Source organism: Trachinotus anak, unplaced genomic scaffold, assembly GCF_046630095.1.
Source record: "Trachinotus anak isolate AG129_WGS33_773 ecotype Australia unplaced genomic scaffold, CSIRO_AGI_Tana_v1 ptg000028l, whole genome shotgun sequence".
In the NCBI taxonomy this organism is placed as follows: domain Eukaryota; kingdom Metazoa; phylum Chordata; class Actinopteri; order Carangiformes; family Carangidae; genus Trachinotus; species Trachinotus anak.
In genome coordinates this window covers 23,353,351-23,423,645 of record NW_027273879.1, presented here as the reverse complement: position 1 = coordinate 23,423,645, position 70,295 = coordinate 23,353,351, and the positions used below count along the sequence as shown (strand labels likewise).

The following is a 70,295-nucleotide window of genomic DNA, read 5'->3' as shown; positions in this document are numbered from 1 at the left end:
TTTCAACGCACCGGGGATACAAAAATCCAAGGTGTGGACCGTTTTTGGGTTTTATAAGAAGGAAGGGAAGCTTGAACAAAGTTTGTTGTTACTATTCTGTGCTACTTTTACCTCTGGAGTTCCCATCCAATGATTCAGCCAGACTTTTTTTTTGTGAGTATGTGTGTGTGTGTGTGTGTATATATATATGTATGTCATATATGGAAATTCAATATAAGTACATACTGTATGTATATTAGATTTGTGTATGTCACGTAAATCCTATTTCTAGCCATTCATCATGATTCATGACAGATGAAGTCCAGCCATAGGTTGGATTAAGAATGCTTATAGACTAATTCTTCACCACCTACAGAGATGATATATAAGGCCACGTGGGTCAGTGCAGCGCAGTATGACTGTGCAGAATAAACCGTCTTTACCTGATGTGTACTTCTGAGGCTGATGATACAGGGTGACATCACCAAAACTGTCCAATTATTGTCCCCTGTCAGTCCATACGACTTTAGGTTTATACCTCTTGGTTCATTTGTGAACCCTAAACACACAGAACCAGGAGAATTGTGCTAAACTACAGGTAAATGTGACTCACTGAACATTCTAGAGAGAGCTGTTTGCAGGTCAGTTTTCTGTGAGGTCATGCAGCAGCAGGAGACCCCTTCACCTGTAACAGGATCCTCAGATCACCCTGCTGCTGATCACAGAACACTGCAGCAGGTCCACTCAAGCTGCAGACCAGGCAGGTCTCAACCAGGTTTCACCACTATTTTTACACCAAGCACTTTGAGTCAGACTGTAGCTGTTAGCCTTATCACATTGAGAAACCTTCAGCTTTTGTTCTAGCACCATCATCAGGTCAAATTCTAATTTTAAAGATTGTTGTCTTTGCTAACTGACCTTGTTGGGTCAGTAACACTTGTAATTTGTTAGTAGTAGAGACTGATAAGACTGAATCAGGGAGCGAGCAGGTGTGGCTATGTCATAATTTCCAAAGGTCTATGTTTTTGCCTGTCTAGACTACAGTACAAACCCAGAGTTTTCAGACCAAAATGGGGCCAGCCGCATTTCCAAATCTCTCTGTTTTCAGGGCTCGAAAACTCTGGAGCAGTGTGGATGGGAGGCGAACACTTAGCAAAAGAGATTTAAGTGTTTTGTAGTCATAGTAGTGTGGATGTAGAGTGTTCAGCCAAAAAATGTAACTAAATAACCAAAAAAAAGGATTTTTTTGCCAACCAGTTTCAACCACAATAGGGTTTTCCTCAGAACGTGGTTGAAAAGGTAAGTAACCAGAGTGGAGTGTCGTTATTCCTTATACAGACTGATCTCACCAGCCTTCCATACAATATGTAAGGTTTGTTTCATTTTTTAGCCTGTTATGTCCTAACACAATAAAAGCATTTTAATTACATCCTTGGCTCTGTGAGAGTGTGCCTGTGAAGCCATACAGCTTCCATTTGTTCCTCAATTTACCTTTGACCTCTCTCTGATAGACTTTTGCCTCATTACTGTCTTCTTCACTTGCACTTTTGCTCCTCATGTTGACAGACAACTCCACCTCTACCTCAACTCGTGCAAGCTTTTTTGTGCATGAACTAATGATGAAATGACACACCATTGCCTTGAATGTGCTGACGCATACAAAATGTAGAACTGTGCTCAAACTGCTCTAGTCAAAGAGGTTAAGTCGGGAGTTTTCCAATTCCCTTCAAGGGTCAGTTTTCCTGGATCAGCATTAGAGAAATTACAGCTCAACACATTTCACTTCTGACTTCAGCTACCAACTGGAGGATCCTGACTCATTTAAACCTGGCCAGTAGCGAGGAAGAGATGTATTGTTGTATGATCCTGCATTGGCATTAATTTCTCAATTCCTCCCATCATATTTATTCCTTCATAATTCATTGTATTAGTATTTATAACAACTCTCTCTCTCCTTCTCTGTTTACATCTTCTTTTTGTTCTGTCTTCCTCCTTCTGTCCTCCTCCCCTGTACCCTCCTTATGTCCTTGTATGCGTCCACAGTCACATGCAGGTTTCCACCTTTCAATTCAACTCTAAAGATGTCATGATTCCTGTAATACTCCTTTTTCCCACTAGATGTCCTCAGACCTTGCTATTAATTGCTATACTATTTATACCAGTCCTGTTTCCCCAGTGCCTGCGAAGCCATCATTTACTCTGTTAAAGTGACCTCACTGCACCAGCCTGCACTTGGGTCATATCTGCCTTTGCTGCTACCACCAACCATGACAGAAGAACCATAAACAGAGCACAGGGATTCATGAATAAAACTTGCTGCAGCCTGTATATCTGTCAGCACTGACCAACTGGGTTAATATGCAGAAACCAGACTTAGTCTTCTTTTATTTTGAGGCTTTTATAAATGCTGTTTGAGATTTACATCTGAATACCACACCTTTTTTTAATTGAACGTAGCTAAAAGTTGTAATTCTGTTTATAAATGATTGGAAAAAGCTGATGAATCTGTCTATCAATCAATTCAGCCATTACCATGGAGACAACATGGTGGCTGATAGATTTCAGTTGTAGAGGTCATAAAAGTGTAACAGTGCGGATGGAGGCACAGGCTCTCAGTGAGGTGCTGGTCTGTGTTTCCTGGTCCTGTGTTTGTCATCATCATGACAACACTAAATCAGTGTTGCCATACTTCGTTCTCCTCACCAAGGGCGCTATATTCAAGTTTAGGACAGCAGCTCCTCAGCTCAGCTTGCTACCATGCTCTCTAACTCTTCACCTTTCCTGGTTTGGAGTCCTCACATAACATATAAACAATACAAAGCAACAAATCACACATAAATTTGTTTCTCACAAGATGCGTCCATATGAACCAAGTAAACAATCAATTCGGTTTCACACCTGTAGCCATTTCACATGATGCATAGCTTTGCGCTGGAATCTCCCAAAACGCAACAGGATGACAAACATGGAAGTCTCTTAAATAATTACAGAACAGGCCAGCAGACGGCAGCGCAGTGCTGCATCATGTTTCCCTCCAACCTCCTGTAAACAGTCAGTGCACAAAGAATAGTCAAACAACTCAGCGGTCATTTACATGTTGGCACATGATTTCTGCAAAAATCAGGATGTTGGTTCTTCTCACACGGTGTGCTGCTATTCAATTGGTGTAATTATGTAATTATGTAATTATGTTTTGTGAAACTGTATTAAAAATTCTTTCAGTTCCTCTCTGTTCTCACACTGCTACACTGTATTGGCACTTACATACACATATACCAGAAATTAATGCACTATGCTGTACAAACAGGAAATTATTCCAGAGGTACAGAGGCTGACTCAGCGCTGCTCTTCCTCCTCAGCCTCACTCATTGTCATCAACCAAACAGGTATGAACACTTCACTAACACAAAAGAGCTTAGAAAGCCATACTAAAGCTAAATGCAACAGGAAATATTTCTCTTCATTAGATGTTAACAGAACTGACAAAAACTGAAATTAAAATATGAATAATGTAATAAACAAACAACGATATAATAATAATTAATTAAATGCTGATAAAGGCATCTAAGGCACCATATGTACAGCACAGAAAACGAGTCCTTCACTTAAAAGAAAGTGAAACGTTACCCTAGGGTGACTGTTGGAGGATTACTGCAGAGATTTACATACAAACAATTACTGCAAACAATCTCAGTCTTAAAGCTATGTTCATCAACATTTTCATATGAACAATGGGTTAAATAACTGAATGTGTAAATGACAGAGACATGGGGACACAGATGCATGGGGACTGCTTATCTGCTTATGCATTATTGCTTCAATTTGAACAGTTTTAATCAGCTAGAGACACACGCTAAATATTAACTAACTCAAATTCAAAGTACAGAGCTGCTAGTTCCCATAATTTAAACCACATCCTGTGGCTCTCTGATTGACCCACCTTTCATCACTATGTGCTAATGCTGAATGAAATGCACCCTTTGCGGTGGTTCACACTAACACTCTCTAATACAACAAATCTGCAACAAAATCTTCTTTCATGAATGTTGTAATGTTCAGGATTTTTTTTTAAAAAGCTGTTCAAAGAATTCATGATTCAGCTTTGTGGTTTCTTTTATAGTTGATCTTTTTTCTTTTTCACTTGCTTTCATCAGGAGACCAAATACATGTGTTCAGTCCTAACTGTGTGAAGCTCTCCCAGCCAGACATCGCCACGGCAATGTGAGTAACATTAGCAGTATCAACGATTGAATTATAGGCTGTTAATTTATCATTTTAATGTTAACAACTGTAAATGAATCTTGAAAACCACCATACAAATGACAACAACACCTCACACACACAAAATCCCCTTGGCACAGGTTTTGGTGATGACTATTAACAAATTGACAAAAAAATAAATAAAATTGTTAAATTAACTTTTTTTTTTACACTAGCACAGTATACTCATACTTTGACGAGAAACAAAAGTTATTATATTTTGATGTTAATGTCAAAATATGACAAGATTCTCTGGGTGAGCAGCTGAGAGCAGCAGCAGCAGCTCAGCATAACCTGAATGTATAACTTTCACTAACAAGTGCCTCATGAAAGGAGATTTCAAAACACTGAAATAAATGAAACCAATAACATGATTCATGAGTCTGCAGCTCATCATGTTTAAAAGCAAAGAGTTGGTTTCCCACAGACAGCTCGGTGTGAAACTGAACATGTAGACTCTCAAAATAATCTCAAATGCAGCCAGAATCAACTGTCATTAAAGCTGCAGTGCTGTTGAAGTTGGGCTCCATTGATTAAATTATTTTGTCTCCCCTCTGCCTCACTGTCCACTGTTATATATTGCGACTCGGACACCATTGTAGACTTAACAACCATGTTTTTTATTTACCGCCTTCCGTGAACCATACTTACATCCTGACGTCATTTGCGCAGGCGCTACACAGAATATATTACATCCCCCTTCTTAAGTTTTTTTTTTCTTCTTACTCCAAAACATAGTAAATGACCAAAACTTTGTTCAATTCAACTTTGTCATTCAAACAGCTTAATTACTTCAAATAAATTAAAAAAACTAAACTTCTTGTATTATATTCTACCATGTACCTCATAATACAAACAGCAGTATTTTATTCCCGTAAACACAACTTATATAAAAAAAAAACATTTTCTCAATTTTCTTTTTCCTTAGCAACAGAACATATGCATGTTTCACTCAAACTGTAATACAGTCTATGTTTAGTCTCTGTATCTAGCTGGAAGCTTGACTTGTCTCCCAGACCTTGTGTGATACAACTGTGACTGCACCGGTCCAGCATCAGTAGCAGTCTCTGGTGTGACCTCTGTATTTTTGCAGTCTGCATCGCTCCTAGTGTTGTTTGTGTAAGTGGAAATGTCCTGTGCAACTGTAGGCGGAAACTCTCTCTCTCCCGTCTTCAGTAGATGTTTCCTGTTCCTCCTGTAGACTCTTCCTTCTGGCGTGCGAACGACGAAGGATCTTGGCTGCTGATGCTTGCGTACAACCACAGCTGGTTGCCACGTGTCTCCTCTCTGTATCCTGATGTTTTCACCTGTTTGCAGCTCTGGCAACTGTCTTGCATGTCTGTCATAGTAGCTTTTTTGCTTTAGCTGCTTGTACTTTTGCTTCTCAAGCACTTCAATTTTGCCTTCAGGAGTCAGTAGAGTGGTGGATGCAGGTAGTTTGGACTTGAGCTGACGTCCCATTAACAGTTGCGCAGGAGAGAAACCCACACCCTCGATTGGTGTGTTACGGTATTCCAGCAGCGTAATATAAGGATCATTAATGCTGCTTTCTGCCTTCTTTAGCAAGTTTTTAACAGTTTGTACAGTTCTCTCTGCTTGTCCATTTGACTGAGCATGTCCTGGACTGGAAGTGACATGTTGAAATTCCCAGGCATATTGTGGTCCATTATCACTAAAAACAATATCAGGAATACCATGTCTGGCAAATGTCGATTTCAGTGCAGTGATGACACCTCGACTGGTTGTTTCATTTAACTTGGAGATTTCGGGATATATTTTGAATAATAGTCCACACAGAGCAGATACTCTGCAGCATTGTAGTGAAACAGATCTGTCCCGATCTTCTCCCATGGTCTTCTGGGTAGTGTGTGAGGAAGCAGAGGTTCTTTTGGATTGCTGTTTTTGTTCTCATTACAGACAGCACATTGAGACACCATGCCCTCTATCTGAGTTGACATGCCTGGCCAGTAGAGAATGTCTCTTGCTCTTTCTTTACATTTTACTATGCCCAGGTGTGACTCATGAATCTTGTCCAGCAAGATTCAAGTTTTGCATTTTTGAACATCAGTCCTGATGCATGGCTGATTTCCTCTTTAAAGGTCCAGTATTCTGTCGGCCATCCATTTATTGTTATGTCTCTGAGCATCTGCATTTCCGGATCATCTGCTGTCGCTTTCCTGAACAACTTCAACTTGTCCTCCGAGATAGATAGTTGAGGTGTGATCCAGTTGACCTCCAACTCTTCCCCTAATAAGTCCTCTTCTTGCTCTTGGAGGTAAGCACGGCTCAAAGTGTCAGCAATTTGAAGCTCTTTTCCTGGCTTATACGTCACCTTGAGTGTGTATCTCTGTAGCCTTAGAAGCATCCTTTGCAGCAGCATAGGAGCCTGGTGGAGTGGCTTCTTGAATATACTCTCGAGTGGTTTATGATCACTTTCAACTTGGATTTCTCTGCCATATACATATTGGTGGAACTTCTCACACCCATAAACTATGGCGAGTAGTTCTTTCTCAATTTGAGCATATCGCCGCTGACAGTCTGTAAGTGCTCGTGATCCATAGGCCACAGGCCTCCCATCCTGCAGTATGACAGCTCCCATTCCCCCCGAGCTGGCATCTACTGATAATGTCACTGGCTTTTTAACATCAAAGAACTTGAGCATGGGTGCATTTGTTACCAGCTGCTTTAATGTGTTATAACTGTTCTTTTGTTCCTCTTCCCAGTGCCATTCAGTGTTGCTCTCAAACAGCTTTCGGAGTGGAGCGCTGACCTCTGATAAGTTGGGAATGAATTTGGCAAGATATAGTATCATGCCCATGAACCTTAATAGTTCCTGTTTGTCTTGTGGTGGTGGCAGCTGCACTACAGCCCTGACCTTTTCCTCATCTGGTTTTAGCCCAGCAGCGCTGAGTACATGACCTATGTACTTAATCTCTGTGGTTCTGATCTTGCATTTATTTTTGTTGAGTTTCAGGTTGTACTCATGTGCTCGCTCCAGGAGCTTCCTCAGTCTTTGGTCATGTTCCTCGATAGTGTCACCCCACACCAGCAGATCATCAATGATGTCGTCTACCCCTTCCAGTCCTTCAATCATTTGCGCCACCGATCTTTGGAATACCTCAGACGCAGAGGAAATCCCAAAAGGTAAACGCAGGAAGCGATATCTCCCTATGGGCGTGTTGAAAGTACATAATTTTGAACTTTCCTCATCTAGTCTGATCTGCCAGAAACCTTAATTGGCATCAAGTACTGAAAAGTACTTAGTGTTGGGCATGCGAGACACCACCTCTTCAACTGTGATCAGCGGATAGTGCTCTCTTTTGATGGCTTGGTTTAGATCTTGTGGATCCATGCATATCCTTGTCTCTTTCTCTGATACTACTGTTACCATACTGTTCACCCAGTCGGTCGGTTCAGTTTGCCTTGTTATGACTCCCATCTGCTCCATTTTGTGTAGCTCAGCCACTACTTTGTCCCTGAGAGCCACTGGAATCTTTCTGGGGGCTTGCACGACTGATGTGACAGCTGGATCAATCTGGATGTGATGTTTTCCTGCAAACATCATAATCCAGAAAACAAGTCATCAAAGTCTTTCAAAATGTCATTTTCTTTATCAATACCATATGTTCGCTTCACCAGGCCTAGCTTAATACAACATGCTTTGCCTAGTATGGCTGGAACCTGCTGCTGCACTATTTCAGATCCTGTGTCCAGTCATCTTCATCTGCCATCTCTATGTTTTTAATGCACTTCTCATGCTACACTGTAACTGTTCCAATGAACATGTCACTACTGCCTTCACCTTGTTCCACAGCATGCATCTTCCTTGTTTGACCTTGTGATCTGAACATTTTTGCAAAATTATTTCTTTTGTGGCATAACTTACAGGTCTGACCTGCAGCTGGACATTTTCTGCCTGCATGCTTATAACCACATCTGTTGTATCATCTCTTTTTGATCATCCTGTGAAGCTGGCTTTATCTTGCTCCTTTCGCCTCTATCTCTTTTGGCTGTTTTCACTGTCTTTATTTTGTGCACTTCAATTTCTTCATTTAGCACTTTAACCTGACTTGACGTGATTTCACTGGCACGGCACACATCAATTGTTTTTTGCAAAGTGAGGTCCGCCTCTCTTAATAGACTTCCTCTCACCTGATCATCTCTGATGCCACATACAATCCCGTCACAGATCAACGAGTCATGCAGTTGTCCGAACTCAGAGTCGCATGCCTTGTTCTTCAAATCCGTCACATAGGCATTTATGGTCTCTGTCGGTCCTTGAGCCCTCGTGAAAAACATATGTCAGATGTATGGCAGGTTTTTTCTCGGTTCGCAGTAGTCTTGAAACTTTTTCTTTAACACTTAAATTTTATCCTTCTCATCATCTAGAAAGACAAACGTGTTGCGATTGTAGCAGAATAAAGATTTGTTGTAGTGGCTTTTGGCTTAAGAGGATCTTTCTGTTAGATCACTCGGTAATTATTGGCCAATCACCATAAGGGGACGCACTATAAAAGCAGGTGACTCTCGGGTGCTCTTTCGTTTCTGCTGAGAGCGCGCGCCTCGTTTCCGGTGCCCCTTGCTTCCGCTTTGCCGCAGGTAGGAGAGAGTCGCCGTTGTCTGCAATTTGGCATGTCCTTGTTGCGAGGCTGCTTATATTGGTTGCTTATGACTTTATAGATCTCCTGGCTGTTGCTTCCCGTGTTCTGAGCAGTGAACTTCCTGCTGATCGCCGCTGGTAGGTTCCTCCCCGGTTTCACTGTGCCGCAAACTTTCTGCCGATGGTATTTTACCAACAGTTGTGCTTTAGGCAATGACTGCTGTATCAGACTAGCGCCTGCAGAGTCCCCTGTCTTCCTGCGGGAGAGAGCTCACGCGGCCCGATTGGTATGTAGCCTACTCTAACATTCGCTTTCTATTTTATTTTATTATTGTGGTCTAATTTGATCTGCATGCATTGTAGGAACTGGCTGCTGTTGGCGTGCGCAGCCTTGTTGGAGCGACGGCTGCTGCCGTGGCGCACACAGCAGGGACGCTGCTGCTTTGCCTCTGGCTGTTGTTCGGCCTGTAATCGTTTAATGTGTCTGTGTTTATTTTAACTTGGGCCCGTTTTTAAGTGTGAATGGGAAGAAATGTGATCGTGCAGGATTCTATTTTGCGATGTTCTGATTTATTTGTAATTTTGTATCTACTTTTCTGTATGGTTGGTTATTTTTCTTATTGTTTGTATTATTTGTGATTTATTACTCGTTTCAGTAATACAGCTGCCATCTAAGCAGCCTTGATCAGGTATGGTTTACGTTGTGTGAGTGCAGTCACACAGCTGTTCATCCACAAATAGTCTTGTAGTTTATTTTGTTATACATAGGATTTGTAAGATATTACTCTTCATTTTCATGTTAATTTATGTATCGTTATATATGTGCTGATTTAGTAATTGAATTGATCATTTAGCACTAATTAGTTTCTTTTCTTTAGTCTATTTTCTATTAGTTTACTTTCCTTTTTTTCTTTGGTTACACCACTGGCAGGAGGCCATTTTGAGAGCTGCTGATAACCAGTGTCAGGGTTTCAGCATTTGGCCACTGAATGGTTTATATCTTATGTTGGAAGTTGTAATGTCCTAATTGTGTTTTGTTTGTTTTAGGAGCTGGGTACCTGCGGTGGTGGTGGGGCTGGTGTCCTTCTTTGGTGGTGGAGCCCTCTTTTTGTGTGCAGTGTCTTGAGTCTCCCAGTGTTGACTCCACTTGTGTGGGTGTGTATGTACGTGTGCTTCTCCTGGGATCCCCCTTTTATGGGCCTACCCTACCACTAGTAAGCCCCCTAAGCTCCAGTTACTTTCAGTTACCCTGCTACTGAGTGAATTGTATTTTTAATGATCATCCTTATGTTACTAAATTGTTAATAAATATTATTGATGGATGGAACCATGTCTCCGGCCTCCTGAGTAAAACGAACCTGTATGCCTTTCTAAAATATCTGGTATCAATTGAGGGTTCACAATTCCTTGGGTGAAATTCCCAGGGTGGCGTTGTCGGATTACCATATTTGTAATGTATAAAACCTAGGGGTGTGTGTTTGTGTGTATTCTCCCCCTCGTGCTCGCGCCGCCACACAAACTTTAATTGCTTCTTCACCTGCAACGTGCAGAAATGTGGTGCATTGCACCTTCTCCGCTCTCTCAGCAACTCCGCTGGCGGTGCAAAACAGCTCAAACTTCTGGATCCATTTCTTCCAGTTCTCCGCAAGATTACCTTGTAGGCACAAACTTGACGGTGGCTGTAACTGTGACATCTCCGACGTATCTTTTCACTCTTTTCTTCTTTTACAGCTTTATTCTGACACCATGTTATATATTGCGACTCGGACACTGTTGTAGACTTAACAACCACGTTTTTTATTTACCGCCTTCCGTGAACCACACTTACGTCCTGACATCATTTGTGCAGGCGCTACACAGAATATATTACATCCACCACCTTCTTCCTCACACTCACATCAGCCTGGTAGGAATGTTTGCGCTACTTTGCTAATGGTCATGTAAAACTTCAGATATGTCAAATGTTCTGCCATTCAGCAGAATAACAAACATTTTCATTTGTAACCAGGCTGCATCTTGTTCGCTCTGTTACTGCATGGTTTACACACTGACAGAAAAACATTTGAGGATCTGCTTCTTTAGTTAAACTGAATCTAATTTAACTTCAGTTTTAGTAGCTTCGGAACAGTTAATGGGTGTTGCTTCCCTCCTTCTACGAAATAGTAGAAATAGGGTAACATTTTTTGAGCTTCTGTTTATCAGTGTGTTTGTGTAACAAGGGTTTCCTCTATATACATTTTATACAAGTACACAGGGATCCAGATGATGATGATCCACGATGATCCAGAATGGCACCTTTAATTAATAAGTAAATAAATCTGAGTGTGTAAACAGAGAGCGAGACAGACAAGCAGACACACACACACACACACACACACACACACACACAAGCCCCTCCTAAATACTACAAGTGTTCTGGGAGTGAGGAGTTAGGAAGAATTGAGTTTACCAGAACTGCGCGGCCCACTCGTCATCTCTCCGAAATGCTCCATGCTTCATTAGCCACTGACCATCTTGTCATAGGCCACCTAACTAAGCCTAACTGGCAAGCCTATTAGCCACCTGCTGTACCAGTACTCATAATGTAGCTGTGGTCCCGGCTGTGGGTTGAGGTAGGATGTGAGAAGCCATGTCTTACATGGATAGCCACTGTCCCTCACAAAGTGACATTCAGCTGGAATATGATGCCTTTTATGATGCCAGTCAGCTGTCTCAGGCCACTCTCCATTAAGATCCACAAACTGTGTGTATGTCCTCGCCACTTTGGAACAATGTCTAGAACTGTAGTAGCATCAAATACAACCTATGTGTTGACAGGGTGATTTTTTTCCCCCTTGTGTACAAATATTTTGTCATTTTTCGATGGTGCAATAATTTTTATGTGTTCAATCTATGGCACTGATCACATCGGGTAGAACAATTGCCATGAAGTTGGCTTTATTTCTCCGAATTTGCTAAGATCTAAGGAGAATCGTATGAATTGCCCTATGATGTGGTCTACAGAGGGCATTTATTGCGAGTTGACCGCAGCACATTTACGATTCTTTGTGATTTTGTCATAGTGAATTAGTAGTCCTCTCAAGTACTTCTAACTTCTCCCAGACTTAGGTGCTTTTTTCAGTTCTAAGTAGCTTTGTAAATTATTCTTAGTCAAAACAGTTAGGAGCTACTTTTAGCCTTAAGATGCTTTGTGAATATGGGCCCTGCTCTCTGTCTTTCTTTCCTCATTCATATGCACACATGCTCTCACACATACATGCATAAAGTGCCTAACTCTGCGAAAAGTTGAATTAAATATTAATATGTTTGCTGATGAAACTTGCCTGAAACAAGACTTCGAGGTTTTTATGACAGAGCCTTTAAATCATGTCAAATACTTCTTGTATTAGTTTTCAGCTCCTGAACCTATGGCAAGTTCTTTCACTATGACATCAGAGCTCACCTGAGAACCTGCAGCACACGTTAGTCATGTAATACAGTTTGAAGAGTTGACAGATCACAGGACACAGAGTAAAGAGTAAAGATTGAAAATGTTACCTGACAGACTGATTCAGATTTAGCCATGAATGTATGCCTTCAACCAGTTAACCAGATTAGTGCATTCAATTTGCTTTATCTAATATATGAATTCAAACTGAATTATGTGAAGAGGTTAATAAAATGTTTCTATTCAGACAGATTTCCAAACCCAGCAGGTTATCTAAGTGTTAAATACTTAATGAATAATAACTATGAATGTTTTTCCAAAAACCTTAAATTTCATTTTTGCTCATTTAGTCATGAAATCAAATTTATAGGGAAATATTTCTTATTTAAATCACTGTTTTCTAGATAGATAGATAGATAGATAGTGTGTCATTTTGGTACAATTATGCTACAGTGTAAAAATAAGCACAGCAAATGCCAGTGTTTTATATCATCATTTATATCTTCAATTAAATACAATCAATGATCTTACATCCACTTTCAGCAGCAAAAGAGTGTCTTTCATGTACATTTGTCCCTCCATCATAACTATTACAAACCTTTCAACATCACAATTCATAACTCAACTTAAAGTAGCCCTCTTCAAACAATTCATCTTTAAAAGTCCTAGTTATTATCATAACAGTTGGTTTGACTCCTGCAGCAGTCAGTGTGTGTTGTGGGAGTGCCATATTGCTCCTGAGCAAGACTTTATATTTTAACTCATTATGTTTAAATGATGATTGTTTGCTGCTAAAATGAACATTAGCACTTAAGATGTTGGATAACATCAGATAATCCAAAGAATATGTTCTGCCCTGATTTGTCTGAGCTAGAGGTTGACTGGTCCACACCTTTTATATGGTCTTAGGGCTATTCATTTGCTGGTATGATGGAAGTAGAAACTTCCATGACTCAGTCCAACCTGAGAGTAACTTCATAGTTATCTGCTTTTTCAGACTACCAGGTTGAACCAAGAACCTCCAAGATTCTGCCCACCCCTCAATGAACCTGTCTTCAGTTTCATCCTCCATCTTAAGCTTCTTTATTGGAGCAGAGACTCTCTTGGGACATGGTTGGGTTTTACCCAAAAGGTGGCATCCTGCCCACTTCCTCTTTGACCATTCCTCCATTTTAATGTTAGAGTACAAATGCTGCCTTGATTTAGTTATCTTTGTTATGATCACCCTAGGGTCAACTGGCTCCTTAGACTTACTTTTGTCTCTGATCTGTACACTGGCCCCCTGCAGGAAGTGATGGGAGTTCCCCCAAAGCCTGAAGCTTGCAGGGTTGTTTCTAAAGTTGATGTTGATTTTGTTTTGTATATCATTGTCTCTTGACCACATAACTGTATAGTGGCATGGGTTAGGAGAGGACTCCAACCAGGGTTGTTCCACATGGGGCATGGGGTTGGCAAGTCTGAATGACCTTCCCCACTTCGACCCATGCTCACTCGCAGTGGCATGTTGCTGCTGAGTAGTGTTGCTTATTTTTTTCCCAGGTGTTCCTGAAAAGCCATAATGATTCAGTTGATGGTTCAGAAGTGACCCTGCTCTCCATGAGGCACCCCACTGTTTCTCAGGGTATTTTTCCCTAAACATGTGGTTGTCAAAAGACTTGCTCATTTTAGCTTTGGCTCTTTGCAAGGACATCTTCTCTTTCATGGACTGGATCTCCATTACTTCTTCCATCCAATTCTCCCTAGGCACCTGCTCAATCTGGTGCTCTGTGTGGACGATTGACCACTTCCATGCTTCCCTCCACTGGGTTAGGGAGGGTTTATCATGGTGGAATTGACTTTCTGAGACCATCCAGGCCATCTGCCAGTCAGAAACTGACCTAACATACTTCCTCTGAGTCCATGAATCATCAGAATGGTGGCAAGCTACACTTGACCACCCAGGTTCTGATTGGTGTTGGCGCCTTAAGAACCTCCATGATTCTCCCCAACTGTGCTCCACAGATGGCCCATTCTTAGAGAGTTCCACTGGTGCAAAGTTGTTCTGGTCCCTTGCCTGATCTGCTCGGACACTAGGTGTGGTGGACCAACCATGCTGCCAGAGTTCAGGTTCCTGATGCAGAGACTGACAGGTTAATTTCCATGAGTCTTTCCACTCTGAAGTAGTGGGCTTCATGTCTTCCCTGTTCTCTGATATTTTGAAAGGGGCATGCCTCATTCTTCTTCTCTCCATCCTCATTATATGTTTCAGCATCTTCCAGGAGTCACTCCACTCTGAGGAAAACAAGCTATTCTCCACCTGTTTCAAAAGAAGCATCTTAGATTGTGTGAATTCTCTCTTTGACTGATATATTACATCATGTTTTAGTTTCTCATAGTATGGATCTGCTTTCTCTGATGTTGAATAATGCCCCTTTGGATTCCCTTCCACTTTCTCAGCCTCCAAAGCAGTCTCCATCCTTGGTGGCAAGGCTTTTAGAACTTCCTCTATTTCTTCGCATGGTTTTGACATGTTTTTGGTCACTTGCCATGACTTTCCCCACTCAGAGAAATTGTCAAAGGTATCACTGGGATCTTGCTTCAGAGAGGGATCAGAATTCTGATGGTTGTTTAAGACCACCATAGCTGCTCTCCACGAATTAGCCCTCTCTGGGCTGTCAGATATTTGAACTTGAGACAACTGGGATTTGTTGCACCCATGATGGTTGACAAGCCTCCAACATTCTTCCCATCCAGAGTTCATCTCAGTATTCTTATCTTGCTTATTAGCAATAGACTCTATCATTAAACCATCATTTCTAACAGTAAAATGTTCCTTCTGATTTGCTGGCTTGGGGGATCTCCATGACTCGTTCCACTCTGATGAGTACAAGACTTTTTTGTGGTGCTGAGTCTCCAGCAACAAGGTGAAGTACCCAGTATTCTCCCCATTTACAGAAGATGCATCTTCCCTCTTGTTGTTTTCGTTAGATTTTCTCCAGGACATATGCCAGTCTTCAGTGGGAAGACCTAAGTTTAGCATTTCTGATTCCAGCACAATGTCAGGTTTCTTCCAGAGATGAAGACTGTGAGGGTCCATCATGTTGGGCCCATTTAGCCACGGCTTGCCTGCTTCAGTGTAAGGTTGCTGGGTAGCAAACATCCAGCACTGGCCCCAGTCTGATCTAGCTGTGATGCCCTCTGCTGGTGATGGCAAAGATTTGTTGTACTTCCATGACCTCCCCCACACCATAGAAGAAGGCTGAGTCTGGGTGATGAACATGAGTAACTGTAACCTGTTGAAATTCTTGTGCTGCCCCTTTTTGTCCTTGTAGTTTGAGGCTAGAGTGGAGAAGCCTTTGCTCTGGCCTCCTGGTCTGCCAAGTGGACCTGGACCTGCACCTGCACCACAAGGAAGAGTAGTAGGAACCTTGGGTTGCTTGCTCTTCCAGACACTGTCATTGTCTTTCTGAGTCTCAGCAGGTTTACTTTTCCTTTCCACCCTTTTGTAGTTTCCCAGTTTGGAATTAAAACGATTTGCCCAGTCCTGGTTAATGCTGTGGACACAAATGTATAAAAACATATATATATATATATATATATATATATATATATATATATATATATATATATATATATATAAGACAGAATATATATGATACAAGACAATATAGCCAGTCCATACAAATGCAACATGTCTAATCTTCATCTCACATAAACTTCCAGGAAATTTGTAAATCTTTCATGGTGAGGTCATTCTTACAATTGTGACAGCTTTTTTCTTTTTAAGTTATTATCATGTCATGTTAAGTGTTACATCAGTATTGCACAAGGATATATTAGGAATCTGGGTCCAAAATGATGGACTTACATCACCATCTTAAGACCATGCCACCAACAGGGAAATAGGACAGTCTCAACTTTCAGGAGATCACACCCACATACTTCGTACTGTACAGTAGAGTAATAAAGGTGGAGTTTTTAGGCTGGGTTCCAGCATGTGTGATGTATTTATATCCATATCATGTATTTATATCCACAGAGCAAGTTCAGAGGTGTAAGGGCGCCAGTATATATGATGGTATGTATCACTGTACTGTTTAAATTTTGAGTTGAGAATTTTTACAGGGTTTACACTCGTGAATCCAGGCTTTTCAGGTGCATGTGCCTAAAATCAACAGTCCCAGTCATGGAAAAACTGCCAGCACACTAACAAAAAATGAAAACACCCTCTAAAGATAAACTATTGTTTTCTGACCCCCCTTTTTATTCTCACTATAGCGCATGGAAAGGTCCTCTGGTCCCACCCAGTGAAATTCACTTGGGATGACCAATTTCTTTCCTTGTCACAGCTGTAGAAAAAGATTTATAAGGAAACAATTACATTCATACTATAAGTAAAACCTACATTATCAGTGTCTTACCTGCACATCCATTGAGGTGATTTACCTCCTCACATGCCCATGTGGGTTTCAACAAATTGGGAAAACAAAACTGCTAGAATGCAAGATATTTTAAAGAAGTTGGCCACTGTCATTCTGTGCCTTCCAACAGATTACCACAGAAAACCACATAGAGGCGGTGAAAATATTCTGCTTTCCTTGCAGGCAGTGTGACCACACCTAGGTAGCTTCGGTAGCACGCCTTTGTGGGTCTTTGCTGATATTCTGATAACCTATTCAGATCTCTAGAATTAGAGTCTGTAAGTCATGCTGACAATGATCCTTGTGTGTCTCATGGTGTTACTCTTGCATGTGAAATAAATGATGTAATTGAACAGATTGACAGGTGCATAGAACTCATTGAGGAAGTTTTGTATTTGCTGTCTCATGTACAGTTATTCCTGAGCTGCCCTCCTTTGATTTTCAGTGTCAGCTGTAAAGTATTTGTGTCACTTTGTTCAGGTATATTTGTTACTCCTCTTAAATCTGTTCAGCTGCCAAAGCTGCTCAAAAGGTCATTACATATAACCCTTTTTAGTGCATGTACCTGCTGTCTGAACTCTGGTTCCCGGGTTAACTGCCTAACCTTTCGGTGTGCTGAAAGATCCTATTTCCCTCGCATGGCGCCTGAATATTTGCCTCTTTGAGTGTTAGAATTGTTATTTGTTAGTAGAATAAAGTGATCCCAGAGATGTTTCTGTTCATACATGATGCTTAGATCTTTTTTTTTTTGACTGCTTGCTGTCAGTCCATCAGTCATAAGCCTCCCCTGTAATTAGGCTCCTGTCATTCCCTCCCTGTTCACTTCCAGTTCCCTCATCAACTCCAGTATATATAATATATTGTATATACCTGCCCTCAGCTGTAGCATTCCTGCCTTCTTCCTCTGTTATCCGTCTTGGTATTTTTATTACTTTTTGGATTTTTGCCTGCTTGCTTATGCTTTTTTGGACTTTGATGCCTGTTTTGATCACATCTCACCTTACTTTTAATCAGGAGACCTAAACTTTGCTTTTACTTTAGCTGCTCTGCCTGTGAGTTGTGCTTTTGAATTCACACCTTGCCAAATTACACTCAGTTGTCAGTTTATTAGGAACACTGAGCTAAAACTAAGGCAGTGTAATGCAAGAGTTCTGCAGTAAATCTTTCTTGATGAAGGTTTCAATGTTTAGCTTTTGTTGATGCAACACCTGTCAGTGTAATGCAGGAGAGTTCAGAAGAAACACCTCTCTAGAACAGTTTGAACAAAAACTACAAAAACCAACTATTATCACAGGTGTAAAAAAAGCTGGCAGTTGACCAGACCAGAGTTGTTACTGAAGGAGCGTGCCGGTCCAGTAAGATGTACTCAAGTCTATCAGAGAGTTAAATTATTAATATAATATCATGATCTGTATCAAGTTGAACATTAATGGGAAAATTAGGTGTATCAGAACATCTTACTGTGCTGCTGAAGATATCCAATTATTCTGCATTTAAATATATAAAATCTGATAAAAATGTTTATGTTGGGGTGTTGGGGAGACACAGACCAAATCACTGTAATCTCCCCCAAGTTTCCTGACACTTCTAAAAGCAAAATGCCAAAACAAATCAAATTTATGTGAAAATTAAGAGCTCATAACGACCATTTATTTTAATAGACTTTAAAGGACTTTTGACAATCTGAGCACAGTAAAACAAACAGTTTCCATCCTTACGAGGGCAAAGCGCTCTTCTTCACTCTGTCCTGCTCCAGCTGCATTTTCTGTTGATACCCTCTCAACCTGATCTCCCAGACATTCTTCATGATAGAGGCGTCGCAGCCAACCACCTCAGGGTTCTTCTCAGTAGACATCTTCAAATTGCTTCAAAACCACTTCACAAACAGAGAAAAAGATTTTTTTAAAACTGAATAATAATTGTATCCACAATTCGTCTAATTTTTGGATGCCAATAGTATTTGTCATGCTGCCGAGGTAGAGACAGATGTGATGTACCTGATAGATCCTCTGTGTGAAGACGCTGCAGACAGCTCTGCTCCCACATACTGCAACTCTGAGAGTCATTAACCTGCTGTCAGATGTTAGGGGGGCTGTCCTAACTAAAAATATAACATCCTCCAACACGCACATACTCAGTAAGGTCTTTTCTGTGACATTACTGTTAATGGTCTGTCATCTGTGATGCATGTTTGTTACCAATGACCTGAAAATGATCATATGTAAATATCATATAACTGTTACAGACCCTGAAAATGTATTTTAAAAACTTTCACATAAACTTCACCAGTGGCAGATCACATCAGCTCTAGAAAATCAATGTTAATTCTGTGAGTAACATGATGACAGGCCAAAGTAAAACCTGTCTGTTATCAGGTTTGTGTGCTCTCTGCAGCGGGTGTCTCACTCAGTTTGAGACCCAGATTGTTGATGATTGTTGAAGTCTGCACTGTGATTTCAGTTATATTTACTCACGATCAGAGAAAATTAGTGACACATTATTTTTCTTATTGTGTTTCTCACACAGCACATAGCTGCTTTTTAACAAACTGCTCAAACCACAAACCACTCACTAGAAAAAGAGAGGACAGCACTGGCCACTCTTCTATCAGACAAGGTTTGTGAAAAAAGTAATTTGATTTGTCACTAGGTACTCTTTGAGCAAAAGATAGATAGATAGAATACTTTATTAATCCCTTTGGGAAATTCAGATTGTCCAGCAGCTCACTAATGTTTGCAGGTAAGATTTAAGTCCCTGTTATGATCCACTGCCTTTGTATCAGCTGTTGAACAGACTGATGGGAGTGGGAGCAAAGGATTTCCTGAACCATGCTGACATTGGCTGCTGCTGTAGCTGCTTCTCTGGCCTGCAAGGATATTGTGGAGAGAATGGTTTGTGTTGTCCAAGGTGGCTGCATCTTACGACGCATGTGTCTCTCCACAACAGTCCTGAGTGAGTCCAGACTCAGAACCAGCCTTTTCTCGCTGCAGTCATCAAAGGACCTGAGCTCCCTGAGGGAAAAGAGCTGGCTCTGCCTTTTCTGGAGGTAAAACTGTTGGAGGTAAAACCTGGTGGATCTTCAGGTGGCACTAGAGGCTGTGATTCTGTGATTTATTTGTGAATATTGTGCAGAAAAACTAACTTGCTGAATGGGGATAACATGAGGTCTTTATTGTTAGAACATTCAGTTTTGTAAATGTTGTGAATAGCTTAATAAAAATAGTGAATACTAGATTCCTTGAGGACTTACAGCAGAGGAAGAGGTTGTTTTGTAATTATCACTGCAGGACAGTTTGACAGAACAGTGTAAAGAGTTTTATACATCCTCAGCTAAAACTTAGAGCTTAACAATGTGCATTTACCAACACTGAACATTATCCAAAGAGGAGCTGAACCATCAGTCTTGAGCTGGCTCTAGAGGCTGGGTTGGAACCTGCATGTTCTTCAGCAGGGTGGAAATTATAAGAGACAGCTGTGGTTGATAAATGGACATTATCAGCATCTCGTGCCACAGTTTCTGCCACAAAAGGTTTTTACAACTCAAGCAAATTGCTAATGTACAGTGTCAAATTCAGATATGGTACCTACTTAGATAGCTATCTTTAGGAAACTGCTCATAACATCATTGTTCTCGTAACATGCATTCTCAAAGGACAGAGTGAGGGAGGAGAAAGAGAAACTTAAAAAGGAGAGGAAACAGTATCCTGAGCTGTGACTGATTTACAGCACAGACATTTGTGTGATAAACTGACAGCATATGGTGATGGTGCCAGTGATAAAAATAGAGCTGTACAGTATGTTCCCTTGTCTCATCTGTGATGTGTTCACTGTACCATCATTCTACATTTCAGATGGGAGCATAGTGTATATCCAATCCTTGGTTTAGAAAAATATAAGACGTTTAGTTAACAGATTTCTGACCCTAACAGATCCAGGTGGACCAGCCATCTACCTCAACCTGTTGGGTTGAGAGAGGGAGTGGGGTAGGAGGACACAGAATATGACGAATTTAATGCCAAATTTAATACGATTATAAATGTATCTAATAAAAGTAGGACATAATAAGGGTAATAAAAGGACATAGTAAGGGTAGTAGTGGGACTAATTATAAAACTAATAGTAATAATAATTGTAGCCTAATGATAGCAGTGGGTCTTGCCTAGAGTCATGGAGACACTGGTGGCTTGCAATCATAGATCCAGACCAAACCCTAACCTGCAGAGGAGGAGAAAGGAAAGAGACGGGGAAGCACAAAAAGTAACATGCATTAATGGGATATGAGTGTGTACAGATGGAGATGGAGAGGAGGAGAGAACTGTTGGATCTGTGTAAATAATGTTATAATGAGAAGGTCTAGACCTCCTCTATTTGAAAAGTGCCTTGAGATAACTTCTGGTGTGGTGGTATTACATAAATAAAACTGACTTGACTTATTGGTGCATCATGGGAAAACTCCAAGGGATGTTTTGATAGGAAGCCTGAGCTAGCTCTAAGTATAAGTTTTATCAAAAAGGGAAAGTGTAAGGTTACTCTTAAATGATGTGAGGGTGTCTGCATCCTGGACCCAAACTGGAAGATGGTTCCAAAGGAGAGGAACATGATAGCTGAAGCTATCATGCCTCCCAATTTACTTGTGCATTGAAGCTGATATGGGAGAAATATGATATTTTTTGTTAGTCCTGTCAGTACGTCTGCTGCAGCATTTTGAATCAACTGGAGAGCATAAGGAATTGCAATAATCCAGCTTTAGCAGACTGGAGTTTCTCTGTCTTCTGGGGATAGGATGTGCCTGCTTTTTGTAATCTTATGTAGGTGAACAAAGGCAGTCCTTGAAGGTGGAAGGACATATCCTGACCAAAGATTCCTTATGGTAGTGCTGGAGACCACAGCAATGACATCTAGAGTAACTATATCATGTGTTTAAGGTGTTTTGGGCCAAGTACAGTAACTTCAGTTTTTCACTCACTTCACTGAAGGTCAAAACACAACAACATTTCAGGAAACAAAATCACATTCCAGCTTTCAACTGTTGCAAAGACACCAAGAGGTGACTTATAGCAAAACTGTACATTTACCTTTTGATGCATGAATTATCAAAACCCAGGTCAAGACTTTGTGAAGTTTTGTCATCATTGCTGTGTTAAGTGTTTTGTGAGATGTTTTGTGAGATCAGTGACCTTGACCTTTGACTGAGATGTCATGTCCAAGAGAATGGGACGGATGTACGGACAGACAGACAACCTGACAACAATATGTCTCCAGCTCTGACTTTTATGCGGGGGTATAAAAACAAAGGAAGCCGAAATATAAATTCTTTTGCAGCTAAAACATCCTTCCCTGTTTCAGTAAGCTCTGGTCTGACAGGTTCTTCAAACACTTATCATAAATATCTTTTAATGTTGATCATGTGTATTGTGTTTGGATAATTGAGCAGTTTTGGTGAATTCAGACGCTATCTCCAACACTGCATTTGGCAGTTGTGGTGGACGTTTTTCCAGCATATATTTTCAGTTTTAATTATAGCAGTGATAAAACTCACAACACTTGACTGAGAGAAAACAGGAAAGAAAAAGCAGGGCAAAAAATACGGGGAATTCACATTTAACTGCTCCTTCTTCCTGGAGAAGCTGAAACACCCTTCTCTGTTTCAGTAAGTTGTGGTCTGACAAGTTCTTCAACCACTTACTATAATTGTCAGTCAAGCATTTCAAGCATTTTTTTCATTTTTGCCTCCTGGGTTCATCTTGTATTACTGGCACATGACAATGAAGTTTGGAATTGGACTTCCAGCATTAATGGTATTTTTTTTGTTTTAACTATAGCTGTAATAAAACCCAGAACCCTTGATTAAAACTGAGAGGAAAGTAGAAAGAAACAGCAAAAATAAAAATAAAAAAAGTAAAACCAACATGAACATTTTGTTTTGTGTTTTATTCCATAACTAACATTCAATAATTGCAATACTTGAATTTGTCATTAACTGATATCAAGAATTTTCCCTGATGAGGATACTGAGGTTATTTTACCTCTTCCTCCTCCTGTCAAAACATCCCTCTTTGTTTCAGTAAGCTCTGGTCTCACAGATTCTTCAACCACTTATCATAAATATCTTTTAATGTTGATAATGTGTTTTTGCCTCCAGGTTACATCCTCTGTGGTTGACATGTTTCCAGGATATTTCCAGAATATATTTTCAATTCTAATTGTAGCTGTGATAAAACTCAGAACACTTGACTGAGAAAAAACAGGACTAAACAGAAGGATAAAACAAGCAGTTTCATCGTATTTTGGGATTTTCTTTTTTCTAAATCTTTTGTAAATAATTCACATTTAAACTTTTAATTTGAGGATTTCCTCTCAAGGCTTTCAGTTTTCCATTAGCTTTTAAATTTCACTTTAACAGCGTTTTGATTAAATGTGATTACACAAATTGTTACATTTATCTTGAACATTTACTGCTTGCATCTGCTTTAGGGAACATTACAGTAACTGTTACAGAAAGCTATTCCTGCCCAGTCCAATCAGACTCAGATATCTTTATAATCTACCTCAACACTCTCGCACTTGCACTTATGTTCACACTCTCACTCTATCTATCTATCTATCTGCTGGAATAAAAGGGGAAGATCAGTATGTTTCCACGGCATCCATACAGAGGTTACACTCTGTACCAGTGAGTCAGAAGTAATCAAGCCTTTTGGCAGATGAGATAAATTCCATCCGAAACCAGTTCTGTTGCTTTTGACTTTGCACTTTAAGGTATCATGACGTTTATAACTGAGACTCTTACTGCACACATGACAGTCAAGGCTAAAGTGGTGCTGTGTATGATTCTGTGCTGTATGTGTAGTAACTACAGTATATACAACCCTGTCTCCTGAAAATTCTGTTCATATTCTACTATACTGCAACATCAAATGCATTGAAAGAAAATATAATGCCACCCAAATAACAATATTCACCAACATAATGAGGAAATGTTTTTTAATTACTTTTAAAAACTTTTAATGTCAACATATTTCTTGGAAATTTGTCTGTAGCAACTAAAGCATAATGTAATACCAATGCATGCAGTTGATTTTGAGCTTCCACAAAATGGTTTCCCGAAACCATGTGACTAGTTCGGTCAGGATACACACAGGCTGTTGCTGAAATATGACTTCACTTCCTGTCTATCATGATCTTCGTTATATTTTTCCAGAAAATGTCTGCTGGCTATCACAGTATGTTTGATATGCAAGATGAATGTAGTTTAAAGTACATGTTTACATATAAGACATTTGGTAAAGCTCACTTTTTGTTAAATGCTATATCATTAATGTATTAGAGTGTTGTGTGTTGTAAAAATCATGTGTTTGACATGTTTATACCATGTTTTTGCCATGTTTTGGCTTCTATTGTTTTGTTGTGTTTTGTTTTTTGTTTTTTTTGCCTCTAAAGGTAACATAGGTAGAGGCCCTGAGGGCCGACACTGGGATAAAAATATTTATTCATTGATTCATATACAATAACTGCTTGTACTTTTGATTACCCTCGAGCAGCTAAAACATCCTTATATGTGTGGGTAAGCCCTGGACTGACAGGTTCTTCAAGCAATGACCGTAAATGTCTTGCACTGTCGATAATGTGTTTTTAACTCCAGGTTATGACCTGTTCTCTCATTGTTCTACTGGCTCATGATACTGAAGCTAGGAATCCCCATATCATTTACTGCATTTGTCCCTCCCTACATTACTGCAGGCAGATGCTTTTCTATTAAGGTTTTTACAGTAATTGGATTTTTTTTTTTTTTTTTTTTTTACAGAAATCTATAACTTATTACAGTTTTTCTGAATTGCTAAAACACTAAATCTCATTCTCTGAACCAAACACTCAGTGGCCTGAACCATTTTATTGAATCAATCACTCTTTTGGCAATAAACAATTTTCATCTTATTAGACACAAGTTACATCTGTCATTTTCCCTTTTCACAAAACTCTAAACACTCTCTCAGTGATGCACCCATGATGCATAATGGGAACCACAAGTTACAGAAGTTAAACACAATTACAGCACAAGTGTGCTTGCACACAACGACTCAAACTTGTTCACAGTTGTTGCTAAAGATGCGATGAACCCAATATCAGCCCGTTCAGAGTGCACAATGTAGATTGAGCAATGGGAGAGAGTAAATTATATTCTACATAAATAGAGTCTACTAGCACAATCGCTTTTGACCTTTTATATCACCGTCCTTCTGTCCATTCCATTCTCATGGACACGATATCTCAGTGACACCAGGGTGTAGCTTCTTTAAATTTGCCACAAACTATTCACTTGGGCCCAAGAATGAACTGATTATATTTTAGTGGTCAAAGGTCAAGGTCGTGGTGAGCTCACAAAACATGTTTTTGACCTTGTGAACTCGCCTTGAAGTGACTTCATCAAATTTGGCACAAATATCCACTCGGACTCAAGGACAAACTGATAAGATTTTGATGGTCAAAGGTCAAAGTTCAAGGTCACAGTGACCTCACAAAACACAGTTCTGGCCTTGCGAACACAATATCTCAGTAACGCCTTGAAGGTACTTCTTCAAATTTGGCAGAAATTAGATTTTCATGGTCAAAGGTCAAACCACTTTATATTTGCTACTGCAAGGAATTGTGGGACACACTTGCCATTTTGAAACAAGTACATCTCATCTTAAACTTTTGGCTACTATTTTTGTTGGTTTGTTTGATATATATATAGTACAATAGTTCCATCACATGTCATTCACTTTCTATTGAACAACCTTTATACTGTCATGCAAGAAGTATTTAGATCCTTTTTTAAGTGTAGGTAATGATGGTAATGACCAGAATTAAAAACGTAATTGCAGGTTAAAGGTCCTGCATTCATAATGTTATTACGGTCAAGGAAATGGTGTTTCATCAGAACAGCAAGCATTATACGGGATTGTTCTGTCACAGAGATGCTTACAAGTCAGGGTGTTTTGTCAGTGACATGACAATAATTTCTGCCATGTTTGCTCTGGGTTCCTGTGGGCAAAGTTGTCAAGGTGACAAATTCAGCTCAGATCATAATCATGAACACTGACTGCATTGTTGTGTCAACAGAGATGCAGGCAGATAGCAGTCAAGCTCTACTGAAACTTTAACCTGTAAACTGTCGCTGTGATTTAAAAAAAAAAAAAAAAACCCAACAGGAAAATCGGAAAAATGAAAAAGTGCACAGACTGAAAGAGGAAACCAAAAGACGACATTTAGTTTATAGGGAGTAAATATTTTAATTAATCAAATAAAGTGTATTGATAATGATTTAGGTTCTGCAGTTAATAACAAGTTTATACATTTAAATAATTACCCCCATAAACACAGAAAAGCTGTTGGACAATGGAGAATCTGAAAAAGTGCAAAACATCAAACCCATGACCCGCTTCTCAAATAGTTACACAAAGTGATTTATTTGGTCACTCACAGACAGTATATCCCCATTTTGTGAAATTAAATGGAAAACTAACATGAAAAAATTAGGTCGGAGGCATTTAAACTCTTAAGAGAGATGGACATTTATTTCAACATAGTTAAAGGTAGATTAGACTTATTGACCACACTCACACACCAATGTTACATTAAGTCACCAGTCCCTTTATAAAAGACTGTCTGGGGTTCAGTATCTTGCACAAGGACACTTTGACATGCAGACCTGAACCAACAACCTTCTGATTAGTGGACGACCCACTCTACCTCCTGAGCCACAGCTACAGTCAGTACTTTTGCTTTCATTCACTGTTGGAAACCAAAACTGGAAGACAGTAGGGGCCACAGCTAATGAATTGTCTTAAATGATCACAAACACAATCTCTTTATACAATTTAAATGTGTTAAAAAAATGTCTGATAGAAACTGTCTGTTTTTCAGCTACTGTGGCTGGTTGAACAAAAGCTTTAATTACCATGCATATTTGAAACAAACTGAACTGTTCTGTATCACATGAGCAGAAATTTGGAAAGGAAGTGAAGGCTGTTTCCATCAGACACCAGGTGTCAGGTTGGAGTAGGACGGGGTGATGGAGTGGTCCAGGTTGTTGGTGTTTTCCTGTGCGACAGCAGCTAACATGGCCTGAAACAGCATGACCTTCTGCAGCAGATCAGACATGAAGGAAAAGTCGTGAACCTGCTGCTCTGCTGTGTTTCCCTCCTTCCTCTGCAGCTGCAAAGTCTGCTCTGTCTCCGCATACATTTCGTCACTGAAGTGCTTCCCCCCATTCGCTGCCACCATGTCATCAATCTTCCTGATCAGCTCAGCTACTTGTTTTCTGTTCCTCCTTTTCTTGTTGTTGAAGACATGGAATCTGTTACCACACCTGTTTATCACCTCTCGAAGTTTTGGGTGGCCAGTTTGCACATATTCCTGTATGGTTCTACCCTGAAGTTCATCGCCACGTGTGAACAGGACTATCATGTACTTGGATGCCTCTGGTCCGAAGATTGCCTCCAGGGCTTGCACGCAGTTTTCCTCTTCTTTGGTGAACCTGCCAACCTGGATAACCAGCAGGAACACATGAGGGCCTGGAGAGGACATCTGTATGCATTTAGCAATCTCTTTCTTAATGCTTTCTGCACTTTTAGATGTATCCAGAATCCCTGGTGTATCAACCACATGAATCTTTCTGCGACTGTTGACCCGCTCTTTTTCACATGTCTCTGTCACAGACCCTGCACTTGCCGAAGACGTAAAAATCTTTTTACCCACAATGGTGTTGCCAACCGCACTCTTTCCAACTCCGGTTTTCCCAATCATCACAATCCTTAGTGAGGGACCTGTAAACAGAAGAACATAAACTCATTAAATTCTCAATGATAAATATTTTAAGGCGAATAAAAAGATCACATAATTATAATTGTTGACAACAGTATGATGAAAAGAGCTGATGAATGTTGAAAATGAATGAAATGTTGAAAGACTTCACCTTGAGGGATTGAGGAGTGGATACCCATCTCTCTCTCTCTGATCATTTGGGAGAATGAGCGCTTTCTTGTGTGAACATTTGTGTGAAGTTTCAGCCTCCACCCACTGGGTGGAGGCTGAAACTTCAGCCTTTATTAGTAAGATTCAAGTCTGACTTACTTCAAAGCTGATCCAGAGACTGTGATGAAATCTACCTGTTGTCTGTTTTGTACGCAGCAGCTAAAATGTATTCAAACAGACCTCCCCCACCAGGTAAGTGAAGCTTATTTCTTGTCTTTTCTTTTTACAGTTTCAAGCATTTTTAATGACAAAGTATCTGGAAAGACATGGCCCATATCTTTAATGCTCAGGCCACCAGATTAAGATGTAACAAATTCAGACTGACCTAATGTAAAACTGCAACATGAAGTTGCCTTAAGAAATATTTTTGTTGGTCATCCTGAATAACTACTGTATAATTCAAATTCACATGCACAACAATTACAATCAGTTCAACTATCTTAGTGGAGTTTGCTGCAGTAGAGGTGATTTTGAACTGGATATCACTTTAAATTTACACTAATAATCTTGTTTCTTCAAATTAATGACAGCCTTCTCTGACATTTTGTACTTTATTTTCATCCCACCAATATCTGGCAATATTGATTTGATTGATGAATATTATAACAGCTGGTTTTAAATCAGTGCACTGCAGCTTAATGCTGCTGAAATGTAATTTGTGCAGTGGTTACACAACTCTCAGCAGGGCAGGTGCATAAATCCACAATATATCAAGGAAGTTACCTGTGGAAGCTTTACGGCCTACAAAGGACATTGAAGTGAATGAACTAAACTGAAATACATACAGTACATATGTATGTACTGTGCATCACACAATGATATTTTTTTCTATTGTAATATTCTATGTTTTTATATTGTTAAATTTTATATAAACCGTATTTCCATGGGGCAGTTATGTCAGCTTCCTAGACTGAGGGTCACATTGACTAAAGGACAGGAGCCTGCTACTCAACTCATGAGCCACAGACTTTGAACAGCACACATTACCTGTTTGTAGTTTCCATCCAAATATTGTATCAAGTTCAAAGGAATTTTCAGAAGATCTTTAGAAGAAAGTGCAATCTGCATTTCAAACCAACTGTTATGTGAATATTTTCACATAATTTGGATTTTGGCACATTGAGGAAAACTTGGTGATACAAATTCTGCAGTCAGCTGCTGTTAAATCATGACAGAGGAAGAGATGACACCCTCAAACCCCAAATGGAAAAAAATATGTTTAAAACATGATTGAACCAGAACATCTGCATATGCAGATGACTGATTTGTATTAAGCAATGTTTGTTTTTGAACTAAAATGCCTCCCAGTGGTGAAACTGTCTTTATACATGGGCCAAATTTGGTTGCAGTTGAATGACGCTTTCAAGAGTTACAGCAGGTTGACCCGATTTGCCCACACCACACAAAATTTTGTTAGACAATTCTGGGAAAACTTATGTGATGTCTCAGATCAAAAATATGGGCAACATTTGTGGTTATCCTAACATGGTTTGCTTGAAAGGTCATGTTTGAAGCTTGGATAAAAGATGCAGGAGAAGGAGTCAAAAATATCTTGTGCAAAACGTGATGGAAATTTTTTTTCTAATGATGTAACTGGGGATGGATGATGTCAGTCTCCTCAGCATCATCCACTAAAACTATACACACTGTACACACATTGCTGGCAAACAAACAAACCAACACAACCACCTTGGTGGAGGTGAAATGCACCCTTACTCAGGTCAATACTCTTAGGGGTTTTTCTTCTACAGCTTTATTTTCTCCTCTATGACTAGTAGCATACGGTAGCTAATGTTAAGAAAAGTTGACTAAATATTGGGGTTTTTTTTTAACTGACATTACTAAGTAAATTCACTGACTTTATGACTCTTTTCTAGTTTTGCAAATGTCACAGTACATTTTTGCATTTTTGCTTATGCCATAATTGGAAATTGTGTCCACAGTGACAGTGAGGAAAGTGTAACTTCCTTGCCATTTCTGTACTGGATAGAAATCAGCAGCTGGGTGAACAACTACAATCACATCACACAGCTGTCTTAAATTTCACTTCCTTTAATTCCACTTTCACAGCCACACACCATCTGCAGCGCTGTGTGGTGAATCAGTGGTTTTGAACTTGGTGCACTTAGCCATCAGCTAGCTTGACACCTGTACAGGAGGAAATAAAAAGTTTGTTGAGGGAGCAGTTAGGGCAAACAGACTGCTTTATGTTCTGCTGTAACCATATGCAAACATAAACAGATTGTTTATTAAAACATATTTCTTCTCTCTACAGCGTATCCTGAAAAATTAACCATCGCTCTGTTTGGAAAGAGAGTTCAATTAAAGAACAACATCGGAAATATGATCCTCAATAGTGCAAATGCTTTTGCTACAGCATCAAACAACCTTGTTGTGGCAGAGAACAACTCATTCAAAGTCCTCATTACCCCTGATTTCTTTGATGAAGAATGTGAGCGACCAGACCAGCAGATTATTGACCTCATGGCAATGTCTCATCCTGGCCCCCATCTCTTCATACTGGCAATAGATTCAGAAAATGCCCACGTGGAAAAAGTCGTCGCTCAAATCAGTAAACTTCAGGAAACCTTTGGAGAGAGAATCACAGCACACTTGGTCATCATGTTACCAGACATCGAAAGCGTCCATTCACTTGGTCATCTGAAGGAAGCGTTCAACATCACTTTGGCAGTCGTCAATGAAAATGTGGCCATGGAATGCAAAAAGTGGTGTCCAAGCCATCAGTCATTCTTATTTGATTACAAAAACTACAGTCGAGATGTTGTGACACGAAGACAGAAAACCTTAGAGAGAAGGTAGAAGCTTCATCTACTACAGTTGTGACCAATGTGTAGACAGCAGAGGTCCCGCCCTACTACAGAGCTAGCTTGTGTTTCTCTGTTGATTTTGAGTGTTGCTTTCATCAGACTTTCTGAAAAGTTGAAACATGTTCCACTGGTTAAATATTATGCAATTTTTTTTTAATTTTTTTTTTTGGGGGGCTTTTTATGCCTTTATTATAGCTTAGTGGAGACTGACAGGAAAGGGGGTAGAGAGAGGGGAATGACATGGAGGAAAGAGTCAGACCGGTCGGGAGTCGAGCCAGCGACTGCCTGCTAAGAGCGTCTTACGTGGTACGCGCCCTAACCACTCGACTACCAGACCTGTTTCCCCCAATATTATGCAAATTTAAAGTATATTTTTTCATTTTTTTCTACATACATTAAATGGTAGAGTGGCAAATATGAGGTATTAGCTAAGAGCTGTATGAGGTTAGGTATACAGTTGCTTTGCTGACAGGTTTGATGGGTGAAACTTGTTGGGGGGGGGGGGGTTAATAATATAAGTGATCACATCCTATTTATTAAAATAGGAAAAATTAATTTAGCCTAAAATACATGCTTTGGTTTCATAAAGGCCAATTTCGGAAGCCTACTTTGAGAAACATGGATGAACACAAATTAACTCCAATGGAGGATGGGACCTCTCTGTGCAGCTATTATATTATAATATGTATACAGTAATTATGATAACTGTTTCAGATACAATCTTCTGCATCACCATGGGAGAGCAGGTATGTTTGTGGTTTCAGTTACTTTCAGTTATATTTGATGATAAAATGTTGTCATGCTGAAGGGGCTGCATATGAGACTTGAGCAGGAAAGAAGATTTACCTGAAGAAACAACTCTGTAATACTAGTTGATTAACTAGAAGAATGTCCTTCATTTGGCACAAGGCTTTCATCAGGTTGATTTACCTGCTTTACCTCCACATTTAACTACTGTAAATCACCCTGATGAAGATGTGAAGATGTTGCCAGACCTGTTTCCTGCAGCTTCCTTTTTTTAATGTAACAGAGAGCAACAGTGAGCTGTGAGAAAAATGTAAGGTGACACTGAAACATTTTAATGAATGAATATATTAATGTATCTAATTAAGTTGCAGTATGTGGATTGCCTCTTCACAGGTGCTGGCCTGACCTCACAACAAGCCTTTGCAGCAGATGCAACACTTGAACATCACACTGGTAATGTCAGAGTTAAATAAGATAGGAACTAAAAAAATGTCCATATTTGTGTCTCATTGCTAATAATACTCAACTCAAAGTGAATTCTGAGACACCATCTGAGTTTTAGCATTTCCTTTGTTAATATGCATGGTATCTTTAATTGAAATTATTCAATTTAATTATTATTATTATTAGTAGTAGTAGTATTCAGTCAAAAATACTGACAAATTTGCTGTAACTCTATCGTCAAGGTAACATATTTAACATTGTGCTACTGGGACTAACTGGGACCGGAAAGAGCGCATCTGCAAACACCATCCTGGCTGCTGGACACTCTCAGCAGGATCAAAGACAACTCTTTATATCTCAGTCGAGCTCTATGCCAGTCACTACAGAGTGTGACATCAGAATCACAAAGAAGCCATTTGGGATGGTGGTGAGAGTGGTCGATACTCCAGACTTCTTTCATGAACAACTCAAAAACCCCCAGGAACAGGTAGCGATGTGTAGGAAGTACTGTCAGCCTGGGCAATGTGTGGTGTTACTTGTGTTACAGCTGAGCCGGTTCACAGATGCTGAGAGAGGAATATTAGAAAACCTGGAGAATAAGTTAAATTTGAGGATCAGGGACAATACAATCGTGTTGCTGACCCACGGAGAGGACCTGAAAGGAAGTCTGGAGCAGTTTATTTACACACATGGTCCCCTCAGGAATATTATTGAAATGTGTGGTCATCGTTATCATGTATTCAATAACAACTCCAAGGACACTAAGCAAGTCATAGAGCTCATCAAGAAAATTCCAAATTATAAAAACATTTTCCCAAAGTTCACAAGAAAGTGCTTGGTATGTTAGACAGGCCATATGCGGTCATCAATGCACTCCAAATGTGCAAATGACAAAGTCCTTTCAAAGTGTATTCCAATGATTTAGCATTGCAGAGTTAAAAAAAAAAAAAATCAACATTCAGCAGTACCAGAGATATCATTCCGTCACAGCAGGTTTTGTGGAAGATTTGTATATGTCATATGGTTTTAGCCACTGGCCTCAAGCACAGATGAGGAGTGAGCTAGTCTCATTCAGGACTGTCTCATCCGCTGTGTGGGTGACAGTCCAGGGGTCTTTTTTATTATTATGAAAATATAGACATGACTGTTTCACTCATATTTATTGTTTACCCTTTTCCTGTTTATACCTTGCTACTTAAACTGTTCAGTATACATTTTTGATGTAGCTGTATGTCTCTAAGTTCAAAGGTCAGCATTGTCAAGACTGTTTGTGATTGGTCAATGATCCAAATTTGCGTGTCAGAGATCATCAAAGTTAACTCTTTTATGAATTCAGTGATTTTAGCGTTTTAATTGAAATACATTGATTTCATTGTCATAGGCTGGTCTGACAAGATCCTAACAGTGCAGAGAAGGAGCCCTAAATTCTGGGAGATGTTTTTTTTTTCTTAAGGAGTCATTGATTCAAGGGTCTGAACAACAATACAAATGTGTTTTCTAAATATATAGGGAAAAAATATCTACAGTATGACATAAATATGTTAGCATGACTTTTGTTTATCAGCGTTTGTGAGAATAGAGAGCCATGTCAAACCTTCAAAATATTCCATGAGTGCTTTCTGCCGGTTTTCCTGAATAATTACAACAGAGATGACAACGTAAAAATGTGACATTTTGTTAAAATGACCAATAAATGGCTCAGTTATCAAAGACATGTTTATTGCCTATTTGTTTTTTATTTTGTCTTGAATATTTGATTTCATAGAGAAATAATTGTTGAAAACAAGTTTTCAGCATCTTTAAAGGAATAGTTCAAAATTTGGGGGAATTAAGCTTATTCTTGTTCTTTCTCAAAATGAGATGATTAATGTCAATCTCATGCCTGTCTTGTAAGTATGGAGCTGGAGTCAAGATGTGGTTAGCTTAGCTTAGCATTGAAATTACGTGGTGTGACTTTTTTTTTCTTAGTAAACAACAATGTTGTCACAGTGAGATTACCAGGCAGTCAGTGGTTATGGGTTTTATGCAGAGGAGCATTTCAGATGGAAATAATGTTTTTTATTTCTTCACTACATTTATCTGGCAGGATAGAAATCTTCTGCATCTGCAAAATGTCAACTTTTGAAATATAGTTCTGTTTCAGCTCCATAATAAAATGAGATTCAGGTAAAAGTTTTAGAAAATTTACCAAAACCTGGACAAGAGCTTATTTCCATGCTAAAATGCTCATGGATGAAAATTTAATCTTCAATTCACCAGTGCTTTTAATTTGAAACTGGAGTACAATGTTTACTCGGCGGGTTTGTAATTAACCAGAGAGAACCTGGAATGTCAAAAATACTCTATACAGAAGATAACGCATTATAGGCAGCGGCCATTAATACAGCAAATTATACAAGGACAACTGGGGGGTCAACTTTTTCTCTCGGGAGGGAGGGGGGGTCAGCTTAACCATAGAGGCCCACTCACACACCTGCCTGCGTGTTTACAGCATGAGAGGAGCTGCAGCATGGAATAAATGACAATAACTGAATTGTCGATATTTCTCATTTTTGCTCTGATGGTCTGAAGAACTCACTGCTGCTCTGTATGAGAAGCTGCCTGGGCCAAAATTAAATACTTGTATAAACATATATAAAAACTGAACAGTGAGTGGAGAAACAGGATGACAGTGTCTCCATCCATAGGGCACGAGGGGTCACTGAATGGTTTGATGAATATGAAAATGATGTGAATCATATTCTATGGCATTTCCAGTCACCAGATCTCAAACAAGTTGAACCATGGAAGCGGTTTTAGCTCAACACCTTACTGATGACACTTTATCTCGGTTTTTTCCCTGGATGTGTCAACCTTCTGGTACGCTATAGTATACATGAATGAAATGTGTTACCATTCTACAATTACTAGGCTGCAACATTATTTACAAACACCCCAGTCACTCTGGTAAAGCTGAGCAACATCCCTGAGACCTGAGTATATTGTTCCAACCGGATATCGAACCGACCATATGCATGTTTTTAGAGGTATGTAAATAAATTAATAACAAATGAGGGGGGAAGAAGGAAAAGGGAGAACAGGAAAAAAAGAAAGGGATAATAGCATATGGGGACAGGGATAGAAAAAGAGGGAGAGAGATGGTTATGGTTGGTTAGATCTATGTAGGTTAAGAATGGGATCCAGGTTTCATTAAATACTGATATATTGTTCTTTTTAGAGGCTGCTGATTCCTCCACTGAGATGTATTCTGTGATTAGGTTGATCCAGTTGGTTATATGACAAGATGTTTTAGATTTCCAGCTTTTAAAGATTATTTTCTTAGCGATAGCTAAAGAGATGAGTAATGGGTTTTTGTATTTTGGTGGGAGGGAAACCTGTGTTGTATCACTGAGCAGGCAGATTGATATGGACATTTTTATAAAGATTGAATTTAAATGATAATGAATGCCACTGAACATTTAGCACACTGTATACTGAACACACACTGACAACGTGGGGAATTAGAGAGACGATGATGAGGATGTCCAGGACAGTTTTCCCCCTCAAGGACAGGAGGGAGAAGTTAAATGACATGCAATTGTCACCAGGGACTCTGTCCAATCACAAACAAGAGGTGTTCTCCTGCCCTTTCCATAATCTGAAATGTTGTTTTGTTTTGTGAAATGTTGTGTTTTGTGAAATGTAATGTTGTTTTCTGAGATGTTGTGTTTTGACCTTCAGGGCCACCGTATAAATGGCTTACAAAATAAAAAAACCCCTCAAGAAAACTATTACGGGGGTAGTTATGAAAAACTATCGTCTTATCAGTGGCTCCAGTCATTATGCGGCTAATATATCGATTAATAAACAATTACGTCCCAGAAAAAAAAGCGAATAAGTGACGGATAAGAAAAACTAACTAGCTTTTCCTCATCCTTACGGCGTTAGCAGTAACCTAGCGAGCGTCCTCGTTCCCGAGACACAGCGCGACCGCGGATAGAGTGCGCGTACACAGCGGTGACGTCACTCAGAGAAAGAAATACTTTTCTGAACTTTTTATGGGCTTTGAAAAAACTTTTACAAAGATTAAAACCCCATGGGCTTAAAATATACAATAGAAAGACTGACATTTGACTGTTTGCACAGCTGGAGGTGTCTTAAAAAGTTACAGGCGTCTCCTCTCGCAATGCCACGAGTGGCTGCAAGGCTGGGCGGCAGCGCCGTATCCAGGTCTCCATGGTAACGCGTTATCTTCTGTGTAGAGTATCTTTGCTGTCTCATTTCTCCACTGTCTCACTGTCACGTCATCATTGTCCCGGACACAAAGATTGTGTATAAGAGGCAGAGGGATTACTTCAGGGTATAATATTTGATCAGTTAAGGGTTAAGTATTTCCCTTTTTCTTCGATGGTGTGTGTGTGTGTGTGTGTGTGTGTGTGTGTGTGTGTGTGTGTGTGTGTGTGTGTAGATGTATGTATATATATTAGGTTAGAGTTTAAGGTATGTTAGCTGTTCCCAGGACTGTGCTCTTCTGGACAGAGACCTCAGATGTACCTGGAATCTGCTGGAGCCACTCTTCCAGTCTGGGGGTCACGTGTCACGGTCAAGTGATATCGTTCTTGTTATCTAACTGTTGGCAATAAGTGTATTTCCCAAAATGTTAAACTATTCTTTTAATAAAAGCAATGAATAATACTCTGCTTGAGTGTAGTGTAGTGGAATTATATATATATTTTTAAATTTAATTAAAATTAATACAATGAAATTATTACCAAATACAAGATTTAACAAAATAAATAAATAAAAATAAAAATGAAAATAAAATACAATACGATAAGAAGTTTTGATAAATGATAGTAAAAATGGTTACTGCTGGTGTCAAGAAATTCTTGTAACGAAATGATTCAAACAAAAAGTTCTGTGAGATACTGAGGGTTTTGATATGTATGTGGAAACGAGTTAGATTCATAACCACAAAAGAATTTAATATGATCAGAAAAAGACATATTGTCAAAGATAGAGAGAGAAGAAAAGTCAGACAGAGAAAGTAAGAAAGACATTGAAGGCAGAACTTAAAAACTCATCTCCAACCAAAGAAAGAAAACAAAACAAAACAAAAGCCACTTCATCACTACTGGCATAGACGATCTTTGATAATGCGTCATTTTTCCGTTCCGGCGCGTCCTGATGATGCAGGCGACGTGCGACAGGGCAGCCTGGGCTCCCGAGCTGGCAGCAGCAGCAGCAGCCTGATAGATAGAGATGGCTGCGTCCACGGAGCAGAGCCGCAGCGGAGGGTTTGCTGGGTGTTCGCCGACGGTGAAGCCTTGGTGGCGGCTCTGGGTGCTCCTGTTCTCCGTGTCCTCCTTGCCGGCGGTCACGGCACTGGTGGAGGGCCTGTACTGCGGCACGGAAGTCTGCTATGACGTGCTCGGCGTCACCAGGGAGGCCTCCAAAGCGGAGATCGCCCGGGCTTACCGGCAACTGGCTCGCCGGTACCATCCGGACCGGTTCAGGCCGGGAGAGCCCGGCTTGGAGGGAGAGACCCACGAGTCCGCACAGAAGAAGTTCTTGCTCGTCGTGACCGCGTACGAGACGTTGAAGGTTGGTCCAAGTCTATGCCACAGCCTCTGAAATGTTTCCCTAACATACTTTTTCCAGCAGCCACATGTGTCGCCATAAGATGTTTATGTTGCTAATACACACGATGTGCAATTATACTCTCATAACGCCTCTAATATTTCTGCAGTATTTATCAAATGTAGCCTCATGAGACCAGTTTAGATCTTCCTCTTCCATAAAATACTCTTTCATTAAAAATGGGTTGATGTTGCCTTATGGCACTATCATATTTTTTCCAGTTACTCATTATTTATCTGTTCTTATAACTGGTTTAAGAATAATTAATGAAGTTCTGACTGAGTGTTACTTATGAAACCCCATTAAGTATGTTTTCTTATGTTTGATAGCTTTATCTACTGAACTATCCCGAATTACTTGTTTTACCAGCGTAATCAATTGCTGTCATTTTTCTACTTCATGAAACAGTCCTGTAGGGATTCATATGTTTACATCCTATAATAGTCCTATGTAGCTATCCATGAAGGGACTGATGGAACCATTGACTCCCTTTTAGATTTTTATGTCCTTTACTGTCACTCACTATCTTTTTTCCTCGTAGTTTACCTATTACAGTGTTTTCTTACCGTATTTCTTAAGGGATTTACACTGTCTTTATGTCCCATAACATGTGATCAAATGACATATTTGTATCCTTATAACTCATAACTAACAACCACTGACTAGTTTCTACTGACTATTTTCTTCCTAATGCTAATAATAACCCCGTGGTGTGTGTTTACATTCTTTTGTATTCTCTCACGATATCCACGTAAGAACTATTTTGCAGTTTTTCAAAGGTTGATCTACAACTTCAAACTTTTGAATTATTTGTGAACATCACGTTCCAAGCTCTAAATCTTTGTGACCCTAATTTGAGCCCATATAGTTTCTGTGTCCAGTGGAAGAGCGGCACATAGACAGAACAGCATACTTGTGGCTGTACAAGAAAGAATTCCTAAATAGTATTTGCACATGAAAACTGAGAAAAGAGCAAACTGTGTATCTGAGAGAGACGAAGAAAGCCTGCCAGTGTTAACAGAAACATCCTAACTGAGAAGATATGAAACGGGAAAAAAACTTAAAATACAAATATATATTTGTATGAAATAAAAAATGCAATACAATGGAACGAAGGCTCACTCTTAATGTGTGTCTGTGGGGTTGTAATTACTTCTTTCCACTTCAAAAATCAGCAAATTATGTAATCTGCCCAGAGGTTGACCAAACCTTTGCATACAACTGTATGTGTTTTGTTAGTGTAGCAATTTCAACAACATTATGACATATAAAGATTATTAGTTTTTTGTTTTTTACCGATGAACCAGTTTTGGCTGTGCTCCCTCTGTAGCTCTGCTATTACAGTAACCTTCAAGTAAAAGCAAGTCAAAATCTGTCTGTCTGTCTGTGTGTGCAGGATGAGGACACTCGGCGGGACTACGACTACATGCTGGACCACCCTGAGGAGTACTACCAGCATTACTATGCCTACTACCGCCGACAGCTCACTCCCAAAGTGGACGTCAGGGTCGTCATCCTGGTCACCATCTGTGCCATCTCCATTTTCCAGGTACCACTGCAGCCTCCAACAGCCTCAGAAACTACCCCCAGTCTCTAAAAACACCCTTCTCCATATTTCCAACTTGCCCTGCTGGAACACAGATGAACCATGGGATTAATGGGATTTGTTCAAAACAAGAAAAATACAGAATACCAGCTGTATTCTTTAAGAAAAGTTCTGCCAATGTTTTATTTTAAAAATCCTATTAAAGAATAAGAAACGGTGATTATCCAGGTGGTGCTTGTTTACAGTCAAAACCATGGACAGACACAGAACTCTGTGATTATGCAAATTTATTCCTTTTTTTTTTCATTTTCTTCTTTTCTTTATTTGACAGGACCTTTCACTACATACATTCAATACATACACTCACCAAGCACTTCATAAGGAACACCTGTACACCTACTTATTCATGCAGTTATCCATCAGCCAATCACGGCAGCAGTGCAGTCAGGATGCAGGTCAGTACTGGTGAGGAGCTTCAGTTAATGTTCACATCAAACTTCAGAATGAGAGTTTGACCGTGACATGATTGTCGGTGTCAGATGGCGGGTTTGAGTGTTTCTCTAACTGCTGATCTCCTGGATTTTCACACACAATAGTCTGTAGAGTTCTTACTCAGAATGGAGCTGAAAACAAAAACATCCAGTGAGCAGCAACTCTGTGCACGGAAATGCAGTGTTGATTAGGAAGGTCAGAGGAGAATGGACAGACTGTTTGGAGCTGACAGTGTTGCTGCTGGAACTCAGATAACCACTCTTTACACCTGTGGTCAGCAGAAAAACATCGGAAGGTACCACACGTCAAATCTTGTGGTGGATGGACTACAACAGCAGAGACCACGTCAGATTCCACTTCCTGTGTGGTGGAAATTCTCTGCTGTTGGTGAGGAATGAAATAGAGACTTCTGCCGGCCGACAAGCTTTTTATTTTCTTTGCAAAGAAAAGGTCAATCAACATGCAAGCGGTCAGAATGAAGAAAGACCCCGAGTATGGGGAGACCTAAACATTTATATCTGAGGAACGCCCCTCAAGAGTGTATCAAAAGGGCCTTTGATCTTGTTGCCCTTAGGCACCTTTCCTGTCTGCTGCAGGGACCCCCCCCCCCCCTTGGGGTATCCTGCAGGATTTTGTATCTAGGTGGGAAATTAAGAGGTCTAGACATCACAGTTCACAAATGGTTAAAAGACAAAAGGATCTGATATCGTGGTGGGAAAGCAGAAGGTAGGGTATCTCAAGTGGTTGAAACACAAGGAAATTGAAATTACCATTACACCTGTCACCAAGAACAGGAACCTGAGGCTGCAGTGGTCTCAGGCTCACCAACACTGGACAGTTAAAAACCAGATTTGTTTGATGACTCTGGATTTCTGCTGAGGCAGCTGACGGCAGAATCTGGCATTAAACAGCATGAATCCATGAACCCAACTGCCGTGTGTCCACAGTCCTGGCTGGTGGGGAATGTTTTCTTGTTACACTTTGAAACCATAATACCAATCAATCATGGCCTGAATGCCACAGTCTGTCTAAGTATTGTTGCTGACCATGTTCATCCCTTTATGGCCACAGTTTACCACCTACCTATCTGTCTGATGGCTGTTTTCAGCAGGATAATGCTCCATGTCACGAAGCAAAAGTCGTTTCAAACTGGTTTCATAAACCAATTAGTGCACTTCAGTGGATTTAGGTGGTCTAAGTATCTCCGTCCCTTCATGTGATCCCAGACTGACTCCTTTATGTTCAGATCAGGACTCTGCAGGGACCAGACCCTCTGTTGCAGAACTCCCTGTTCTTCTTGTTTCTGAGGACAGTTCTTTCTGACTCCTGCTGTGCACTTGGGCTCGCTGTCCTGCTGCAGAATGAACCGATCGGCCTCCATGATGGTTTTGTGTGAGGGATAAGAATCTAAACATAAAGTGCCTAAAACCTTTGCAGAGTATGATTTTCTTCAGGTAATGTTATGTATGTAACACTGATCCATTGAGGAGTTCAATTTTCATATTTTCATTTTTAAGTTGCACAAAGCAAAAGATATTTGTATACTACCAGGCAAGCACTGCACTGAATGTGACACGAGTCAAAAAATGAAACAAAACAGATTTCTGAGAGTCACCTGCTGATTCTAGCAGCCCTTATATCTGTGTCGTGCTATAATACAACAGTCTCGTTGCTCTCTCTTCTGTTTCTGCCTGTCCATCATTATTTATAACATGAGGTCCAGTCACAGTCTGGACTGACAACCCAGAATCAGTGTATAAAACACAGTAAAGAGCAGCATGATCTGCTGTCTGCTGTTTTAATCTGGTGTGGGTCCATGTATGTCCCAGTGATGATGCAGGAGAACAGCAACAATACTGTTCAATGAATGAGCAGAAACCCTAACTATGCTAGAACGGACAGTGGTTGAAAACATGATATTCTGAATATTTTAGGCATCATGGCTCCGAGGATGTCAGTTTGTGGATTGGTCAGTCCAACACTTTCGTCCAGACACAAATATCTCAACAACTACTGACCCTGGTGATGACCTGACTTTTCCTCTAGCGCCACCACGACATTCAGATTTTTGCTCTTAACTGAACTATATCAACTGCTATTGAATGGATGCCATGGAATTTGGTTCCCTCTGGATTAGTTGCAGTAGCTTTGATGATCCCATCATGAATGTGTCCAATATTCTGGTTTATGAATAAGTACATTGATCTCACATACATCAGTATCAGTTTTTATGTTGACTGATAAGTAAGAAGAAATTACAGTACAGAAACGACAGATTAAGTCTGCCTGTCCATCATGGATCACTGACAAGTTTATTTTCACACTGAACAATGTCAAAACATAAAAAATAAGGGCATTATAAATCAAAGGAACTCACAGCAAAATTGGTAAAATTTATATATACACATATATATATATATATATATATATATATATGTGTATATATAACTCAATATAAGGGGGGAAGGCCTCAGAAAATGGCTCTGTGGTATTTCTTTTTTAAATTATTTACTTAATTATCAAATTTTTTTTAAAATGTAGATGTATGTTGCCACTTGTTAGTGGGCCAATTTCTGATCTCTCCTTCGTGTCACTGACTCCTTTGTAACTTTGTTTTTAGAAAAAGGAGCAATTTTTATTTCACATTTATGACACAGGCAAGTAAAACCTATTAACGCAGAACCCTCCCCCTCTCCTCCAGTACTACAGCTGGCACAGCAGCTACAACGAGGCAATCAACTACCTGATGACGGTCCCCAAATACCGAATCCAGGCCACAGAGATCGCCAAGCAGCAGGGCCTCCTTAACCGCACCAAGGAGAAGGGCAAAAACCGCCGTTCCAAAGAGCAGATCCGGGAGCAGGAGGAGGAGGTGATTCGTGACATCATCAAAAACAAGATCGACATTAAAGGAGGCTACCAAAAGCCCAACCTGTCGGACATTCTGCTATGTCAGATTGTGCTCTTCCCCTACTACCTGACCAACTACCTGGCCTGGTGGGTCTCCTGGGTTTACCGCTTCACCATATGCAGGGAGGAGTATGGAGACGACGAGAAACTCTACATCATCAGGTCAGTTCTTATTGAAATTTTTATCTTTGGGGCGTCAGGATGGCAACATTTTGGTGAAATTCTACAATTATTGATACCAAATTCGATACCACAGCAGAAAACAGAAAGGCTGTCTATTCAGTTGAAATGTCAGTGTCACATTGACTGAATGACTGTAGCCTGAGCCTAAACAAGCAAATTTTCCTCGGTGAAAGTTGTGTAGAGCGTTGCTACAACAGCTGTCGCACTTCAGAAACAGTAGCAGTAACATTTCAGGACATGAACGGTTTGACGACTTGTTGTTAATATACCAGCTGAGACACACCCTGAATCCTGTGAACAGATGCAGATGTCTGTCTTTGAGCTGCTTAGGAAAGTTAAAGTTGTTTCCTCTTTTCATATGAAACCGTTTGTTTGTCCCTGATGATCTGCACCAAATGCAAAATATCTCTTTACACCAGTCTTGACACTTTTTTTTCCACATGTCATGGCTTGTTATAATACGCCTCCTGTCCTGGAAGAATCACATCTCCAATACCAAGAACATCCACGGTATTTCTTATGAGTGTCCTGTCAGTGTCAGACTGTGTCACAGCACACTGCTTGTGTTTTAACTCTCAGGAGGTACATGAAGATGTCTCAGTCTCAGTTTGACAGTCTGGATGAAAACACCAGACAGTCTTTTTTGGAGAAACGGCTCTGGATCAAAGAAAACTACGAGGTTGGTGACTTTCAGTTGTCTCTATAAACACCCTCTGTCTTTATTCATCCTTACTGGTTACCTACTGACTTTCTCCATCTTTCATACAATTCACTGTTGCTGCCACCTTGCATTGGAAAACAAATGGTTAAGTAAGTCTGATTTGACACAAGGATTACCTGTGGAAGGGTTTGAGTGACTGATTAGACAGTACAAAGGACTCTGCATGAAGTCGACCTCTATAGACACCATCCAAGAAGAAAACCATTGCTCATAAAACAGCACAAAATGCAAGATTCAGCTTTGCCAAAGAACACGAGAGGCCTGATGAATATTGGCAACAGATTCTTTGGTCAAATGAAACCAGAGTAAATTTGTTTAGATCAGATGGGTTCAGCATGTTTGGTGTGGACCTAGTCAGGACTACTACAGTGTAGGGTTGTGAACGATAAACCGATGCGACCGGATATTCGGTTCAACAAGTGAGAGATACGGCTGCATCGGTAGCAGCCTCCTCAATCGATACGAATTATCAATGAATTCCTAGATGAATCGGTTATAGAGTCATGGATCGGGTATCGCGAGACTTTGAATCGGTTGGCAGCATTACACACGCGCCAGGTCTCTAAAACAACGCGAGAGCTGAGGCTGCCCGCGAAACGCCGTAGCTGCCTAGCTGGTATTAGCATGAGTGATAAACAAGGGACGACCATGGATGTATTATAAGACCTGGAAAAGGCGCCGCCGCTCAGCCTTGCAGCCAATTTTTTCCAGTGGCCACCCGTGGTATTGCAGCGAAAAATCCCCTGCGGCCCAAAAAGCATTTTTCCCATAGACGGCGATAGTAAAAGAGAGGTCTGTAAAACTTTTAACAGGACACCTCCAGCTGTGCACACAGCCAAATATCAAGGCATGGGGTTTTCATCTTTGTAAAAGTTTTTCAAAGCTCAGAAAAAGCCCAGAAAAGTCTTTTTTCTCTGAATGTAACTGTTTTTAATCGATATATTCGCCGCATAAGTTATAATACGCCTCCTCTCCTGAAAGAATCACTAAGACGCCGATATGATTTTTCATAACTTCCTCCGTAACAGTTTTCTTCAGGTATTTTAATTTAAGTCATTGAGCTTCTATGTGATCGTTTCTGTGATGTGTGAGCAGCAGTGTCTCATCCTGACTGCAGTTCACCAGCCTGTCATCCGCTCACAACAACCGCCTTATTATTTTATAGATTAATGACCTTCACTGTGTCAGCGGGTTAAACTATAACTGACTCCGGCCTGTAACCCGGTTATCGTTCTTACACTGTATGGTAGGGTTGTCACGATACCAGAATTTCAGTAGTCGATACCAATACCTGTGATTTTCCACGATTCTCGATACTAATTCAATACCACAATTTAAAAAAAAAAAAAAAAACAAAAACAAAAAACAAAAAAAAAACAAAACAGGGTGGCCCAATGGCAGAGTGGTTAGGGCGCGTACCACATGAGCGGATGCTCTCAGCAAGCGAGCGCCGGTTCAACTCCCGACCAACCCGACTCTTTCCTGCGGGTCATTCCCCCTCTCTCTCTGCCCCTTTCCTGTCACTCTCTACTGTCCTGTCAATAAAGGCAAAAAATGCCCAAAAAAAACCAGAACCCATGTACTTTTAAATTCACTAATTTATTGAAAACTGCTTTAAACTGTCAAGTATTTAACACCACTATAAAAACAAGCAATACTGTGCTTTATGGTAATAAATAACAACAATATTCAACTATTTACATTCAAAAAAGAACAGCAGTGGCATGGAGCCGTCAGGTATATAAAACAAACAATATTCTTCTTCTTATAAATATGCAGATAAATAACTAAACTACAGTGGTGTGGAGCCTGATCTCACATAACTAATACCTCTAATACCAGGCACTGTTTGCATGTCGGCTTGTTTGTGTCTAGAATTGCTCCATATTCATCCGCCTTGAAAGCAAAATATTTCCACTCGCGACTCTTCGTACCTGTTTTGTCAACGAGGCGACGTGTTGTGCTTCCACTCCCACCTGCTGAAGCCCTTGTTATTGTTATCCATAGACTGTATATAAAAGTTATTATCTCAGGTTTTCTTCTTCAGCGGCGCTGACTGCTCTGTGCTGCTCACACGCGGACACTGCCCCCGTCACTTCCGCCAAGAATCGACAGGGCTCGCCGCGGGAAAGTTGAATATTCGGTTCTGACGGTACCAGAAAAAGCAGGTATCGATGTATTTTTTGCGTGTTGGTATCGAATTGGTACCGGAAGTATTGGTTCTTGTGACAACCCTACTGTATGGAATTGATTCGTATTGGTCTGTAATAAAAGGATATCGTTTTTGAATCGAATCGTAACCTGTGTATCTAGATTCATATCGAATCGTTTATCACAGAGAGATGTGCAACCCTACCACAGTGACAGTGTAGCTCTGTGAAACATGGGGGTGGGAGGGCACTGTTGTGGGAAGGGGAGGGGACATTTATGCATTTATGGCACTTTGTTTGTATATGCTTTTAATGTGAAAAATCTACAAGATGTTTCACAATAGATGAATTATTTATATTTCAAGAGATTTGCTATTTTAAACAAATCTTAGCATTTTAACCCCGGTGAAGTTTCCTCTAGTATAAATGCAGTTACCTGCCTCGTCTGAAGAACAGACCTGACGGCATCATCATGGACAATCTGACAGAGTGGATAAAAACATGGGTCATATGACATCAAAATTAAGTATGGCTGTTTTTAATGTAAGGGTGTTATCCAGCAAAACATTTTGTATGAATGACCTTGTTGCTGACAATGATCTAGACTCACTGTTTGAAACCCAGTTGAGTGCGGATGCTCAAGCAGCACATGTAGAAACCTGCCCCGTAAATGATGTTTTCTCCCATTCCTGCAGAGAAGGTAGGAAAGGTGGGGGGGCAGCAAAAATACGCAGTGGTACTCCAAAATGTAGAGATATTGACCTTGGAGCGTTACTGCATTATAGTCAAAGGAAGAAATTCTTTTGAATATAATGCAGTAACATTGAACTGTTGGCCGCTAATACTGACAGTAAAGGTCTACAGACCCCTGAAGCTCTGTCTCTCTCAGAATTTCTCTCATGAAACTATTAAATTAAACACGGACTGCCAGACTGCAGAGCGCAGATGGCGCAAAACCAAATCCCAAGTGCGTAAAGAGATTTTATGAGAAAAATTTTAAATATCTATACATACAACAGCAATTTGGATCACATGGCAGTTTTATTTTTCCAAATCTTATAAATTATAACATACACAACCCCAGAGTGCTTTTTAACACAATCAATCACCTCAGCAACCCCATTATAGATAAGAGCAACCATCATATTGCTCCTACATGTGATGAGTGTGACGTGATGAGGGACCACACTGGGCTGTACAGGCACAGTTTTTCTCCTATCCTTCTGGCAGAGAGTCCCTTATTGAAATCAATAATAACTTCTCCAAAAACCTCCAAAATAACATGCAGGGTTCCCAAGGATCCATTTTATGGCCACTTTTTTAAAATCTATATATGTTGCCCCCAGTGATGTCATCAGGGGACACTGGGGGGTACTGTATGCTGATGACACACAACTTTATGTTGCCATGTCTCATGATGACACAAAACCAATCGATTCCCTTTTTAAAAGTATTATAGATGTTAACATCTGGATGTTACACAACTTTTTACAGCACAATCAGGACAAATCTGAAATTTTAATCATTGGCTAAAAGAGAGAGAAATTAGTCACTAAATGAGAAATTGGTCGCTAAATGAAATTCCCTTGAACTCATCCAAGCCAGCAAGCAAAAAACTTTGGGGTGATCTTTGAGGGCCTGAGAGCAGCCCTCAGCAGTGTTGAAATTTTTAAACGTAAACTCAAAATGTACCTCTTCAGCCTGGCTTTTAATTAAATACAGTTTTTTAGTCATTAGTCATAAAGTTTGATTGATTTGATTGATGAAGCATTATAGCATAAGGTTAACCAAGTGGTTGCAGCTGTGACTGTAGAATATCCCGTTGACTTTCCTCACGTGTGTCTCTTAGGTGTACAGAAAGGAGCAGGAGGAGGAAATGAAGGTAAAGATGGCGACCGACCCGAGGATGAAGCGGTACCGCCGGTGGATGAAGAATGAGGGACCGGGCCGGTTGACATTCATCGACGACTGACGGCTACGAGCTTCGTTTGTTACATACACACCTGCCTCAGTGCCAACATACATGGACAACACACGCCATGCTGTGTGGAGAAATACCTGTACAGAAAGATTAACTATGCCTGTTTATATAGTGAGAGATATTTTCATAGCAATCAGGCCTTGGTAAGGGCATGATCAAGTGGAATAAACTGTGAGCTGAGAAATTTGAGTAATTTTTTTACATGATGCTGTTTTTTTTTTTCTTTTAAAAACCAAGTCAGTTTCATCTTTAATGAAGTTTAATGAATGTTTGAAACTTTTATTCTGTAATTTCAGCTGTTTTCGTTTTCTCCTGCTGGTGACAACAGATGAATGAGTTTTGGTGCCTTTTGGTTTTGGTGAAACGATTTTTGTTTCTAACATGATTAACATGATGCCTAGTAACCAGAATGCTACCAGTTTGTCACAACCAACAGTGCAAAGTGCGCTAGGGGAGGGCACAGGGCTACCATCTGCTTTCTGTTTATGCCGCTCAAGAGCATCAGTTAAATGTTTGAAGTGTAAAATGAGTGAAGAGTATTTGCATTTACTGCCTTTACGAGGAATAGACCACAGCCAGAGTGTATTTTTAAGAACAGTGACATTTTGGTTAAATCCTCCTGTTCACTTTGTATCTCTCAGCCAGATGAGAGGATGGATATCAGTTTGAATCTAGGATATATTTAGTGTGGCTTATCACAAAGACTGGAGGTGGGATATCTATTAACCTGGCTCCAGAAGTAAGAAAATCCACCTTCTAATGCCCCCAAAGGTGTCTGGTTACAGGTTACAGGTTTTATCTTGTTTATTGAACAGGTATAGAATTAGAAATGTAATAATGAGGAATTTGGTAAAAAAATGACATCCAGCTTCTCATTTGACTCTGAGGAATGTGACAGTAAAAACACATCAGCTGTACACAGACAAAGAAGAGAGCAAACTGTGCATGCTGATAAACTGGTTTAAACAGATGACTTTCTGTAGGGATGCTCCCTTTCTGATCGGATCTGTGTTGTTGAAGCTTTTCTATCAGAAAAAAAGCAAAAACAAAAAGTGATAAGCACATTTGAAATGTTTGTGTAACTCAGTCTTTTTGTGTAAATGTGGAAGCCAAAGCCACAACTGCAAGTATCTGTAAATTGTGCAAAAAGCAGATGTTAATCATACAGGGAGTCTGTAATCGTGGTTTGTGCTCTGTCTCTTCAGAAGTTCAGGTGACTGCCTACTGTTTACTGCATTTTGCAACTTTGTTTTACTTATTTATTGTTTCTCATTTCATTCATTGTCATTTTTGTGCGAAGCTGGCATTAAAGTCATATTGTAACTACACAGTCATACAGTCAAACATATTATGAACAAAAGAAAGTTTGTTTTTTTTGATTTGTCTTTCCTAAAAAGTAAGGTGACCAGATTGATGAAAATGAAATATAAAACCAGGGACATTTCCAATTTAGTTGGCAATATATGAATAAGATATGCTTCTATCTATGAAATAAAAAACGGGACAGTCCGAGTTTCATGTAATTTGACCATGGTAACTGTGGTACTGTAAAAAAAAATCATCCTGTATGTGGAAACTACAACCCCGTTTCCAAAAAAGTTGGAACACTGTCTAAAATGTAAATAAAAACAGAATCCAGTGAAAAAAACAGTAAAATTTCAACATCTGATTTATTGTCTTTGTTCTATTTTCAGTTAAGTATGGGTTTACATAACTTGCAAATCATCGCATTCTATTTTTATTTACATCTTACACAGTGTCCCGACTTTTTTGGAAACGGGGTTGTACAAGATGTGTTCCATATTGACTGATACAGGACAGGCTTTATCCTGTATTTTTGAGACTACGAATCTATGGGAGACAGATATTACAGGTTAGACTTTTAAAACACAGTGATTTGTATGAGATAGATGGGAATCCTCCTATTCTCCTTCAGCCTGACTGTCATGTTTTCTTCCACTACCCAAGCAGAGAATGTGCTTCTCATTATGATATATCATTAATTTAGCTGGTTTTGCTATTTTCATGCCTCCGTGCTGGCGACAGCCGGGGCAGAATGCATATTGTTTTCGGATACGTTCGTCTGCCTGTTCGTTCTATTCTCATGGACACGATATCTCGATAACACCTTGAGGAAACATCTTCAAATTTGGCACAAATGTTCACTCGGACTCAAGGATGAACTGATTAGGATTTGGTGGTCAAAGGTCAAGGTCACAGTCACCACAACAAATGCAGTTTTGGTGTCTAAAGGTGTGAATGCAATGTCTCCTTAACGCCTTGAGAGAATTTATTTAGATTTGTTAAAAACATTCACCTGGACTGAAGGACAAACTGATTTGGTGGCTAAAGATCAAAGATCAAGGTCAGGGTGACTACACAAAACATGTTTTTGGCATTGTGAATGTAATATCTCAGTAAGGTATTGAAAGAACTTTTCAAATTTGGCACAAATGTCTACTTGGACTCAATGATGAACTGATTATATTTTGGTGGTCAAAGGTCAAGATCACGGTGACTTGACAAAAAAGGTTTTGGCCTTGTGAATGTACTATCTCCATAACAGCCTGAGGAAATTTCTTCAAATTTGGCACAAATGTTCACTTGGACTCAAGAACGAACTGATTACATTTTGGTGGTTAAAGATCAAGATCAGTGTGACCTCACATAACACTTTTTAGACATTACTCAAGACTTCTCACAGCAATTATGAAAAAACTTAACACAAATGGTTAATCAGAGCACACTGGACTCTGATTGGTCAGCTTGCCAGCAACTACCATGGCAACTACACATTCCGTCCATGTGCTGCTATTAACAAATGGTTAGGCAGTCAACACCGCTTCACCGTCCTGCTGGTTTATGATGCTAGTAATCTGAATGAATTATACTTTAGTGCTCATATTAACTTAAAAATGAAGTCAGCTGTTAAATTGTGGATAATTTATCTGAGCTAACGATGTACAGCATTTATATCTTTGCTACGCTGCTTCTAACTAATATGATCAGGTCACCAGTGACCCAGTTAAACATCATGGAGCCACAATAATACTGCAGACTTGCAGGCTGAGATTTTTAACTCAAATTTTGGGATCTGTATTTGGTCTATCAAATTTGAGCAATCTATGATTTTTATTTTTTAAGGATTGAATTTTTCATTCTGAATTTGTGAACATTGAAAAATGTATTCTTGTTGAAGTTGAATTGAGAGTCAAAGAAAAATTCCGATACAAAATTTAAATGAAAAATGAAAAAGAAAAGAAATTAAAAAGAAAGCACTAGAAATTCACAGGCTTTACAATTTCAAAAACCGGTGGGACAGATTTGCTAACATTAGCTTAACTAGCCAGGTTCAACTGATAAAATTTGCCATCAACAGTGGTTTCAGCTCGCAAAGTCTCTGGTCACTGGCTAGAAATGAGAAGCTGTTTTTCCCTAGCTCTGTTTGAAATCAAAATGTGGTAAATCTGTCACCCAGAGCTTGATAGGTGCAACAACAGTAATTTAAGGAGAGGTGAGGCGTAATCGTTGAAATTAAATTGCTGAATACCTAAAGGCCTCAGTATGCTTCAGAGGAAGTAATCTATGTGTGACATTTCAATCCTGACTAAAGGTAAAAATCTTTATTGATGTTCAGAAGAACTGAAGGCAGGGTTAGAAGCTGGCCATCAGAGGGGAGAGACAACAGGTATGATCATATTACATTTCCAGCAGACGAATATTCTCCCCTGTCCAGTCACTTCTGTTGAAGACGCGTTTCACTGCAATCTACAGGAAGTTACAGCAGATCTGCGGGTCACGGTGCAGTCACACTGAAATTCATTACCATGGATGTATTCTATGTTCACTACTCATTCATGCAGATGTGAAACAGAACAATATTCTTGTTTCACATTGGCACAGAAAAACAATGCAAGCAGCAGGGAGGGAAAGATGCCATTGGGCTGGAGTGAGGGCAGGGACAGAGAGAAAATGTTTGCTTAAATTATTCTAGTGTTTCTTCGTTATTTTTAACACATTATTATACAGGTAGACTACAACCTGTGACATTGCTGTCATTCACTGGTCAAAGCTTCTGACTGCTCTGATCAATATTTATACCCCACGTCAGGCATGTCATCAAAAAATGTGTTATTCATTTCAAAAGCCTAAAGTTTAAGTTTTTCCTCAGGTGATCTTAACAAAAAGTGTTATTTACTCACCTCCAGTAATACCAGTATATCCCTGAACTGATAGGGTTTGGTTGAAGTTAAAGGAATGGGGATGTGAATGTCGGGTTCTTCTAATTGAGTAGAGAAATGCTGCAGAAGTGGTCATGCTGACTCCACCTGAGAAAAGGAATGTGTGATGTAATGCAAGAAGAATGACTTGTCTTTCTGAATGTGAGAAGTTCAGTATTCGTCTTGTGTCTGTGTGAAGTATGGTGCTGGAGTCAGGATGTTCCCAAAAAATATTGACCCTTTCTCTGCATCTGTTCTGAACATACCTCCCAATATGAAGTGGGATATACACTTCAGCAGTGGTGGAGTGTACTTTGTTTTAGTGTGCATACTGCTGATTCCTATTTACAACTAATTATTTAATTATTTGGTCGAGTGTCTGTGCACCACCAACACTGTTATAAATTAGGTTGTGCTTAAAGGTGCATCTTAACCTTCATCCCCAAATCTACATGGATGTATGGAATGTTAGCATGATCAATTTGCTGATTATTGCCTTGTTACCTATAGTGCTTATTGTATAATATAGGTTAACATAGACTATAATATTGGCTACAGTTGGCTGTATATAATTAATTAAACAATAGGCTATACCATGAGGAATTCTGGGGTATATGGAACTGAACATCCCGCTCACACTGTGCAGTCTGCTCCTTAGCTGCTATGGTTCAAAGGTGTTACACCTGCAGCTTCTAATTCAGAGCAGACATCTCTCCATGGGCGACTGTCACCAAGGCAGAGGTGAGTCCCTGATACTGTCTCCCATTCAGCCCTCTGTCTCCACAGCCTGTTCCTTTATCCTGACAACCACAGTGAGAGAGGAGGAACTTGACATCACATGATTAACAGCAGCCATTTTTTTTACATAAACAAATTGTTGAAGTGCAAGTTCTGAAACAAAGCTATGTTGTCATGTATCCTTGAGCATTTTTAAGTGGTTATATGTGAATTCTGGAGCTTTCTTATTGGGTATACGGCGTATACCTGTATGTCTTGTAAACTACACCACTGACCTTTGGTGTCTTTGATGTGCATGGCTACTTCACCAGTTTTTAAATTTGGAATTAAAGCCCGACTGATGCCAAATTCTTTAGGCTGATATTCAAAATTTAATATTTATATTTGTTTGTAAAATTCAATAACATATCAGCTGATTTTAAACGCATAAATGTTTTCCCTTAAATGACTTAAATATAGTCATTAAAGAACTATGACCAATCTCTGTACGGGGATATTATATAGCTGAAAAGCTTGATGTCAAATGCCTGAAGGTGAACTATGGTGGGAAAAAAAACAAAGCACACCACACTGATTTTCCATTAACAATAAAAATTATTAACATACATTTTGAAACATACAAAAACAATAACAAGGCAGAAGGATGATAGAAGGCCAATGTCATTCCAACATTAACAACAATAATCTGTTTTCATTATAATAGTGAAATGAGCTGACTGAATTGGACATAACCTTGCTGTGAAACAAGTCTTTGTAACAACACGTTTTCTTGTTCATTAAAATAGTGCCTGCTGAGATGATCACAATCATACTTCTCATTAAAGAAAAACAAACCAGATATACAAGTGAAGACACCTACAGATTTCTTAGAGAGTCCATCTTTTTTTTTTTAAGTGCAGTTATAATAGGAGCTGTAATCTGCCTCGGCAACTAACTACATCACAGGAAGCACACAGACTGAAGGTTTTGCATAAAAACTGTTCAGTGCACCGATTCAGCTGAGCCATCTGATTGGTTAAAGACACCCTCCGAATGCATGGCTCAACAACCTTTACTGTTTTTTATAAGAGGAAATGACAGTAAAGATCAGCCAGCTGCTGTTGCATTTTAAAAGGTCCAACCTCAAAAACCTGAATGACACCAAATGATCCTTTAATGAACCAATAACCTCTGAAACTACCATCATGTTTGATGTTCTTTTACTTTGATAAAGGCTCTTTGAGGATTCTTTTCTCTTCTAAAGATGTAGCTGGCTGACAAAACACTGAAAGTGGCAACTCTATTTGGGATATCAGTCACTGGTCAGTAAAACAATTCTCAAACTACAAGTGCAGATCAGTAAAGAAAGCATGTTTATGAAAAACCTTCAGTCTTGAGTAAATCCAAATAAAATAAAAAAATACATTTGTGAAAAAGGAAATTTAAACCTTCACTGCTTCTTAATCTCTTCATATACTAAACACAACGGACGATGTCCACCTTTACTGCATAAACACTGTGGAGAAGACCAGATCATCTTCATGGGCATCTTGCAGAAACTCGTGTATTCCTCAGAGGGCCAGGAGAATGTGAGATCTACTCCACAAGGAGTCCATAATCTTTTGGTTTGTGTGTAAATACAAACTGGGATACTTCTGTTTCAGTAATAATGTTATCAACTGACACATAGTAGTAAACTGGAATCACAGGCTTCCAATGCTGAACATCTGAACCGTCTCACCGAAGCCTTCCAAACTTGAAAACTTGACTGTATTGCTACAGCAGATTTGTTTTTCTTGTCAGTTCTGATGACATTAAAAGTCAAACACAGTCATAAACTGTGCAGAGAACATTCTTCTCAACTTTTCCTCCGCTCCTTGAATCCTTTGTGTTTTCAGAAACTATAACATTTAGAATACTCGCTGTGTTCAAAGTTCAAATGGAGGAAGAGGAACTGATGAAACTGCAAATCTGGGTGTTTGTTGATCTCTAACAAACAATTTAACATTAAAATAAATTGCCAAGGGCAGAAAGGGCTTTGGCCAAGTTTCAGTTTTGTTTCTCCATCCTTCATTTACTGACAGTTAAGAAAAGACAACACATGAGCAATTCCAAAGGCTTTAGTGAAATCACTAGAAAGCTGTCCGATTGTCTCAAACATCAATCAACTTCACAACAGAAAGGAGTTTTGGCAATAATAAAAGCAAAAAGAAAAAAAATCTGTTTCACGTGCAGATGCCTTTAGATGAGGAGCTTCTTCATCAATGTTCGGTTGAAGTTGGTGAAATGGAACCTGTATAAGTAGCACACTATGTGATGAAGCAATCTGTCTTGTTTTGCTCTGTACAACAAGTGGAACGAAATCCCGTCTCAGGCAACCTCCAACTGAACTGAATGCGGGGAAATAAGGTTTTGAGATATTTCCAGATACATTTTGATTATTTTGATAGCTCCAGAGATTAACCTTTGTGTATGACCAAACCATCCAGCTCGGCTAATGGTGGTTCATTATTATTCTTCAACGCGCAGATGTCTCCAGCTTTGGAGTTGCTGAGACTGGGTCCTTTTGCTTCCTGTCTTATGGATCTCAGTTGTATGGAAGCCCATTTCCATCAGGGGAAAAAAAAAGACTCTTGGCAAGTCAGCTTTAAGAGATTATAGGTCAAAGGACTTTTAAGGTTATGATTTAAGTACAGATTTTGACTTACTAAGCCAAAAGAGTAAGATTTAGTCAAAATTATGTAAATAAAAAGTTTGACCAACTGTGCAAATCAGATTATTAACTTACTTTGTCACAATTGTTAAATATTAAGTCAAAATTATGTTATTCACAATGTCGGAATTCTTAAGAATTAACTGAAAAATTAGACATAGGTAAAAACTGCAATAGAATTCTTTGTACTTGACATATTATAATTTTGACTTCTTTGATTGTTTAACTTGTCTTATCATTTTCAAGTTGTGATTTTGACTTTGAACCTCATTATTTAGACTTACCATGAGTATTTTTGCTCCAACTCTAACTTTTTCCTGGCAAAAACGCCGTGGTGATGCCAATCCTTACTGGATGTGACAGACGAGAGGGGTTACAGAAGCCATTCATGTCACTGCACTGCATTGTTTGTTCCTGTCTTAAAGTGTCCCAAAAACAAACACTCGCTCATTTTCCATCAGCATAGCAACTGTTTGTTCTTCTGATCCCAGAATTCAACATCTTCTAGTCTTTCAATTTGGAGCCTCTTCCACCAACCAGCTCCAGACTTCACTTCTTCACTGGGAGTCTGCTCATTCTTCTGTGGCCAGATATGTTAGCTCATGTAGGAAACACTGCAAGAAATCTTCAAAGGCCTTCAGTTTGGCATTTCCATGCTGCCAACAGCTCCTGCATTTTATAGGACCCCAGACATTATCCTCATCTTGTTTTGTAGCACAGAAAGATGGCTGCTATCACGCTTTTCAGTGACATGTTCATTAGTTGAGACACGTGGTACCAAACCAAAATTATCCTCTGCAGCCAGCACACTGGATAAAATCCGACACTAACAATGGATTAGGTTTAGTTTCTTTTGGTGTCAGGAGGCCTTGAGAAATCATGAAAGGATTTTAAGAACTAAAAAATTCTAAAAAGCCTTCATCTCGCTTCAACTTTCACAATATTTTTCGGGAGTGAAACTGAATTTTTAGACCGCCTTCCATTTTTCACTAAACTATTAAGGGGCTTCAAAAAGTTTAGGACCTTGTAAGGGTAACGCATCTAATTTATGTTTTCTGTTTTAAGAATGAAGGTCATAGATGTAAGGCTTCAACTTAACCAAGCCCATTCTCAAAAAGGATCGTATCCTCTTCCGCAGAAGCAAATCTTTTTTTCCAAGTTCATTTTTGTGTTTGATGGTCTGAGAGACAAGCGCTGGATCAAATGCTGAATGTTGAATTTTGTTTCCGTCATGGGGGAGTGGCTCTGGACATCCACTAAGCTTAGGAAGTTTTGACTAGGTCGTAGACATAAATGAGGAAGTCGTCGTCGAACTTGATGAAGTAGACAGAGGGTTTTGCCTCCACCTGGTGGATGACCATGCCCGTTCGTTTGCCGCCATCCTCCTTGGCGTACTCGACCTGTTTACCCACCAGGCTGTCCACCACCTCACCGGGTTCCCTCTCTGTCGGGACACTGTCGTCTACAGAGAGACAGAAAGAGAGATGTTACCTCTGATCTTGATAATGCTGCTTTTTTATGCTACTACTAAAACAGAGAAAAACAGAGACGGATAACCGACAGATTTAAAGGAACAATATTGCAAAATGAGTGTTTGCCATCTTACACAGAGATTAATCAACTAAACAGTAAAGTAAAACTGAAAAAAACTCATAAATTAAGATAACAATACATTTAAATTTAAATAATTATCAATATAAAATCAATTCATGTAAAGTGTATAAACAATGTGCTGTTAGAATATAACGGCCAACCTTAACTGTAGTATCTTGCCATCACAGCTGCTTTCTGATTGCACATCTGGGTGATATGTGAGCCTTTGTTCAGCATAACATCAGAATTCAACTTTGATCTGTTCATTCTGTTAGTTTTTAATTACAATTAGCTGAGAATAATTCATTTAAATATCAGAACTTTCCATAAAACAAAATATCACTGCAATACCATTCCAGTGATATTGGATAATCACATAGTCCTAACTGGTTGCCTTTACACCTGCCTTTTAACATGGATAAACTAACTACCCAGATATAGTAAACCGTCTCAGACACAACTGAGCAGGTGTGCTCAGACAGGCTTTGAAGATTCTCAGTCATCCAGGTCATGGTATCTCAATGACACCCCTCAGTAGTGTTAAAGACCCTACAAGAAGTTAAATGCCTGGAATTCCCCACTGGTAAGTATAGTAGTAGTATAATCCCCACCTGTTTAAAAAAAGGTTTAATGAAAATAACTTTACTCACTGGAGTCAGGCATGATGCGGAGGTCTCCTTCTTTGTAGTCATCCAGCAGCTGGTACATATAGAGGACAGGGTCTTTCTCATAGGTAATGTAGAACCAGGTGGTCATGATGGGAGCTCGGGCCAACACCATCCCCCTCCACTCCTCCTTTGGACCCTCCTCTGTCTCAAACATGTGCTCCACTGCTTTGCCTATCATGGCATCTGCCAGGCTGACATCTGTCAGACGGGATTTAGCTGCAAGGATGAAAATAAATATTAATGCACATTAATGAAAGTATGTATACCACGTTAGCATTACATTTTGCGAGTTTGAGTTTGATGTTTTGTGGTCAGTCAGTGTGACTCTACTTGTAGTTCAGTCTTACCCAGTCTGTCAGGGAGCACCTCCAGGCCCTGCACCCTCTCGTCTTTGTGAAGCTCCAGACCATAAACACAGTCGAATCCATCATACTTAATCAGATAGAGAGCTGGGTTTACTGGCACCTGGATGAAATACATACAGCTGAAAACACTTGTTTTGCTTGCACCTCTCTCCACAAATCTTTCCCTCCTTTAACTAAGTACTGCAAAAACAACATACATTTAAGTTTGTTGAAAGCAGGCACCAGTGCAGCAGTGAAGATCCAGAGCACAGCATAGGTGCACGCAGATAGAATGAGCACCACATGCTTAATATGGACAGCCTGTGTTGTTAGAGAAGGACTGTATATAACATGACTTTATAACAACTTCTGTGCTTCTGTGGACTAGTGCAAGGCTCCATTAATCAGTTATTACTACACTCTTCGATTACCTGGTCCAGCACTGTTCCTTTCCAGATCACATGGCCCCCTCCTTCCTTCCACACGTGCTGGATCCTGCAGCCAACGATGTTGCGTCGAGGCTGCGACAGAACTTTGGTGGTCGGGCCCAGACTGCTCTTATGTTTCCTTCACGGTGACATGAAACAACAGTCAACATTATCTGCTTTGAGACTATGTTTGGTGCTTTGAGCGGCATCTGTTTGTCTTCCTAGGGATGGCTATCGATAAGATACTTTTACCGATACTGCTTATCAATCCGGTACTTTAACATTAACCCCACCAGTAGTTTTTGTTAATTTGTAAGAGATAAAACAAAAACAAATTAAGAACAGAATTTAAATTGCTTTATTTTCTCACATGTTCTCAATTAACATTCTTGAGTAATAAACTTCAACAGCCTTGTTTTGAACAAATCACTATTATAGACTGATTTTGTAATGATGGAAATGTAAAACAAATGTAATGCACAACAAGTTTTTGTTTGACAGTATTTTTACTGTGCAGTAGTTCAACAGCCACATCACTTCATCTAAAACGGGGTTGGAGAGATAATAAGATCCTTTTTATGGCAATAATAAATAGGAAATCAATTTGTTTAATTTCTCCAGTACTCCAGAGAGCAGAACCAATAACATCAAAACTTATTGATACTATGGTCTTAAAAAAAGTCTCCTGGACCATGTCAGTATCCATCCCTGATTCTGGTCATAACAAAAGCACTGTAAATGATGCTAAACATCTGAACTCACTTATGGGGATTCTTTTTCTTCATCATATTTGCAGAAACACCTGCATGCCCTGAGGAGAGAAACAAATCACAGCACATTCATCAAACACTATACAAATTACAGCTCTGCTTTCTGTTTACTGCAGATCCTGGATACTTTATATCACTGCTGAATATTTTTAGAAGCATTTTAATAAAAGCGAAAAACTGCACACTGTCTCACATAGTACCGCTGTATGAATAATTATTACTTCCACAAGTTATATATTTATGTACAGTATATTGATAAAGAAATGCTAAATATGGCCATGGCCAATTACAAAGAACATTGCTATTTTTACTCTTGCTTTTGACCATGTGATTTTTTTATAGATGTTATAGATGTTTGTTACCCCACCAACACTGGCTGTATAGTTCAGCCAATATCCTCAGCAGTGTCACAGCTTGTGGTGCTATAGGTGATTAAAAAGGCTAAGGAAATCTGTCTGTCCGAAACAGCATCTGTCAGACAACCACGCAAGTTACTGCTATTCCACCTGTAGTGTGTCTGCAGAGACAATACTGTCAACTCCTAGAGATTTAAACTTGCTGTTGAGAGATAATCCATCACATGTAAATTTAAGTCAACTTTAGTTTTTTGTCAACACTGTTGTGCAGTAAAACATTTGTGAGCAGAATTTGAAACTCTCCTTAGGCATGTGTTCATGGACATATAAATGAATTGAAACCAAAGGAAATCAACCAGAAAAACAAATACTACCACCATGGCTGCGAGTTAAATGCTGCGTGTCCTGACAGTGAGGGTGACCTCTGACCTGTATCAGCTGTGTCTCTGTGTCCCGGTGTGTTCTTCATTCATCTGGAGGCAGGGAGGCAGCCAGGCTGCCAGCCACACAGCTACAACACAAACCTGTCCAGGGCTGAAACAACAGATGGAGAAAAACAGAGAGTGGGATATCTACTGTGAGAAATAATACAACTGTCATCACAACAAAACATTATCTATTTACATTTAATAATCAGAGCATTAATAATAATTACTCAATCTCTATTCTTTACTTATCACATCCTCATTTTGCCTGAAATAGGCCTGAAATAGTTTAATAATAAAATTTTATCGTATCAAAATTCATCTATGACTGAATGTTAGACAGCTTTTAACATTTGTAAACTAGCATGCTAGCACGCTACCGTTATCAAGCTAACATCCCTACAGTGAGCATGTTAACATACATGTAAAATACTTCTGAATGTTACCATGCTGACTTTTGTTGAAACATTTGACATGTTAGTATACAAATGTCCCAACCACTACCATGTTACACTAACATGTGCAACACGCTAATAGTTATTGCAATAACATGCTATCATATCCTGCCTATATTAACATGTCAAAGTGCTAAACGTTAGCATGTACACAAATGTGTTACATGTTAGCGTATCATCCTTTTTGGCATGCTGGTGTACCAATGTAGGTAGGATAGGTTCACAGTTTTCTGTGTGTTAAAACAACAGTCAGGTGCCTTGGAACACTGGAACATTGCGTGGTACAATCATTGTTCCTGTTCATAGTGACCATTAACATTACATCATTGGTTATCCAGGGTCATCCATTATCTATACCACTTATCCATACAGGGTTGCAGAGGAGGTGGAGGTTGGGCGACGAAAGGGTACACCCTGGACAGGTCGCCAGTCTATCACAGGGCTGACATATAGAGACAAACAGTCATTCACACTCACATTCACACCCATGGGCAATTTAGACTCCAATTTTTGGACGGTAGGAGGAAGCAGGAGGGAACCCACAATGACACAGGGAGAAAATCCAAACTCTACACAGACCTGGGGTTCGAACCCAGAACATTCTTGCTAACCACTGCACAACTGTGCCGCCATATCCAGAGTCATATAAAATATTAACCATTTGTGTGAAATTTTGTCGTAATTGCTGTGTGACGTCTTCAGTAATGGCTAAAAAGTGTTTTGTGAGGTCACACTGACCTTGACCTTTGACCACCAAAACCTAATCAGTTTGTCAATGAGTCCAAGTGAACATTTGTACCGAATTTCCTTCAAGGCATTACTGAGATATCGCGTTCCCAAGGCCAAAACTGTGTTTTGTGAAGTCACCATGGCCTTGACCTTTGACCACATATGAAACAACAAGCCTCCGTGCAGAGGCATAAAAATGTGAACCCATCCTTTAAAGTTTAGCATGTTATTCTATTTTGCAAACATTAAGATGATGAAAAAGAACTTTTTAAACCACAGGAACTCATGAAGTGATGTTGTTGGCAGTTATTTTCCACTGGTGGTAAACATTAAAGCATGTTACACTTACAGGTTTTACCAAGTCTCAAGTGTTCAGGAGTGGTGATGAGATGTTTAGCACTTTTCTTGGTACTTCACGTCTTCAGGGCAAAACCAGGATCAAACCTGTGACAATAAAACACAATTCAACAAAACTGTGAGGTGACTGATCTGAAAACAAATTCAGCACAATATGTGAGTATATATGAGTCACAATATGTTTTATTTCACTGTGACTTTCAATGGCTGATAGTAAAATACGTGAAAGTTTTTATATTTGTAGTTATATTAATGATATACGTGATATCGCCTGTCAGTGTACTTTTGCATTTTAGTCACGTGACGACAACTGAGCCACTGTGATACTAAGAGAGCAAACAGACACTGTGAGGCGCAGCTGAAAGCTCTGGAAACGCTCGCATTTAGGCCCTGGGTCATGATGAAACATGAATCTCTTCAGTGAAAGCATTTAGTTTATGTTTCTGGATGTGAGCAGCAGGGGGCGACATGTCAACTGTCTCACAGTGTCTGCTACAGACAGCCAGGTGTCTGATGAAATTTGACTCTGCAGCCTCTGTTTGACAGAGTAGGCTCCATTATTCATGAGCAGGAAGGAAGCATCACACCCTCCATGCCACAGCTTTATGACAGACTTTATGAATAGGCCACAAACAACCCAGACATTAAACAAATGTGCTTATGCACATGTGCTGTACATGTACATCTACAGTTGGCACCAAGGCCTTGCCCAGAATTTGCCAGACATATTCTTATTCATATTTTTTCTTTTACTGGAGATAAAATGCAACCAGCAAGTGACTGTGAACTGTACCTTACATATCATGGTGAAAAATGAAAAACAAAATATGGATTGGTGTAAGAGAGCAACATCAGACTTCAATTACCTGCAGTGCATCATTTATCTGTAGGCAGGGTGTTATGTAACACATCTGACCCCTCTAACTGCTCTCTGTCCCCTTCAACCATAAAAATCATCCAACCACAGTTACTGATGTAAATGCAAACTGAGAAAATTACAAATAAAATGTCGTCAACAGTTGGTTACAGCTATTTTCTAGTTCATATGGGACGCTCCCCGCGTGTACCCACATCTGTAACACTGACCTAATTGAACCTGAGTCTTATGCTGCTATATCTGAAACCCAAATCCGACTTGTGACAGAAAGTTATATCTTTTCTTTAAATCATCACTGACCAACAAATTGGCTAGCAACGCAACTGACACAACTGGCACAGTCAGAGACTAACTATTATTTATAATATTATATATATTTATATTATTTATACTATAATACTAGATTATTCATAAATGATTTAACACCAAAAAAAGAAAAACAGATTAGAAAAACAATAGTGAATAATACAGTCTGAATGTATATGCCCATAGACACAGGATGAAATGGGAGGAAAATGATATACAATCCAGAATATGCAGAGGGATGCAGATCACTTTGCTGTATTAGTATAGCCACGGCAGGGCTCTACCTTCCAATAAATAGATCTTTCTGGAGTCCCAAGAAGTATTTCTTCCATCTGGTAAATTTCCCATAGCTTCTCAGGCCAAATATTGTGTAGGCGAGTCAGGTTTTATACATTTAATTGCTGCTGTTATCAATATTTGTAAGGTAATTTTTTGGCTCTTCCATCAGTGCCTTCAGGTATCAGGGCCCATTGTGCCACCTTTAGACCCATGACCAGAATATGTGGGTGTGGTTGCCAATTTGCATGCCATAGTTTCTCCAACATCTATTTGAGCATATTGGGCCCATTTTAGGCAATATTTCGGGTATCTGAAAAAATCTCATAATTACTTTCCATTTGAATTCCCTCCATGTATTTGAGTTGGTTACTAGATTTGCTTCAGAGCATATTTCATCCTAAATAACCTGTGGTATGTTCAGCAATGTTTTTTTTTATAATAATGTATTCTTTAAGACATTTTTTAGCAAAATGCCAAAACTTCACTGGTTCTGTGTTCTCCACCGATGCTTCTTGTCTTTAATCATTGTTTACAGAACACAATTGGATTTTAGAGTGTTGGTTGGTATGATAACACATCTGAGGACATCAGCTTGAGTTTTAGGAAAATGGGGCTTTTTCCACTCCATTTTTACATGTTATAGACAAAACAATTAATCAAGTGGCAAGAGAAGAGAATCTGAACAAGGTGAATATGTCAAGGAATCAAAAGGGGAGACGTTAAATAGATAAACATATTCTGGAAAAGACAAAATGAAACTGATGAAGGATCATTTGTGGTGGAAGAGTAAAATGGAAGTGGGAACTCCTCTACACTGTAGAAGATTAATGTGAGACCATTCTGCATCAAAGTTCCATAAGCGCCACTTTTTTAATTTCATTTTTTGGTTATTTCTATTGCTTACTACTTGGACTATAAGGCGCACTTAAAAGCCTTTAATTTTCTCAAAAAACGACAGTGCGCCTTATAATCCGGAGCGCCTTATATATGGATTAATTCTGGTTGTGCTTACTGACCTCGAAGCGATTTTGTGTGGTACACAGCTCTCACGGCACTCTGTCAAAATGTAATACATGCTGTGCTTCACCATAATATTACAGTGTGTGTGTATAAGGACCTATAAGGAGTTATTGTGAATACGCTAACGTTTGACTTAGCGGTATCAGACTGTGTTTTTTTTACGTGTTACAACTGAACAAGGTTGGGAGTTATTGTGAATACGCTCATTAACGTTTGAACAATGTTGAGAGTTATTGTGAACGCGTTTAATAAAGTTTGACTGACTTATCTGACTGTTTTGTTTCGCTTAACGCGCCTTATAGTCCGGTGCGCTTTATATATGAAAAAAGTTCGAAAATAGACCATTCATTGACAGTGCGCCTTATAATCCAGTGCACCCTATAGTGCGGAAAATATGGTATTTGTGTTTTCTGCACCATGTCTTGTGGTGGTGCTTGTGCCTGTGACCATGAAGTGATGTGGATGTTTCTCTGGTGAGATGCACCAGTCCTTTCCTTGAAAAATCTGAATCAGAGAAAATTCATATTAATACCTGGACAGAAATTGCTCTGTTACAACTGCACAACACACCGTTAGGAAAAACGAAGTAAATCAGTAAACATGCAATACTTCTATAAAAGAGTATATAAATAAATCTTATAAATATATGATATAAATGTCTCCTCCGGTAGTGCAGTCCACAAACTGAGTGAAAGTGGGAGGAGCCTTGTCCGGCTGAGGTCCCCACAGAGCTAAAGGAAAGCACTGGGGTGCAGAGTCCTGCAGTAATGGAGTGGATGATGTCACACACAGTTGCTGGGTTAGCAGAGGGGAGTTTAAACAACAACCTGGATGGTGTGTGAGAACTCCCTGGTGATGTAGTACGGACGTAGCCCCATGGCTAACAACTCACTGTCTGAGCTGAGGAAATGTTCCTTTATGGCAGCGTGACCTGGGAGGCACCATCTGTTGTTAATAAAAGCTGCAAGCCCACCACGTCTTCTCTCAGATTTATTCCTGTCTGTCCAAAGAGTCTGAAAGCCGTCGATAGTAGCGATGGGATCTGGAGCACCTTCCTGTAGCCACGTCTCTGTGGAACACATAACGCTAAACTTACAGAAGTCCAAATTCCTCACTAAGGCAAACCAACTCATCCATCTTATTGTCAAGTGATCTCCCGTTGCCCGTGATGGAAGAAAGGAGATCCGCTCTTCTCCATCCATCTCCACTGTCTGGACCGTTCTCTTCACTCATCACCTCATTCCTCCTGCATCCGGCATGTGTCTCCCTGATGATTCCTGCGGGGATGTCAGCTGGTCCCCGGTGTAAACAATGACACTGTGGAGTTGCTGCGCAAATGGTAGCGTAGCTGAGTAACGGCATTCAAAAAGGTAGCTCAATGAAAGACGTAACTTCACAGTAAAAAACACAGACCAGAATTCTCTCTACTAGCATGTTCAGAGAGGGCTCAGCTGGGAAGTTACGAGTAAATATTTAATGACAGAAGAAGAAAGCTGCAAAGTTGGGAAAAACGCACAGTCAGAATATGCAATTAAAAACAATGTAATGTATTAAAAGATACTGACAAGAATTGTTATTTACAGCAACTGTGTCAGTATATATTAATTTAAATAAAAAATGAACTGTCAAGCCCTAATTTCAGGTGGTGCAATAAATGCTTGGTGCAGGGTTTGCACAGGTTGTGACTCAGACACACTCCTGTTCACTGATGGTTACCTGCAGAGGAAACTAACCTATTCGAAGCACAAGAGACATTTTGCAGCATTGGGCTGCAGCTGGTGGTGATTTTCCTCATGTTGCTCCGAGCAACACGGTTAGTCATCATATTGTCATGAGGGACCCAGCAGTGCTGGACAGGAATGACCAAACGTCATTTCTGTCCAGTGTGTAACTTCATCATACTGGAAACAGAGACGTGGAGTCTAGTACCTAACTGAGTGCAAACGTAGATCGTTCTTTACACACACACACACTGTACTGGTACTGTAAGGAAATGCAGAGTGAAATGTTTCACTCCGTCTCCCCCAAACCATCTGGATCACATCAAGTCCCTGCATTGCCCAAACTGTAAAGACTAGTCAGACCTCAGCTTTATGGACCAGCAAGTACAATAAAGCTAAAATGTGTTTTGTGCTTTAACAGTGACTCTGCCAATTCTTTTCAATGGGTTTCTGTATATAGAAAGTGTTTACACCACAATCTGCTGTCTCTGGGTTAAAGTGATAGTTGAGGTTATTTGATGTGGGGTTGTGTGAGGTGGTCATGGATAGTCAGTGTGTTACCTGCAATATATTCAGATCAGCGCGCTGCCAGTTTAGAGATGCAGCAGGGAACACTACTTACTTTAGTAGTTTGGTACTACATTTTTCTCAACCGCTAAACTACTGTATTCCTACACCGCAGGTCAGCTGAGTGAATCAGAAAGAGCTAAACTTCCCTTTGTTTTGAAGGGAAGATAAAGCATTGAAAATGAAGCCTACATTTAAATGGATATTGGATTGTTTTGGTGGCGTCTTTTAAAAACATCTAAAACACATTTTTTCTGCTGACCCCGCACACAGCAGCACAACGTTCAGCTTCTGTGCCGGTGCTCCTGCTGCTTCTCTCAACTGGCAACAAGCTGATCCAAATCAACTCCAGGTAACACACTGACTATGCATGACCACCTCACCCAACCCCATGTCAAATAACCCAAACATTCACTCGGGGGTCAGGTGGAAACTTTTGTTGTTTACAACATCAAGAAAAGTCACTTCTCAGTCTAAAAAATCCCCTAAAATATCACTTCAGTTTTAATTCAGCCTGCTGTAAATCATTTTGCAGAATGATTGGTTCACTGTATGTGCACACCACAGATATTAGTAATAATTTGAAATAAAATTTCAAGCAAACCCAAGTTAGCACGATAAAACGATCAAATGTAATAAAAAATCAACAGAAAGCTTTTAATTTTCAAACCCGTTTCTGTAGTCATTTAGTAGGGCCTGACAAACAAATCGGATTCCTTTAGTCGCCCTCCATCTGTCATGTGACCCTCAACTTGCACCACAGGGCTCCCTGACAGATCCCACCCAGAGGAGGGGACAGGCAACACCTGTGCTAACGTCACCGAGAGAGGGGGAGTTTAGGTCAGCATGTCTGTGGAAGAGTTCCCAGCAGGATCAGACTCCTGTTGACCTTTGCTTTGATTTGGTTACAAGTTGCAAAAGGGGGCGTTGCTACCAGAAGACTGGAGCATTAAAATAAGCTTTCAATAACTTCTCCAAAAAAATCTCATAGTTTTACTTACTTAGTTACTTTATTGGTGGAGTTGGAATGAATAAAATGCAGCGTATGTAAAAGGCTCTGTCAAACCAGAGTCTGCGTGAAAAATAAAGGTTTTCACTGCCTCAGTCTACACTTTGACAGCTGTTTTAGCCCCCGTTCTTTTGGTTATTTCCCTTTTTTTCCTGCCTGCCTTTGTCTGTCAATAAACAAGGTGCTAGTTTGACCACCATCTAGCTAACTGGCTGGGGGTAGGGGGGGTGGGGGGTGGGGGGTGGGGGGGGGGGGGGTAATAAATATAATGTCATCATCTGCACTGTTAAACGACCGAGCAGGTTCTGCAGGGCCAGCGTCAGCCATGTTGTTCGCTTTTTAAACTCACTATTACATACAGCTTCAGATCAGGTGAAAAGGGGGCGGATGGGGGCCTCTGACAACCGGACAACAGGGGGACTGTCCAACAGCATTTCTGCGGAAAAGGCAGAAATATCCCAGACAGAAAGACAGCAGCAGACTGGGTTATATCTTCCCCCGCCCCTCCCCCGCTACACCAACCGTCGGCGGGAGAACGCAACTGACAAAACGAGCGCTCAGTGTGTCGTTTTTGGCAGTTTACCTGTGGGGCGACTCGCTAGCTAACAGACAGGTGCATGTTTGTTTCTGTCTTACCGTTATTGTTTTTTAAAAATGGAGGTCGAAGGGGACAGCGGCGGGTTTTCTCGCCTCCTGCTGTCTGTCCACAGAGCCCGTTTCGACTTCACAGGAACCAGCAGAGACTCCTCAGCCATCTCACCATGGAAAGTTAAGGTAGACACGAAGAAACGTGAAACGTCCGGTCAAGCCTTTCACAATAAAAGAGCGCGTGCTCGAGATTCGGCTCAGGAGATGAGAAAACTTTTCCCAAATTATATAACACAAGAAAGGGTGGTTGATGTCGTGTGTTCGCTGATTTACACATCTTTAAAGGAACATTTAAAAACTGGAATATTTTTGAAAATGAGTTTGCTCTGTTGTCTTCCCAAGAGCCAGATGAGAAAATGGATATCAATTTTATCTCTGTGCATCCAGTGCATAGATCTAGGATATGTTTAGCCTTGGTTAGCACAAAGACTTGAAGCAGAGGGAAACCTTTTTGTATATGGTACATTTTAAAGTGAAAATAGTCCCACCAAATGTTGTAATGTATGTACTGAGCAAGGATAGACATAGAAATGTAAAAACAAGATGTGGTTTTAGCAGTTTCACCACCTGTAAATATGAATGACCTTTCTGCAGCTAATAAGAAAAAGAAGAACAAGAAGAAGAAAAGGAAGAAAAATAAATTATTATTAAATAATATTCATTAAAGAAGTTAACATGAAGTCAAACCAGACTCTAAAGAAAGACGTGTTTTATTTGACTTTATCGCTCCACTTCCGGTCATATTGCCGTGAGCGTGACGCGCTTCACTTTTTCTCCCCGCCCCTGCCTGTCTCTGCCAAATAGTGCAACTGAAAGGAAATAAAAGGACACAGGCTGGCGCATTACGCTGTTTTTCCTTGCTTAATAGTGATCCATCCTGGTGTTGAATGCGACAGTGGAGGAGACAGAGAGACAGACAGATGAACATCCAAAACAGAAACACACACACATAGTGAGAGAAGCATATAGGACAATCAGACAGATGTAGCATTTCAGCCAGTTAATTAAATAATAAAATGAGTTATGATGAAGGCAGTGTCTTGACAGTTATTAAAGCATTTTCATATTTTATTCCCTCTGTTAAAGCTGTGATGCTACTCTGTCAGTTACTTATTGGACTTCATATTCTGTTGGATTGGTCAAATAACACTATGAGATAGTTTTGTCTATACTTTTGTTCAATGTAAATGTATGTAATGTAATGTATTGCTGTTAGCATAATCATGCAGTGGTGTGTTTTATAACCTTGTACAAACAGAAAACAAATGGGGGTTTTTTTGGCAACAATGTTGCAAACAAGGTTAATTCTGGAAAATTTCACATGAATAGTGGCTTGTGCAGTGAATGCTGCACTTTGAAACAGAAAAATGTGATTTTCTGAAAGGTTATGTCACATGACAGTGACCAGTGGTGGAACCACTTTTCACAGTGGAGACCGGCATCACCATTTGGGTGGCACAGTGGAGAAGCACATGCATTCACCAAAGAAAAACAAGGAGATCTTATCTTGTAATTATTCCATATATCATTTTGAGAAGATCTCATACTCAAGACCAACCAAATATTGTCAGGTGGGGTATTAGTACTCTACAGAACATGACTAGGTCAAAACCTAGTATGAAGCTGGATCGCGTATGATCAGTGAATAGTTGAAAACTTGTGGAACCACTGTATTCTTCTACTATTTCTGCCTATTATTAGCTGGTTTCAGCCCTTTATCTGTTTGCCTGTCCTCCTCTCTGTGCTCACATATACAGTATTTTAAAGCTGCTCTCACTTACATGTCTTTTCTGTTTCTGTTTTAGAACAAGTTTGAAATAGTGACTTTTGAAAGACTCAGAGAGAGATGTGCCTCTTGCCTGCAGGTCTGTACTGGTGACTCTTCTATAGGAGCTAAGATCTGTGCAAAAAGTGGCTAGATTTGTTGCTAGGTGCTTTTTTGAAAAAATAAAATAAAAAAATCTCAAAATCTAGTGACAAATGCACTAAGTTGGCAACACTACTGGTGATAAATGCCCCCTCCCCTCCCTCCCCTGAATAGAAATTGTTTGTGTCAATTTATTTTTATTCAGTCAGTCACAGACATTTGGGTTTACAGGGCCCCACTGTTGTGATCCAGAAGCTGTACTCTAAAGTTTGTGCCGTCACACATCAGAATTTTTGTATCTAATATCTAAATATTTAGGGTCACAGTTTTTGCTCAACAGCAATCAAAATGTGTGACCTGTTGGAATACTATATTATTATTTTCAATTAATATTTTTTCCAAAAGGCCTGCTGATTAAAATAGTGTGATAATGAGATATAGTTTAATAAAAAACCAAAAATGAAAAAAACCCCAAAACATTATAGTGACATACAGTGAACATACAGCTGAAATACCTAATCACAGAATCTGATGTGTCAAAGAATACGGTGATAGCACTGCATTTTATAATATATGTTTTTACTTTGATGAATACAATGAGCTTCTGTAATACAGAAATCTGTGTCTTGATCAGCTGTTTTCTGCATTCACTCACTGACATGTATACCATTAGGAATCAAATAGTATATTCTTTTTATATAATTTTCCATATATAAACAATTTCTGATACCAGTATCAATCAGTGGACATTAGATAATATGAGCATATTGTCAAATTAAGCTAAAGAGTCTTGTAGAAAGAAATAACACTGACCAATTTCCCTGTTTGTTTAAAAGATACAAATTAAGAGGTCGATGCAGAAAAGCAGCAGCAAATTTTAACAAACACAAAAATACAGCATGTTGATGTTGCACTTAAATCTG

General features: G+C 39.7%; 4 protein-coding genes across 5 annotated transcripts; 2 read left to right on the top strand and 2 right to left on the bottom strand.

Moving 5' to 3' along the window:
• Positions 1–26,202: 26,202 nt before the first annotated feature.
• Positions 26,203–27,775, bottom strand: LOC139611855 (GTPase IMAP family member 7-like). Its single transcript, XM_071466802.1, has 2 exons — positions 27,624–27,775; positions 26,203–27,474 (listed from the first exon to the last, which is right to left on the bottom strand). Exons 1-2 carry the CDS (start codon positions 27,667–27,669, stop codon positions 26,684–26,686), a joined length of 837 nt encoding a protein of 278 aa, XP_071322903.1. The 5' UTR covers positions 27,670–27,775; the 3' UTR covers positions 26,203–26,683.
• On the top strand, positions 27,765–33,415 carry LOC139611853 (GTPase IMAP family member 8-like). Its single transcript, XM_071466799.1, has 5 exons — positions 27,765–27,874; positions 29,958–30,498; positions 31,225–31,256; positions 31,651–31,710; positions 31,944–33,415. Exons 1-5 carry the CDS (start codon positions 27,847–27,849, stop codon positions 32,546–32,548), a joined length of 1,266 nt encoding a protein of 421 aa, XP_071322900.1. The 5' UTR covers positions 27,765–27,846; the 3' UTR covers positions 32,549–33,415.
• A 3,442-nt stretch (positions 33,416–36,857) lies between these two features.
• On the top strand, positions 36,858–48,637 carry dnajc25 (DnaJ (Hsp40) homolog, subfamily C, member 25). Its single transcript, XM_071466800.1, has 5 exons — positions 36,858–37,284; positions 38,717–38,869; positions 42,060–42,430; positions 43,031–43,130; positions 47,172–48,637. The coding sequence occupies exons 1-5, from the start codon at positions 36,943–36,945 to the stop codon at positions 47,292–47,294; spliced, it is 1,089 nt and encodes a 362-aa protein (XP_071322901.1). The 5' UTR covers positions 36,858–36,942; the 3' UTR covers positions 47,295–48,637.
• A 4,198-nt stretch (positions 48,638–52,835) lies between these two features.
• Positions 52,836–67,787, bottom strand: LOC139611856 (spindlin-1). Of its 2 annotated transcripts, XM_071466804.1 has the most exons (9): positions 67,494–67,787; positions 64,453–64,629; positions 61,071–61,165; positions 59,542–59,646; positions 58,749–58,797; positions 57,990–58,125; positions 57,562–57,679; positions 57,197–57,430; positions 52,836–56,415 (listed from the first exon to the last, which is right to left on the bottom strand). In XM_071466804.1, exons 4-9 carry the CDS (start codon positions 59,579–59,581, stop codon positions 56,216–56,218), a joined length of 777 nt encoding a protein of 258 aa, XP_071322905.1. In that variant the 5' UTR covers positions 59,582–59,646; positions 61,071–61,165; positions 64,453–64,629; positions 67,494–67,787; the 3' UTR covers positions 52,836–56,215. The 2 variants fall into 2 exon arrangements, with proteins under 2 accessions (XP_071322905.1, XP_071322904.1); XM_071466803.1 differs by lacking the exon at positions 64,453–64,629.
• Between the last annotated feature and the right edge of the window lie 2,508 nt (positions 67,788–70,295).

Bases quoted from the DNA above. Each gene is read 5' to 3' on its own strand.
- LOC139611855 (XM_071466802.1), bottom strand. From the start codon at position 27,669: ATGATCAGAGAGAGAGAGATGGGTATCCACTCCTCAATCCCTCAAG. The intron at 27,475-27,623 runs GTGAAGTCTTTC...TTCTGTTTACAG, and splicing joins CCACTCCTCAATCCCTCAAG to GTCCCTCACTAAGGATTGTG.
- LOC139611853 (XM_071466799.1), top strand. From the start codon at position 27,847: ATGTATTCAAACAGACCTCCCCCACCAG. The intron at 30,499-31,224 runs GTAGAAGCTTCA...TAACTGTTTCAG, and splicing joins CAGAAAACCTTAGAGAGAAG to ATACAATCTTCTGCATCACC. The intron at 31,257-31,650 runs GTATGTTTGTGG...GCCTCTTCACAG, and splicing joins GCATCACCATGGGAGAGCAG to GTGCTGGCCTGACCTCACAA.
- dnajc25 (XM_071466800.1), top strand. From the start codon at position 36,943: ATGGCTGCGTCCACGGAGCAGAGCCGCAGCGGAGGGTTTGCTGGGTGT. The intron at 38,870-42,059 runs GTACCACTGCAG...CCTCTCCTCCAG, and splicing joins GTGCCATCTCCATTTTCCAG to TACTACAGCTGGCACAGCAG. The intron at 43,131-47,171 runs GTTGGTGACTTT...TGTGTCTCTTAG, and splicing joins GGATCAAAGAAAACTACGAG to GTGTACAGAAAGGAGCAGGA.
- LOC139611856 (XM_071466804.1), bottom strand. From the start codon at position 59,581: ATGAAGAACACACCGGGACACAGAGACACAGCTGATACAG. The intron at 58,126-58,748 runs GTGAGTTCAGAT...GTCACCGTGAAG, and splicing joins AAGAAAAAGAATCCCCATAA to GAAACATAAGAGCAGTCTGG. The intron at 56,416-57,196 runs GTGAGTAAAGTT...GTCTCTCTGTAG, and splicing joins CCGCATCATGCCTGACTCCA to ACGACAGTGTCCCGACAGAG.